Source organism: Benincasa hispida, chromosome 11 (genome assembly GCF_027475165.1).
Source record: "Benincasa hispida cultivar pf3 chromosome 11, pf3_genome.v1.1, whole genome shotgun sequence".
NCBI classification, from domain to species: Eukaryota; Viridiplantae; Streptophyta; class Magnoliopsida; order Cucurbitales; family Cucurbitaceae; genus Benincasa; species Benincasa hispida.
The window spans coordinates 45,615,341-45,687,429 of NC_143488.1; the positions used below are offsets into that span (position 1 = coordinate 45,615,341).

The window sequence follows — 72,089 nt, forward strand, 5'->3', positions numbered from 1 at the left end:
TTATGGCCTTCCCAGAAAAAATAATGTAAAATTCTCTCCAATTCAGAAATCATCAAGCAAGACATTAGAAATAAGGACATGTAATAAGTGGGAAGATTGGCCAAAACCGCATTACATAGAGTTAAACGAGATTGGCCAAAACTACATTACATAGAGTTAAACGACCTCCTCTGGACAAGTTATACATTTTCCATCTATCGAGTTTACGGTGGATCTTAATAATAATAGGCTACCAAAAAGAAATAGTTGATGAAAGAAATTTGCAGAGTGAATTAAGTCGAGGAAAGAGAGGACCCACCTGAGTCAACACAATCATTTAATAAAGGAAAAATATTTTGGAAAGTTCAACCCAACTGGATGAGGTAAGTGATATGCAAATTGAAGTGGCCCCAAAAAGATATCAGAAAATTTAAATTGGCTTGTAGGCGGGAAGAGGAGGATTTGGTGAGCAAACAAAATATGGGGACACAGACACAGAGAAGCAAAAAACGAAAGGCTGACGAAGGAGTAAATGCAGAGTGGGTCGTTAAGAAGCATCATTATGAAGAAGAGATGGAAATTGAAGTTTTATCGATGAAGGATACAGAGTAGCCTAGTCGACAGCAATTAAAATCTTCTATTGGAACGTCCGGGGTGCGAGGAGCCCGAGGACGTTCAGAGAAATAAAATATGTTATTTATCAACATCATCCCCAATTGGTTTTCTTTTTTGAAACTAGATGCGGATATAGGAGGATGCAGATTCAAATCATCTCTCGCAACATGGAAATATTTAGGGAAGTTATGGATGAGTTACAGCTTAGAGACTTGGGTTATTGTAATGGCAATATTTTTACTTGGAAGAACAGGTGGAAAGCTGGAAATGTATATTCAACAGGCTGGACCGGTTTTTAGGAAATGGGAAATTATGTGACCTTTTCCCAAATGCTAGGGTGTCCCATTTTGAGTGGTACAGATCGAATCATCGACCCATTTGTGTTGATTTGAGTACTAAACAGAGAGATGTTCTTCAATCTAATGTGCAACCATGTTTTCGGTTTGAAGAATTTTGGGTTAGGAGCAAGACCGTGTTGATATTGTTAATCAAAGTTGGAGCACTGCTGACCATGGGAATGCCTTAACTCTTTAAACTTGAAGTTTCAATGGTGTGTGCACAAAATTTAAAAGTGTGGGGAAGGGAAAAAAGGAGAGTTCGTGAAATTACAAAGCAAAAATCTCTACTCCAAGAGGCATACGGAAGAGATGGAGATCCAATTTCAATGAAATTCAGTTAATTGAAAACAACATCAACAAAGTACTAGAGGCTGAAGAAATGTGTTGGAAGTAAAGAGCAAGAGAAATTTGGCTAAAATGGGGAGATCGAAATTCAATGGTTCCACGAGAAGGCTCGTTCAGAGGAAGAAAACTTCATTGAACGAATCAAGAAAGAAGATGGGTAGTGGACAACTAATGATCTGAAGTTGGAACAAATGTTAATTTCCTATTCTGACTCTTTGTTTCAATCTTATAACCCGACGAAAGAGTAGTTAATTGTTGTTCTACAGTGTCTCTTGTAAGGTCTCGCCCAAAATGAATGAAACCTTGATGACTCCTTTCTTAGAGGAAGAGGTAAAAACAACTTTATTCCAGGTGTATCTAACCAAAGCTCCAGGTTTTGATGGGTTCCCAACGATATTTTACCAAAAATCTTGGGGAATCACAAAAGAAAAAACAGTTGCAGCACGCCTTAGAGTCCTTAATGGTGGAGCCTTTGTTCGGAACTTTAATCACACTCATATTATCCTCATCCTAAAAATTAAAAATCTAAAGGAGGTGACTGATTTTCACCCAAAAAGTTTTTGCAATGTGTCGTGCAAGATTATAACTAAGGCAATTGCAAACAAGCTTAAAAGGATATTACAAGCCTGTAATTCATAGAACTAGAGTGCTTTTGTTCAATTCAGACAAATAATAGATAATGTTCTAGTAAGTTATGAGTGCCTCAATTTTATACATGGATGTAGACAAGGAAAGAAAGGGATGACGACAATTAAGCTTGAGCAAAACGTATCATCGAGCCTTGGAGTTTTTTTGAAATGGATGATGATTTGTTTGGGTTTTGATGATCGTTGGGTCGATTTGGTGATGGATTGCGTTTCTTCGGTTTCCTCATCATTACTAATAAATGGTAAACCAAGAGGGCTAATTCAACATAAACGCAGGCTTAGACAAGGTGATCCGTGATAACTTGCAGAAATACAAGGAAAAAAAGCTCCGAAAATGCAACGAATTGCTAAGAAAATTCATAAAAATAATTGCAGCATACAATCGCACGCACACAATGCCGAATCTGTCTATTTTAAAGCTAAATCATTTTGTTTAAGTGTAGAATGACTAACGATGCGATTAAATGAGAAATCTCAATGCTTACACATGTCGCATAGCAAGGCGAGTCGGTGACTCCAGGCGATGAGACATGGTGCGACACCTGGGCGGTAGAGGTCAAATCAAAGATTGAGTTGGTGGCTGATAAGAAAGCTTCATTGCAAAGCCAATGAACTTCTAACGCGCATTAGGCGGCGCATCAGGGTATGGAATTTAATGCACCTTATCAACACAATCATAAGTAAGAGAAGAAAAGTTATCCTCGTCGCCTATAAATAGCCATGAAATCGCCATGCGAGAAAAGGAACGTGCGAAGAAAATAGTCAATATAAATTTTGTCAAATGAGCCCTTTCTCATACATTCATTCAACAACCTTATTAAGAGCTTTGGTTTCCTGAAGGAGTAGAAGACAAACTCCATCTTTCAGTATTTACAGTGAAGTAGTCGTTTAGGAAGATGAGGGAAACAAGAAATTGTGCACCACGACTTGACTCCCTTTCTCTATTTTCTATCTTAAAGCGTATTTGTATTGTTTAAGCACTGCAAAGATTCAATTCTTTAATATGAATACATATTCATTTCAACTTTCATCCATACTCTCTTTAGTCATTATGAGCAGCTAAATCTTTCATGGGTTGAGAAGCATCCAGCTAACATGAACCAAGTAATATCTAAATCATGTGTTTTACTTGTTTTATGTATGCCTATTGAAATGCTTGGATAACTCAAAAGATTACCTCAAGTAGCTTAAATCTCAGTTTGAGAAAATTAGAGATTTAGAACTCATAAAACAAGAGAGAGGTTCCTTAGAAATAAGTAGCATCTTTTGCATTACACATTCATCGCATGCATCCTAGAGATGGGATAATATGGCCATGTGCACTGAGAAGTGTAAGTGATAATATTATGTGCATCGTATGAACGCATAATTTATATATTCACTTAGGAATTATTAGCAAGCATTCTTCTCAAACCTGGCATCGCATATATAGTTTCACTCAAAGAAAGCTTCGCTGTAAAGCCAATGAACTTCTGACGCACAGTGTCACAATCGCTCTTTCGGAAGCTTCTCTTAGCGATTGTGCGGCACTTGTTCCCGCTCACGAACAAGCCAGCCAACTCGATTACGGACTTCCGATGGCACACCGAGTGCCTCTTGCAACCTCCACCCCCGTTTTAGGGAAAACGGTTTTAGAAAACGGGTTTGGAGAAAAGGTTTTCGTAAGAAGATTTGTGAGTGTGAATAAAGAAAGAAAGATTGTAGTAGACTAGAAAGCAATAAGCAACAACAACGGCTTTATAGAGTACTACTCCGGGTATGAGGAAATGATGGTTAGTCTTATCCCCATATAGTGCATTCTGAACAAAAAGCCAACTGGCGCCCTTGCATATGCAAAAGGGCGAGTGGTCACTTACAATGAAAATGTAAAGAAAGCAAGCTAACTAAACTAATACAATATAGGACATGAAAATATGCTAGAAGGGGGTTGGATTGGGCATGCGGCCATGGGCAACAGGCCCTGGACAAGCATGACCGTTACATTCTCCCCCACTTAATTGGTTAACGTCCCCGTCAACCGACCTTGTTCAAAACCTGCGATGGCCGGAGCTGCATTCTTCAAGTCTTCGGCCCACTCCCAACTGATCTCTTCATCGGGGAGATCCTTCCATTTCACCAAAAACTCTGTCAGTTCTCGTCTGGGTCTTCCACTACGGCGCGTACGTTTACCCAAGATTTGTGCAACTTCTTTCTCAGCAAAACTCTTCATCGTGACTGATGGGCGCCTTAGCAAGTTCCGCTGTCCATCCTCGGGTTCGGGATGATAGGGCTTCAGGAGGTTCACACCGATGACAGAATGAATCTTCATCCATGAGGGTAACTGAACCCTATATGAGGTTCTCCCGACCTTCTCAATTACCTCCACTGGACCTTCATATTTCCTTACTAGCCGTTGGTCTCTCTGGCCTCGGAACTGAAACTGTCCCGGTCGTAGCTTGATCAGGACCTTGTCTCCAGCTTGAAACTCAAGGGCCCTCTGCTTCTTACCAGCCCATTTCTTCACTCTCCTTGATGCTCTTTCCAGGTAGGCGCGAGCTATCTCAGGGGTTTTGCTCCACTCTTTAGTGAAGTTATGTGTCTGAAGACTTTTGCCTGCATAAGGGTGGTCCACCAAGTGTGGCCTGAGTGGCTGTCTGTCGCACACTTCGAGGGCCACCTTTCCGATCGCGGAACTCTGCTGGATATTGAAGCTAAGTTGAGACATACCTAACAACTCGTCTGACTGTTTTCGACGCCCAGCCAATTCGGGCGGGGCCATCTGATATGCCTTCCTGGCAGGCGGCTTTGCCCCTGGCAACAACTCGACCTCATGGTCAATCCCCCTTCGTGGGGGTAGGGACTTGGGCAAGCTTCTCGGCCTGACGTCCCGATACTCTTCCAAGACAAATAGATCGTCTTGGGGGATCTCCTCTTCAGTGGACTCAACCGATTCTACTGGGATGGTCATGAACGTGGGTTCGTCGTGGGCCGGGCCCCTCTTCAACTGGAGGGCTGAGATCATTCTCACTCCATTTGGCCGCTTGATACTGGCTTGGACTACGGTCGGTGTAGATCCGGTAATGACTAAGCATTTGGCGAGGGGCACTGGTATGACTTTATGTTCAAGTAGGAATTCCATCCCCAGTACCACATCAAAATCATCCATCTTGACAATCACGAAGTCGACGAGGCCCTTCCAGTCTCCTAACTTTACCGGAGTTCTCTTCGCTATCCCCGAAATCGGTAGGGCTGCGGAATTCACAGCTTTCATCTTTCCTGCATCTCTTTCCCAATTCAAGTTCAGGCGGCGAGCTTCCGTTTCCGCCATGAAGTTATGGGTAGCCCCAGAGTCAACCATAGTGGTTTTGGCCGATCTTTGGTTGACCCAAGCGTCCACATACATGAGACCTTTCTCTAGTGGCTCCGTCGCCTTTCCCATATTCTTCTGGAGTGCAGACAGAAATTTCAATGCCCCCATCCTGGGATTCTCAATGTCTGCCGCTGGCTCGGTTACCGTCTCCTCTAGTTCGGCCTCGTCTCCGGAGGTAGAGGCTAATGTGGCTTGAAAAGCATTGAACGCAGTTTGATTTGGACATTCACGCGCCCTGTGTGGCCCCCTACATATGAAACAAGACAGGGGGCGATTGTAATTGTTATGCTGTTGTGGCGGCCCCCGCCAGTTGCTTCCTGATCTCGGTTGGAATGATTTACGATCCCCCCCCCCCCCGTGTTCTTGTCTCCTCCCCCAGGCCTGGGAGGACTGGAACGACTGTTTCTGTTTTCCTCATTTGAGGTAGTTGATTGCTTCCTCACATCTTGTGAGTCAGTGCTAAGGTCGTATAGTCGTTCAGCTGCCGCATAGGCAGAGGGGAGATTCTGTACTCCTTGTTCATATAGTTTTGCTTTCGCCCACGGTTTCAGCCCCTCCACAAAGCAAAAGACTTTGTCTTTTTCAGACATATCTCGTATGTCCAACATGAGTCCTGCAAACTGTTTTACATAGTCCCTGATGTTACTTGTTTGCTTTAGCTCTCTGAGTTTTCGTCGAGCCAAGATCTCAACATTTTCAGGGAAGAACTGCGAGCGAAGTTCTTGTTTCAATCTATCCCAAGTATCAATAGTGCAACGTCCTTCCTGTATATCTGTAAATCGTGATCTCCACCACAGTTTTGCATCTTCAATTAGATGCATCGTTGCTATTGTGACTTTCGACTCTTCAGTCACTGTGTTCGTCGCCTTGAAGTACTGCTCAAGGTCGAAGATAAAATTTTCCAGGGCTTTCGCTTCTCGCACCCCACAGAAGGGTTTCGGTTCTGGGATTTTTATTCGGCTTACTGCCACTGCGCCCCCAGGTGGGGCTTGGTTCCCTACCGCTCGAATGGTGAGATTCACCCTCGCACTCACATCCGCTATCTCGGCTCTGACGACATCCAGGGCCGATCGAAAGTCTTCGGATAGGTCGGTTACCATCTGAAGTATTGCTTTTTGGGAGCTGTCCAACTCTTCGACACGCTCCTCTATGTGGGCAACAGAACCCGAGGAGCTATCGCCTCGTTCAAAGTTGCCGGACCGTACTGTTTTGGTCTCGAGGGTCTCTACCCTCATCATCAATTCTCTGACGGGTAATCCGTCTAGGCGGCCTACCACCGCATCAATTCCATCGGCTTTCTCGGCAACTTCTTGTAGCCGAGTCTCAAAGAAACGAACATTATCTGGGACCTCTCTTAGGTAGAGCATTTGTTCTTCCATCTCTACCAATCTGTCCACATGGGACTTGTTCAGGTTCTTCGTCGCCGACATGATCACTGATCTCTCTCTATAAGCCAATCTTGGCTCTGATACCAACTGTCACAATCGCTCTTTCGGAAGCTTCTCTTAGCGATTGTGCGGCACTTGTTCCCGCTCACGAACAAGCCAGCCAACTCGATTACGGACTGCCGATGGCACACCGAGTGCCTCTTGCAACCTCCACCCCCGTTTTAGGGAAAACGGTTTTAGAAAACGGGTTTGGAGAAAAGGTTTTCGTAAGAAGATTTGTGAGTGTGAATAAAGAAAGAAAGATTGTAGTAGACTAGAAAGCAATAAGCAACAACAACGGCTTTATAGAGTACTACTCCGGGTATGAGGAAATGATGGTTAGTCTTATCCCCATATAGTGCATTCTGAACAAAAAGCCAACTGGCGCCCTTGCATATGCAAAAGGGCGAGTGGTCACTTACAATGAAAATGTAAAGAAAGCAAGCTAACTAAACTAATACAATATAGGACATGAAAATATGCTAGAAGGGGGTTGGATTGGGCATGCGGCCATGGGCAACAGGCCCTGGACAAGCATGACCGTTACACACAGCAGGCGGTGCAGCAGGGTATGGAATTTAATGCACCTTATCAACATAATTATAAGTAAGAGAAGAAAAGCTATCCTCGTCGTCTATAAATAGCCATGAAATCGTCATGCGAGAAAAGGAACGTGCAAAGAAAAGAGTCAAAAGTACAAATTTTGTCAAAGGAGCCTTTTCTCATACATTCATTCAACAACCTTGGTGAGAGCTTCGGTTTTCTGAAGGAGTAGAAGACGAACTCCATCTTTCAATATTTACAGTGAAGCAGTCATTTAGGAAGCCGAGGGAAACAAGAAATTGTACACTACGACTTGACTCCCTTTCTCTATTTTCTATCTTAAAACGTATTTGTATTGTTTAAGTATTGCAAAAATTCATTTCTTTAATATGAATACATATTCATTTCAATTTCCATCCATATTCTCTTTAGTCATTATGAGCAGCTAAATCTTTCATGGGTTGAGAAGCATCCAGCTAACATGAACCAAGTAATATTTAAATCATGCATTTTACTTATTTTATGTATGCCTATTGAAATACTTGGATAACTCGAAAGATTACCCTAAGTAGCTTAAATCTCAGTTTGAGAAAATTAGAGATTTAGAACTCATAAAACAAGAGAGATGTTCCTTAGAAATAAATAGCATCTTTTGCATTACACATTCATCGCATGCATCCTAGAGATGGGATAATATGGCCATGTGCACTGAGAAGTGTAAGTGATAATATTATGTGCATCGTATGAACGCATAATTTATATATTCACTTAGGAATTATTAGCAAGCATTCTTCTCAAACCTGGCATCGCATATACTGTTTCACTCAAACACTAAGTTATAAGGATCGCATGAATGCATAATTTATATATTCACTTAGGAATTGTTAGCAAGCATTCTTTTCAACCCTATCATCGCATATATTGTTTCACTCAAACACAAAGTTATGAGGATCGCATGAATGCATAATTTATATATTCACTTAGGAATTGTTAGCAACCATTCTTCTCAATCCTATCATCGCATATACTGTTTCACTCAAGAGTTCTACCAAAAATCAATCTGAACTGTAATGAATTGCGTCCAGATCAAGGCATTAGATTTCATTGCATACTTGTAAAGCAATCCTGAGTTCGATCCTGGACTCACCAAACTCTAGTTGAGCTTGTACTTGGGTTCAATTAAATGAAACAGTGCGTTATAGCATCACAATCAATACTCATTTCATCGATATTATGATTGCATCAATCCGCTTTCTCCCTATCTGTTCCTTTTTTGTGCAGAGGGTCTTTCAAAGGAAATCTCAAGATGTTGTATTGGGTGATGGACAATCTCACATTTGTTCTTTGCTGATGATAGGCTATTATTTTGTCGTGCTTCGGAATCAGAGGGGATCACCATTAAAACTATTCGAAAAAAATATGAGGAAGCATCAAGTCAGTGTATAAATGCCTCTAAATCCTCAATATTATTTAGTCCTAATGTAGTGAAGTCAAATTTGAGCAATTCGTCGATACCTGTGGGAATCCCAGCTCATTTATCTAGAAATAAAAAAAGGAATTTGAATTATATTGTGGAGAGGGTGAACAAAGCAGTGGCGGGTTGGAAACGTAATTTGTTTTCAATTGGAGGAAGGGAGGTTCTCATTAAGACGGTGGCTCAAGCTATTCCGCTATATATCATGGCATGGCTTGTGTTAAGCTTCCCAGATCCATTTGTGAAGATATTGAAAGGGGTGTGGCCAAATTTTGGTGGGGATCTAATAATTCGCATTAAAAGTCCTATTGGCTTGCATGGAAAAACCTTTGTCGTCCTAAAGATAAGAGGAGGAATGGGTTTTCGATGCCTTAAAGGTTTCAACCAAGCATTATTGGCCAAGCAAATGTGGAAGCTTCAACAACCCATGTCTCTGGCTGGCCAAGTTTTTGAAGGAAAATATTTCCCAAACTGTGAGATTTTAGAAGCATCTTTGAGACAACACCCCTCGTATATCTAGAGAAGTCTGATTTGGGGAAGGAATTTGCTAATGAAGGGTCTAAGAAGACGAATTGGTTCGAGGACTAATACGAAGGTGTTTGAGACTCCATGGCTCCCGCGACCTTCACATCTTAGGTCAATTACTCCGCCGGTTGGGGATTCAAAATATATGGTTGTTGGGGCATTGATTGATGATGGGGGGAGTTGGAATTTGCCGCTTCTGCGGAGCATCTTTTGGGAGGAGGGCGTGGAGTGCATATGTTCTATCCCGATTTGTAGCTCTTCCAGGCCGAATTCATGGATTTGGCACTATAAAAAAGAATGGAACTTTTTCTATTAAACGTGCTTACAGAGTTTATGAATTGTAATACGGAGTCATCTTCGGCAAAATGGTGGAGAATGTTGTCGGGTTTGCACATTCCTCGGGAAAAAAAATTGTGGAAGATGTTCCTCAACATCCTTCCGTCAAATCATAATCTTAACAGAAGAAAGATTTCATCCAACCCCTAGTGTGTTTTGTGTGGAAAGGACAGAGAGACAAATGAACATACCTTCTTGTGGTGCCACGTTCACGATTGTTCTGGCGTTCTGTAGTGTCGAGGCTTGAGGAGATTTTGACTCCTCCAATTTCTTGTCAAGAGGTGTATTTGAAGCCGATGAAGAGCCCTTCCAACACAGGATATTGAGCTGTTTGTCGTTGGGTGTTGGATCCTCTGGTCCGATAGAAATAGAGCTGTGAAAAATGTCTCCTCCTCTGGTTGCGTTCCGCACTGAATGGGTCGGTTGGAGAATATGTGCGGGAAGCCCAGCGGTCATATAGGAGTGTTAGTTGGGGGGTCTGATTGACCCAGCCTGAAGATGGCGGGCCTGAGGGTGAAGGGAGAAAGGTGTTGATGTGGAGGCTGCCAGAACCTGCTGTTTTAAAAGTAAATGGGATGTGGAGACTGCCAGAGTGGATTTGGGAGGAATTTTGAGGGACTCCGAGAGGGAAGAATGGTGGTTGCTTTTTCAAAAGATCTATATGGTGATCTTGATGTGATGTCGGCTGAGGCTCTTGCTCTGCTCCATTGTGAGTCAGATTGCTGATTGATAGGTGTATTTCAAATTGTTGGGTGGAATCGGACTCTCAATCTTTTGTACGGGCTATTCAGTCAAATAACTTACTTGAGTCCATTAATGGAGTCATCTTGGAAGAAATTCAAGATTACCTCATCAGTTCTAGCCTCAACAGAGTTTGATTCGTTCCTCGCTCAACTAAGTGGAAAGAAGTGGTTTGTAGCCCATTGGGCTCTCTTTTTTTTTTCATGTTATTTTATTCTAAAAAAATCAATTCTCTATAGCACACAAACAGAATACAACAAAATTATTTAGAAGAAAAAAAAGTTTTAAATTGCCATTATGGCATTTAGTAATGAGTCTAATGACAATGCTTTACAACTTCTAGTACTTCAAATTGTAGTATGAATCATATCGATTCCTTTGGACATCCAACTAGTATTTGTGCGAGTAGAAGAGAAAAATAGAGGAAACAATCCCCACACCCCAGAAAAGAGATGAAAAAGAAACCTGTGATCATTGTGGAAGACAGCTTGTGCAAATATTTTGACAGTTAATTCTCAAACTTGAGATATGTGGTTTTCCATAAGGTTAGCCCAACTAATGACAGAACAGAATAGCAGAACTCCTCTGAATGAGACTTCATGAATCTAACTTTCATTGGTTCAATTTCAATGATGCAAAAGATGTAGCAAGATCCATTGCCTCCTTTATTTGAGATGCATCAATTCCCTGAAAGCAGAAAGCATTTCAGAAGATGAATATGTTACAAAAGTTCATAAGATTGAAATGAAGCATTAGTCTTCTTATTCCAAGACCATTGGAGTCTAAGTTCCACCAAAAAGAATCCCTGAACTAATCATACAACCACCAAAAAGTGTAAAGTGATAAAATCCCTGGCCGATCTCATTCATGATGCAAATTGTTCAGATATTATAAACTAGTCTTGAGCACAATAAATTAATCTCACCATCAGAATAGATTAACAAGTCACTACTGTCTCTTAGATACGGACGACTGAAAAAAAAATGGTAAAAGTCCCTACAAAGAGAAGCACGTAAATTAAAGTTACCTGGCCTGTAGCGAGACCACCTTTCCCCTTCCCGCATCTTCCTTTTAAAGGCTGCAAGGCTGTTGTCAACCATTCTGATACCTCTAATTGCTTCCCTTGGTTCCCTTTCGTGGGAACCCCGGCACAAACCACAACCTTCTTTGTGGTTTCATCGGTGCTGAAAACCATTGCGGATATGCCCTGTTGATCACAAATATAAAATGAAATCCTCACATTCTAAGGAGAAGATGTTTTACTATTGATGCATCCTCTAATGTGTTTCTCCAATTGACTATTTTTCTTCGAGGACCGATGGTAAGAGTGGATGAAAAACCATCACCCCAAGGGAAAGTATATCTATTATTATTGAAACACGGTGGGGATACACATTTTTTTGGACATTCTTACTCAATACATCCCCCCCCCCCCCCAATAATAATAGATTAAATAGGTATTTTCATGCGTGGAAGTAATATATAAGGGTTTTTGAAAATAAGTCAAACAGAGGTCTTCTGTGAGGAAGTCCTCCGAAGTATTATGGCTCAAATACCAGATAAAGCACTTCAAAACAACTTCTAAAATGTAGGTCCAATCATCAAAATGGTTTTTACTAGCTCTAAGCATAAGAAATTACCTTTTGCTCCATAACTTTAACAACTGCTTCACGAACAGCGGCTGCATCCAAACCAACATCGACATGGGATATACAGAAGGCCCTACCATTTGAAGAAGCCATTTCAGCTGTTTCAACGGCAATTTTGACGGCCTTCTGCATATTTTCTTCAGCCAGCTTCTTTTGAGCCTTCCTCACTTCGTTCTGTATGAAACAGCAATTTTCAGGTAATAAATACACCAGTTAAGTGGGTAATCAAAGCACAGTGGTCTGCAAGTAGTACCTGGAGCAAGACAATCTTTGCCCTAATTTGTGCTTTTCTGGCAGCAGGAATTGGTGCTGAATCGACACGGTTTTTGAATGAAGCAACCACCTGCATGATAGAACATAAAAGTAAGCAAGAATTAACTTAATTGAGCTGTTGAAACGTGGCATAAATCAGCAAGATAATTTTTATTCTATTACACCAATTGATATTTAAACTGGATCAGACTTAATACTTCCAATTCAGTGATGCACCCCCCAGAGAGAGACAGAGAGAACAATAAACCATCTGAAATCCAGTGATTTCAACTATTTTTATTCTTTTAAACAGTCGCATTATTTAGACTAACTTAGTGAAAAAATTACTACTACTTTTTTGGCCGTTCTTCCTTTCTACGGCTCATTCTAGACAAGGTTCTCTTTTTCATTATTGAGTAGATTCTCTCTTCTTTTGAGGATAATTCAGTATTCTTCCAACTTTAGTCTAATACATCTTTTTGTTATTTGTTAAGAGTTGCGGATAAGTGGAATGGAATGCAACGGTGAAACAGTACCAACATAACAGCAAAGGCAAAACTGTTAACAATCAGCTTATCAGAGAAAGAGAGAAACCTATCAGCTACTGTCAGTATCTATATGTGTGTGTGCGTGTGAGAGAGAGAGAGAGAGACCTTTTCCAGCAAGCTACCATCTATATTAAAAGCAGCGTCAACTTCCTGCTCAAGTGATTGAGCCTGCTCGATTGCCTTAAAGGCAGAATCGGTAGTAACAGCAGTAATTCTTCGAATCCCCTTAGCAATTCCTTCTTCAGATAGAAGGGCAAATGCCTTTGCTTCCCGTGTATTTGATATATGGGTCCCTGCAATAATCCATTGGCTTTATTTAAGGCCAGCTTGGTGCAGGCTGCAAAAAGTGAAGGCCATGACAAGAACACACTAACCTCCACATAGCTCTGAAGAAATGGATAACCAGTTCTCATTATCTGGATCAGCCAGGAGTTCCTCGACATTTTTCCCAATGGCAACAACTCTAACTGGATCAGGATAGACCTGCATCATAAACAGGGAAGATATTGGAGATCGTGCTTCTCATAAATAACATAAAAGTTTTCAGACATAAAGAAAGACAGCACATCTTACTTCTCCAAATACAGCCCTTAACCCATTAATACGCTTTGCTTCAGCAAGGGTTACCTCCTTAGCATTTACGTCCAATTCATCTTCTATTTGTTTGTTCACAATTGATTCTATTTTTCTCAAATCATCAGGATCTACTGGCTTGCCTATAATTCAGGAGCAGTTAAGCAATCAAAATTTCAAATACACAATTGAAAGTGACCAAAACATCCTCCCATAAGAAAAACAAAACTTAACTAATACGAAAAATAATGAAGCAGCTTTTGATTTAGTGACAATAATCTCTGGACGTGGTTTTGGAGGATAAGGGTTATAGTCCAAGGTGGAGGAAATGGACAAGAAATTGTATTAACCCTACCATTTTTCCTTTCTTTCTCCTAAATGGGCAATGACAAACTACAAGAGGACTATGGATAGATGTCTACTAGCACGGCCACAATTGGAAATTGGATTCAATACACAATTACGGAGGCAACAAATCATTCGTCTCTTGATTGTCTACACTTTCTAAGAAAATTTATGGTCTTGGAAAATTCCCTGGCAGGGTAAGAGGTTTCCTGGAAACCTCTTTGGGTGGAGGTTGCCTCTCCCTCCCTCTCTCCCTCTCTATGATTCATGTTCATTAACATGTTCATTAATATGTTTCCTGGAAACCTCTTTGGGTGGGGGTTGCCTCTCCCTCCCCTCTCTCCCTCTCTATGATTCATGTTCATTAATATGTTGTTCTTTTATAAAAGAAACTGAATAATAAATAAAATAATTCACTCTGTAATGGCAGACAGAGTAAACAACAACTGAAAATAAATCGAACCATGAGAAAAATCAAATCGCAGTTTTTCAGGAAGAACGATAGACCCCTTCTGGTCAACATGGTTTCCAAGAATTTCCTGTACAATTATTATTCAAATAAGCTTTTTAAAACAAAAGAAATATCAGTTCTAGTAATAATTAGTTACATTTAGGTCAAAATTCAAACATACCCTAAGAGCAAAATTCAACATATGTGTACAAGTATGGTTAGGAGCAATGAGCTTACGCCGCTCATAGTCAACCTGCATGCATCAATAGACTCGTGAAGAATGGCAAAAGAAATTTAGATAAGTAATTATTTCATTAACCAAACAAAGAATGGATCCCAAAACCACTGAATGCCAAAAGGATTTTCAATTAAACATACATGACAGCATATTTTCAGTTTACCTTACAAACAACTTTGTCACCCAGAGAAATTCTGCCGCTCCCACCATTAAATGAACCAATATGAACAATGAAACCTCCAAATATTTGAACATTACATACTTCAAATGAGCCAAAGGAACCTTCAATTATTCCAGTATCAAAAATCTAATGCCAAAAACAACATCATAAATGAGATAAACATTAATGATAGGAGATAACAAAGGAAAAGATGTAGCAAGCACATTATAGAATAATTTTCAAATCCTAATTCAATTAAATCCTCTCATTGCATTGTTTCTTCCAAATAAACTTCATAAGATCACCCAAACTAGGAAGAATGTGATTTCTAACCAATGGGAAAATCCCTGAGCTGGAAGTTCAAATAAAAATGTAAAATAATTAAAGTACTAGACAAAAGGCAAAACAGACCAGTAAATTAAAAACAGTATGTTGCTCAAACAATTTAAAGTTACTCTTCAGTAGTAAATTCAAAGGCTACTATCCTCAACACGTACAACAAAATATCTGCCAAAAGGTCAATAGAGCCTTTCTTATCAAGCAATCATATAATAGGGTGTCCGAGATCTCAAAATACCTGACCACCTTGCTCAGCATAAAAGCTTGTAGATTCCAGAACTAAACCAACTTCATTACCAGCGTCTACACTTTCAAGAAATTCATAACCAGTGTAGATAGCTTTCACCACACTTTCATGGTCCTGGAATAAAAAGATAGGCGGGTTGAACAATACACAGAGCAGTTAACAACCAAAATTGTGCATATTTCTGGAATCTATATGCCTGTGTTACGCGTAGGTGTACTACATGTCAGTAGGAAACTAAACTTTCATTAACAAAAGGTAGAATAAAAACATCTGTGAGAAGCACACTAAAACGATCCCGAAGTACCCAAAAAGGCAACAAGGTAGCAGAAAACACGAGAAAAAGAAATGGCCCAGTTCCCAAAGTCACAAGTAAGTGATCTAATTGTAAGTAATCAAAACTAATAGGATATCCTGGCACAACGTAGACAAAAATGTCTGTACGGAAGGCATTAAATTGTATCCACATTCCAAATCCACCTCTGAGCACATCTTTTTTTTTTTTTTTGGATAGGAAACAGATGTACACCTCTGAGCACATCTATCAGAAAAAATTCTTGATTTGGTTGAGCTAAATGTTCCACAAAATAGACCAAAAACTACTCTATCTAAGAAATTACCTCTATCAGAGAATCAGAGTTCAAATCATCTCTTCAACCAAACCTATACAATCAAAATTAGGTGCAAGACTAATCCAAAAGTCCAGGGAAAAAAAGCATCAAATAATGGCAAAGAACAATGCTACCAAGCATAATGCTGGTCCTCAACCTCAGACAAAGACACACAATTACTGAGGGTGAACTCTACGAGAAAGAGGCATCTGCATTCCAGATACTGGTAATGGTTTTGTTCCTCCCTTAGGCAACCGGGAAAGCAAAAATTATTACTAAAGGATGAGATGCGGACAGAAAATAAAAGAGAAGAAAGATCATGCAGTTTAGGTTCATTCTAGAATTAGAACTAAAAGTGGGAGACCTCGAACAAAAAAATTGAAGGCCACCAAAGGACTTTTTATGAAATTGCAAGGACTCCATTGAGTGCCATTAACCACCGAATTGAACTAGATGGAACATAGGCATGCTTGCTGACAAAAATAGATTCACAAACCTTAAACCAAATAAATTTGAATTTGTCATCAGTTGAAGCAACTGCCTTCTTGTGCAATGCTGCTGTAGCATCAGCATCCATGGCAATTGTACCACCTGCTTGCTGGAAGAGGAATAAAACAAAATATAAAACTATCGAAATGTTTTCTCCAGTCAATTAAATTATCCATTGTTATTCATAGACTTTTGCATTGTTTTATATATGAAAGCATCCACAATTTTTCCACGTGTAGGTTCAGGTTCACATAAGGTAGAACAACAGACTGTAAAACACAACAATAGGATGTTAATGTACTCTAGCAAAAAGAACTCACCTTATTTTGAGCACTTCTTGATCTTTCCCTCGCCTCATCCATAGCATTGTTGAAACCCTGAGTATCAACTAGCAGACCCCTCTCTTCCGCCATCAACTATCCCATGAAAATGTTATTAGTAACATCATATGCATGCAAGCAGTAGGGGGGGGGGGGGGGGGGGGGGGGGAAGAGAGAGAGAGAAGATACCTGAGTCAAATCTAATGGAAATCCATACGTATCCCACAAGATAAAAGCATCCTACATGGTAAAGAACAAATAAGATAAAAATAACCACATATTGACATTTCTTGAACACATAGTTTCTTTATCTACCAATTGTAAGAATCTCAAACTTTAATCAAGTATTAAGGTCTCTCCAGCATAACAGAAATAAACACCCCTCAAGCAGACCGCTATTTTTCCTTTTCCATTTTTTTTCATAGCAAGGAAGAGGCAGGGTGATGCATTTTCAGAAAACCTCATGCATTACTTTTGTGGAAAGAAAACATATCCAAATACAAGTGGAGAAATGAATGTGAACCTAGAGATGAAAGAAACCATGCTGAAAATAGATGTCAGTGCTACGACTCCAATTTCATTCTAGCTTTAAAACACATCTCATAATAGTGTCCCCTCCACACCCCCACCACTTCAACACCAACATAAAGTTATTATTATTTAACCAAAAAAAGAAACCTCCCTTTCAACAGTTTATGCAAAATTTGTTTCAAACTTTTCAAACGAGTATGTTAGAGCTATAAAATTGTGATCCCAAATTGTAATGCTTGAGCCTTAACAAAGACACTTCAAGACAATGATCATACACCTTTTGATATAAAAATCTTAAGTAGATTCTTTACTAATTGAAAAACTCCTACACATAAATTATAAAACAGAAAACGGCCAAAGAGACAATTTACATAAAGACCAATAATAAAAATACTGACCTGCCCACTCAATATCTTCCCTTGTACATCCTGAGCGGCCTTCTTAAACTTCTCAATTCCCTGACATAAAATAAGTGATCTAATTATGTTTTGCTAACAAGACATGTAATATTTAATAAGCCTTCACAAAGAAATAACAAATCAAAATAGTAAGATGCACCCAAGTCAGTATCCCTATGGCATACAACTTTATCAAAGCCAGAAGAGTTTTTGTAATTTTTGTCCAACCATTTGCTGAAGAAAATTTCAAGTTCATTCTCCATGAAGAGATTTGACCCACTCCCCATGCCAAGTCTTAAGAGAGATACCAAGAGATTTTATTTTTTAGCTTTTTAGCTTGCCAAAAAGATCAAACCTATGACCTTAACCCCTCAGGAAAGAAGTACCTTTAGTAAAGTTTTCCCAAAACTTGCTTCCTCCTCTGCAATTATCTCCCTAATTCTCACTTCATGTTGTTTTAGCTCTGGGAAGACATCACCCATCACTTTCACCACAGTACTCACAAGTCTGATAACCATAGTCATCGACAGAAAACAACCATATTAGCAAATATTAAAACATACAATTTATAGTTATGATGATACTGAAAAGAAGTAACAAGGGAAGAGTAGTGTGAAAATCAGTCAAACTTTTCATGTTAAAATTTAGAAGTGGCAAACAAGTAAATAGAGAAGTCCTCCTACCCGTTAAAAAATCCTTCTTGAGCTTTTAAAACTTCGCTTCCATATCGAACTGCACGACGAAGAATACGTCTCAAAACATACTCGCGCCCCTCGTTACCTATCAAGGATTTTTTGAAGAGCATGAAAAACTAACTTTTGAAGCTTCGAATATGCAAAGAGTAAAGGTGGATGGCAAATCCAAACACAATAATATATGGACATAAAAAGTCCAAAGATCGATGGTTAACAATGATAAGAGAATCCACATAATGTTAACAATTAATTGTCAACCAATAAGCATAATTTACTTGCTATTGCTAAGAAACTATCCCCATCCTTTCCATGATATTGAAGATAAAATATCGAAATCCACTCTCATTAAACGGATTGCAGATATAAATTCTTGTGGAAGTTCCGAGAGAGAGAGAGAGAGACAGGGGACAGGACATAACCGTTAACTATAAGTGCCAGGACTCAAAATGCTTTTGAATCAGTCATCTCATGTTTTCAATGGTACTCACCTGGACAAGACCCATCAGCAATAGCAAATGAAAGAGTTCTTATATGATCAGCAACAACCCTGTAAGCCATGTCCATGTTGTCCACATCATCTGGCCCAACTTTTCCACTATACGGCCGAGCTCCAGTTGCCTGCACTACAAATAGATATCTTATTAAAAAACTGAAAACACTGTAAGAAAATTTTATTTTTTGACTGAATATAGTGATGAAGATGGTTACTTTGATGTGGCATCTGGGACACATCTTTTGTGGCTAAATGCTACTATAGTGTTTGAGAAGTTGGAAAGGAATTGGAAATTTTTCATAGAAAACAAAAGATAAGGTAATTGTGATTTGGGATTCAACTATTCTTTTAAGTTCAACAATATGGGAGTAAGAACTTGAATTTCTGGCCTCTTGATCAAGGATGCATGTTTATGTTAGTTGAGTTATGCTTATGTGGGCATGAGATTTAACTATTCTTGTGGTCTCCCTTTGAAGTGCAATATCAAACCACTCTTGTAAGTATTTCTTTTATTCCGTAGTTCCCAATAGGATAATCTTATAACTTTGCTAGCTTAAGATTTTTCCCTTTGCTCGTTTTCATTTGTTCAGTGAATTGGTTCATAAAGAGAGTATGAAAATGTTTCCTGTTTTATCAATGCAATCTAGAGATATCCCCTCCAGGGGTGAAGGCTAGGGAAGCTGTTGGACCACAGTAGAACAGCTTGCTTTCTACTCTCACAGAAGATCATCCTTTCAAAATAGAAGAGATAACCTTAAGACTTGAATTCATCAGGGCTTCTTTTTTGGTATATGTGGTCAGAAAGGAACAACTGAATCTTCAACAGTGGGGACAAGTCATTTTCTTTTTCATTTTTGGGAAGTACTTTTATGTTTGTAGCTCTCCATTGCCGTAATTGTAAATTGCACATACCCTTCGGGTTGTATAGTCTTCTCTTATTTCTACTTGGAAGACCCTTTAGTAATACCCTTGGCTTGGGACTTACCTTTTCTCTCCCTCCTTCACAATTCTACATGAGGGCAGAAACCCTATACTAAATTATATCCTATGCAAAGTACAAAATAAGAAGTATATTTGATGAGAAAAATCCTGATCTTGCCTTTTGGATTGCATCAAAGATGGGCATGAACACATCGGTATCATAATTACTCAGCTTGTTCTGAAGCACCGAAGTCAGTCTTTCAAATCCCATACCAGTATCAACATGCTTGGCAGGGAGAGATTTCAGGGAGCCATCATTTTCCCTGTTGAACTGTAGCAATGACAAATTGAATCATTAATAACCAACGAAGTTGTTCTTATAACCAAATAATAATAGTGATAACTAAGGTGAACAACCTAAACCCATCAAAAGAGACAAAAGAACCATCTACTGCGTTGATATTCATACATTAGTTACTTGACAAGAATGAGGGGCCAAAAAATTTAAGTCAAAGCAAACTTTATCCTGTTATCCACACTTGTTACTTTGAAAAATGTGGGTTATATTCAAGAAGATGAAGGATGTAATGTAACTGGAATACTAGTAGTTGCATCTTTAATTCTTAGAACTCAAGGACACTGTAGTACAACCTATAGAACAGATCTAGTTCAACTTCTTTAGGAGTAACACTACCATGCTTACCTTTCCATTGAGTTTTCTCCCCTTTCTATTCATGAAAACCTAACTAATACTGCAATATCAACCAAGAACCTCTTGGGCCTTCAGGCTTTCACCTCAGACGGACCAAATGCCAAAAGTCAGATATGTTACAATACAGGTAGAGCTACTTAAATGCCTGTTATAAACATTTTACAGTTCAACCACAATAGAACCTACATCTGGGAAGCTACAAGAAAAATAGTAAAGATACTCTCTCATTGTTGCAAAATATATATATAAGATATTAGTTGACGAGTGAAACAGAGAAGAGGAGGGGGGTGGGGGAACAAGATGGCTACCTGAATAAAAACAAGGTTCCATATCTCAATGCATGTAGGGTCATCATTATTAACCAATCGTGCAGCATCACGACCACCAAGCCTGTCGTAATGTATTTCAGTGCATGGTCCACAAGGACCAGTATCACCCATCTCCCAGAAGTTGTCCTACTCAAAATTCAAAGAATAAAATTAGACAAAATTTCCACAAGCTAACATGAACTGAAAACACACAAAAAAGATAAACACAATTGTTCACAATTTTTTGTTTTCTTCGATAATTGAAGCTTCTGCAGCATAAAGAAATGAGAGGTTTAACATATTTTTTATCCTAGCATGAAATTTCAAATAGATAACAAGACATTTGTAGTTGTAGCTTGCAAGAGCAAAAAGCAGAGAGAAGTTGTTACGTAATCTTACTTTGCAGCCAAAAGGTAAGACACGTTCTGCAGGTAAAAACTTCAGCCATATGTCTCTAGCCTCAGTATCAGGTGCAAGACCAGCTTTCTCATCACCACCGAAGTAGGTGGCATAAATTCGATCTGTGGGAAGCTTATAAACCTGTAGGTACACAATACGCGACTATTGTGAGAAAAAACAATCAACTGATATAAACTCCGTCATACCATAATCAAATAGTAATGCAATTTCATCAATCCTTGTTTTGGCGATGATCTGGGAGCTCTTTATAATTTCACAGTACATAAGATTTAATTGAAAACCTGATGTTTCTTATCTATATTCTTAAGTTTTATTACAAGCATCCCCTATCCCAAAAACATTTGTTACAAATGAAAAGACTAATGGACTGCATTATACGATATAGATAAAATGATTTTCACATTGCAGTAGCGCGTGGATAAGTAGAAGAGTTGTTCGCAAGCTCAAAAGTAGCAAAACAGGAAGACTGATGTACTGCATCAAACTATATCCTGTTTGTAAGAAGGCGATACAACATTACACTTGCACAGTTTGAGACACAAATTCATTTCTGGGGGTAAAAGTCAACTAACCTGTGTAAGAAGTTCCCAGGCCCATGTGATGGCTTCCTTCTTAAAGTAATCCCCGAATGACCAATTGCCAAGCATCTCAAAGAAAGTATGGTGATAAGTGTCTTTTCCAACATCATCAAGATCATTGTGTTTCCCACCAGCACGAATACATTTCTGAGTATTACAAGCTCGGGTAAGTTTACTCAAAGACGTGTTAGGATCAGCAGTGCCCAAGAAAATGGGCTTGTACTGATTCATACCTGCAACAGAAACCCATCGTCTCAAGCACAACAATCAAGTTCATGTATACATTCAATTACAAATCTTCGTAAAATCCATCAAAACCCACTAAATTGCACAACCGCATAAACTATTCTTCCACTCTCTCAATCCAGAACCACGCAATACGCAAGTAAGATAAAGAAAACAAGGAAGAAAGACAAACCCGCGTTAGCAAAGAGAAGGGTCGGGTCGTTTACGGGCACAACGGGGCTAGACTTCCAGTAAACATGATTCTTCTCCTCAAAGAATCGAAAAAAGGTGTCCCTTACGCGGTCGGCCGGCCATTCCACTCCTTGAGAACCGGCCCCTGGCATTGGTGACAGAGATGACGGCGGAAATGGAGGAATCGATGGCTCGGATGATGCAGATGATAAAGAACAGCAACCCGACAGTGGGAAATTGAAGAAGAGTTGAACCCCAATTGAACGATGAGCGGTGAGAGAGCGAATGGATAGCGGCGGCGGGGAAAGGAGAGAAGGGGAAGTAACAGTAGAGCTAAGAACTGTAGCGATCAATTGTTCCCCCTTGACCCTGGAAAATCCTCTCATTCAATTGGGTTTTAAACGTCATAGCTTTGATTCCCGTTATATATGCCCCTTGCCCTACACGACATTTTGATTTTATCTCTCCCCAATTCTTGATTCGGTTTGCTTCCCAAGCTTTTTTTGAAAAAAAAAATCGATTGTGTTCTGACTTGAACGTTTTGGATAGAAATAACAAAATTTAGTCCTCTTAGTCATCATATTTCAAATGTGTAATAATTTATGACTATTAAGCAAAAAATCTATATTATTCTATTTTATGTATTTAAATTAGTACTTCTACACAAAAAGTCTTCAAATGAGGTTCATATTACGTTAATGTCTCAAACATTCTATTTTTTACACACACAAAAAAAAAAAAAAAAACTATTTACCTTGGATTTTACACAAATGTAATAGGTTATTTACAAATAAACTCTTCCACTGTCACACATATTTATATACTTTAACATTGGCTATTGAATCCCAACGAAGGTTTATTTTGAATTGATACCACATACGAGGGTTTTTCTTCTCTTATTCGGAGATCATTCTTCTTCGTTCTTCTTCATTCGACTGTCAATGTTCAACCAGTAGGCCAACGAAGAATTGACGACCAACGTTTTCATCTTTTACTGAGACTATCGACAAACCAACGGAGCTTTATTTTGAACCTCCACTATCGACAAACGCAAAAGCGGCGACCTACTACAATCAACGGCCAAATCAGGGAGACAAAGCAATCGGCTTCAATATATAGCATATTTCCCATCAAAAGAGGTATATTCCATATCAAAAAATATATCTTTATTGTACATAAATCTTACTTTCGATGAAAAAACTGAAAAAGGTATATCCTTCTATGATATTACTATATACTGTGGAACATAACTACTTCTCTATGATATTAGAATAATGGAATTTTGCACTGATTTATATTTGCCATATATGGAGGAATAGACGACTAGTAGACTATCGTAGGATTGTTCTGTTGTCTATTTGTTATGTACTATACAAATATTTATTAGGATATATAAACGAAATGAAATGTACCAATGTTTATTGATAATAAATTGCACAAACAAAAACTTTTCTTGAGTTAGATATAGACAATGTGAAATATTTGTTGTTTGTCAACTCATGTTTATTAATACATTACCTCAGTATTTTTGTCGTAGACTGATATTTGACAAAATATATACATAAGTTAATTCAGGGGATATATCGACTGATGTTTATTAATTATATATAGACATTTGAATAGTAAACATGTTGTTTTATACATCTTCGTCAAATAAATTCACAAATGAATATATATATATATATATATATATATATAAAGACTTTCTAATATCATAGGGTTGTTCTTAAGTTTATTTGTTATATACTATCTTATATAAGTGTTAGTAGAACTGTTCTAGTGCTTATTTACTATATACTATATAGATGTTTATTTACCATATATAGAGGAATAGATGAATATGTATTGATGTTTAATTCCATAACATGTTATGATATATAAATGAAATAATATGTACAGGTGTTTATCATTAATAAATTGCACAAACAATAAATTATCCCCGAGTTGAAATAGACAATATGGAATGTTTGTCGTTGGCCAACTCAAGATTATTAATACATTACCTTGGTATATTTGTTACATGCCGATATGTGATGAAATATACATATGATAACTTTGATACACAGTGTGTACATGACTTAATTCCAATAACTACAAGAAAATGGTACGTGCAAAATTACCGTGTCAAACTTCAAACAGAATGAGAAGTGATAGATTTTTTATATCTACTAGTAGAATGGGATCCAATGTCAAAACTTTAGAAAAATGTTGTACTCAACATTTCGTTAGATGATGTGAGTATGTTACCAATATATATTGGTTTATCTACCATTTCCTATAAGAATTTATTTTTCATTATTTATTATATAGGATGAAAAACAAATACCTCAATACAATGAATGCAAAAAGCAAACATGTTTAAACTTTTCGACCAACTATTAGGAGACATGGCAGATGACTCCATACCATTGAGAGTCGTACTATTCGAAGAATAAATTGAAGAAGAATATGATATGGAAATGATAGGGACACAAATAGTTCCATATGGATACTCTTTTGAGGTATGTGTCATTAACTAAATTATAAGATTATAACACAATATGTTTCGTTGAAATTAATGCAGTATTAAGATGGAATATAATGAAGGAACTATAAATTTATGAAATTTGTTTCAGGAAATTGTATGTGAATGCCCTGGGATCGATGAGGTAACATAAAATATAATTATATATACTACAATATATAAACAACAGTATCATTTACTGCGGCCTTGAATAATAGATAAATGGTCATTTATATTCCATGTACTATCATACAAACAGGAGGACAATGTGCCCCTTGAAGTTAGAAAGGAAAATTGATAATGGAGGCAAGGAAAAGAAGACCAATTGTTCAAACAAAAAAGATATTAATATTGATATGTATGACATATATCTAAAATTAATGTATGTTCTATAAACTTATAAAACTGTACAAATAATTCTTTTAGGCTTTTGTACAAGTTGAAAAAAGACAAACAAAGGTTAAGAATGCGAAGGTATAATATGACTTTATATTGAATATAAATATGCATATTATGTTATACTATATTATTGAATTTAATTTAAATATGCAGATGTATGGTTTATTGAATTTAAATCTCAACAAGAAACAAGGAAGACAAAACGTACGAGGAAAGTTGAGAAAACTAGTCGTGGGAAAAAAATCAAGGGTTAGTAAGATTGAAGACAAAAAGAAAAAAATACATGTATTTAATATACTACTGAGTACATAGATTATAAAAGGCTATCATATTTATGATTTGTGATAACAAGTTCTCACTATGCATATTTAGGAAATAAAAAAGACAGAACGATTCAGAGAGGTTGCGGAAATCAATCGTCGGAACAAAAAATCAATAGCTAATTCACCTAAGGAGAAAATGCAAGGTATGTATCTAATTTACTACTCTATAAACTAAGGTTGACCTGAAATATACTTTCGTATAAACTAAAGTATACATAAAATATAACAAACCAATTGGGGAAATGCTAAGTTGAATATATAAACTATGGAAGAGGAAATATAAGGCAGGCTGACATGAACACACTATATGAGATATGTATTAAATATTCATATTCAGTATATTAAAAAATATTTTGTGGTCTATATCTACTTAAAGGTGAATGACTGTTTCATGCCTCAAGATGCACCATTGTTATTACCTAGAAGTAGGTGGTCTAGTGTACAAAAGTTAAATATATATGCAAAATTTGAAAATATCATAAACATAAAGGATAACCTTAAGAAGAAACATCTCGAAAGGTTTTGATCTAGTCCTTTATCCCATTTCCTAGACTTCCAAGTTACCGAATTCCCTACCCACTTGTTACACTCTTCTTAAACTCCATCCGAGAATGGATTCTAAACTTATTTGGTCTACCAACTGGAGGATGCTTGACATTAGAAGGTAGAATGTTTATCGATCTTACTTCTTCAGGTATGTTCCAACCATGTGGATCACCTAACGGATGGATAAAGTCTTTGTATACTGAAGAAAGATTATTGTTAAGATAATACAGTGAAACATAATCCTTTTGATAAGTGCTTCTTACTCAACAGAGCACATGCATAAGGGAACAAAATTTGCAAAATATTCCACATCTTGTAACTACAACTTCGAGAAGGCGGGTGCACATCATGTTGAATGGCTCCATTTATCACTTGATATTAAATGTGTTAGGGTTGATGCCCTAAATCTCGTGGGTCTTGTAGTTTGTAAATACCTGTATGAACAAACTATTTGTGATGTAATAATATGAGATATATTATTTACTTCAATCTTTGAAATATGAGATATTTTAGTTGCATAAACCACAAACCAATAAACTAAGATCCTTGGTTTTCGTTGTAACTTCAGCATGTATGTGATGACCTACAAGTGGATCGTGCTTTAAGTGATAACTTAAATGGTCTGTAGTATATGAATAAATGAGGGAAACCTTATTTTGATGACGCTACGAGCCTGCTTTGTAGATGTTACAAGTGTTGTAAAGTGCTACAAATGGTCTGATTCTGACCATTCATGTATTAGACATGTGAGTGGGGATGCTCTATACAAAAGAGTTTGTATAAGACCAGACCATGAAATGTTTAGTCTCGTTATATAACGCCGTTCATAATAGAGACTTTCGTTTCACTAGGATGACCATAGGTAACATGACCTTATTCTTAAGTGAGTTGAGAACTCTTGCCTATGAGGGCGGTTCTTTGATTTGCATGGGTGCAAGTGGTCAGATCGCTGACTCAAATCTACCATTTTAAGAATTCGTCTGATTGGGGAGCTGAGAACTTAGTTACATAAGATGAAATTCGCTCATTCCCCAATTCAGGGGTAAGTAAATAAATTGCTCCCTTAAGGGCTGATTTTGGAGCTTGAACAATGTGGTGCCACATCTTCTCTTGGCCTGAGAAGGGTTTACTCATTGTAGGACTATAAAGTATTGTTCATTAGAGGAATTAGTGGTACTTAAGGAGTTAAATGTAATTTCAGGGGCAAAACGGTAAATTGGCCTGGATGTACTTACGAGTGATTTGTGAAGGGTCATCGTACTGTTGATTGGTTATATCCAATGGAAACAGAAATATATCTGTAGCGCGAAGAGTGCAGCTGCTGGTCTTTAGTGGAGTGTCTGACAGTTAACAGATGGTGAATATCGTGATTAAATAATTTAGTCAATTATTCAAGTACCGTTGAAGCTTCAAGCTACAGATCCATAAGGTCCCTTTGGTAGCTCAATGGATTCATGTTGATAATCAGTTTTTGGGTTAGTTTGAAGAGTTCAAATTAACAAGAGGAAATTTTATTATATATTATATAGTTAAATTACTTCAACTATATGTGGTATAATTGACTTGATGTATTAGATACATTAAATGGAGGAATTATTATTAAATGCCATAAAGGAGAAAAATAACTACGTTTTATATATTGCATGAGATGTGATATTAAAATTATAGGTTATGAATATATTATTTATTTGTAATTAAATCAATTATGGGATAATTAGTTTCGATTTTTTCTCATAATGACCAACTTAGTGGGATGATCAGTTAAGGTAACTGATGGATAAAATGAAAATCATTTTCATTTTTCATTATGCAATTGATAATTGAACGCACAAAAGAATATAGCTATACATAGCTTGAGAGCATAAACGATCGTGCATCGAGTTTGCTATACGATAGACACTCGTTTTCTAAACGATCGAGTACACAGTTTATACGATAGACTCCAATTTTTCTCCCACTTAATCGATCATCTATACGATCTGTCAATTCCTCATTCCCTCTACCAAATCTATAAAGAGCCCACAACTCCTGGATTCTCACACCGAGAATATCAAGGTAGCCTCGTGGTGGTGTCTACTTGTTGTTCGAAGGTCGAGTGCTATTTGCTCCTATCCGAGGAGATTGTTGAGGCATGATTTTCGTGCTGTTGAACGTTTGTACTGTTAGATCGAGGAAAACAAGAAGAAAGGTTCTTCAAGGATAAGTTCGCTTGATCTTTAGTATTTTTCTTTGAAAGCATGCTATAATTTCAAGTTTATGCATAACTATTGTTGTTTGATTGTAAATGTGTATGTTCTGTCACCATGAAGTTTGGAACAATCTTGCTTCCGCTCATTAGTTCTCTTTGTATAGAGTTCCTTCGTAATGTTGTTCACTAGATAAAACCTGCAAATTAATGACAAATATTACTATATATGTCGGACATATACCGGAGTATATACAAAAAATACTTACCTGCATCGATCTGCCTTGACCAATTTATTATCTTAAATGGTTCTCTGCAGCTTTGGTAAACTCAGTCACTTGGTATTCTACTTCATTTCTCCTATAATATAACCATCATTAAATAATCATCCTCAAAACGTGAAGCATTAAAGAAATCGATAAGTCCCTAGCATTCAAAATGGCAGAATTTAGGCTTTAAGACACGTTCGTCGTCATTATTTTATACCTCCTACGAGGGCAGAAGGCACAAGACTATTTTTCAAAACCAATGCTTTGTAACTCATCTCGTATGCCTCGTGCACTAGACTCCAACAGTCACATTTGAACTTCAAAATCCACAATATTAAAAGCTTTTGACATGAAATAAATATGGAATCTATGAGCTTCTTCTTATATCGAGGTTTTATATTCCGCAATAAATGCACAATACTCATACAATGGAACACGTTAGGCAATATCAACTCAACTGCTTTTACTATACTATTGTGCCCATCAGAGACGATCACAACATCGTTCTGATCCCCAATAATATATGTTTTTTAAAATAGATCATAAACCACTGCTAGTCATCTCAAAATCGGCAACATAAAATGCTAAGGGAAATATCTTATCATTAGCTTATGGGGCGCAAGCTGTTAAAAGGGTCCCACCATACTTGTTATTCAAATAAGTACCATCAACTGATATAATAGGACGACAATGTTTCCAACTTGAAACACAAGCAAATAATGCCATGAAGAAAAATAAAAATCATCCATGATCATCAAGTTTGTAGTCAATAATAGAACCTGAAAATATATCATGTACACTATAGTATATTAAAAGTATACGACACAAACAATGGAACATATAAAAACAACTACGATATATTAAGAATATACCAGAGTTTCTCACAACTAATTGAAAAGCAAATGTTGGAATCTTCTTGAAAGATTTTTCAAGTGATTCTCAAATTTCATTCACAACATCTTCTCGAGCACGCCAAGCCTTTTGGTAAGTTATGTCCAATTCATGCTCAATTCGAATATAATTCACTATAGCCTTAAGCATGATCGCATGACTACCATCAATGCTAATCTTCTTCTTGATGCACTCCTTAATAATAGAAAATGATGTTTGTTTTATGGCCAGTCAACACAACATCCAAAGAGCATGAATGCTCATGATCAAAACTTATAATTATCCACGTATAATTCCCATCATATCTAATTGAATGAGCACGAAGCGACCATTTACATTTATCAATAAGACAACTTAGTACCAAAACTTGCTTATTTGATTTAATAGTTTGATATTGAAAATTACCTTTCATTGCAATAACTCGCATAACATTCAACAACACATCTTTGGAAGGAAACATATCATAAATCTTAACTTGAAAGTTAGGAGAAATCTTCGAAAATCAATTATTTTGTAATAACGACCCTCATCATCATTAATATTACTCATAGCTTCATCGGGAAATTTACATCCAAGACTATTGATATGTTATTTGAAAAAAAATAATAAGAATCGATGAGCAAAATTTTTCAACACCGTTGGAAATCAGGCAGAACAACCGTTTAAAGTCATTATCTTCTCTAAGTTTCAAATCATTCTTCATAGAATCCTTTGATCCAACGTACAAAAAAAATATCAACGTTAACACAATTTCCTACACTACTTATCTTATCGACTACTAATTGTTGAAACTCAACAAACGACATTTGATGATGAAAATCTATTTCAGCTACTTTGTAATTAATGTAATTATCTCTCTCATTGAAACGACCGCCATATAAAATTGGGACAATAAGAGTACCTATAAAATGCAGTACATAATAAATGATAAATGCAGAATGATTATTTAAAAAACTTCTATATCATATATATCTCAGTATACAAACAGTTATAACAATAAATTCAATATATACCTCAGTATGTAAAATTTGAACCGTAAGATTTTCTATAAATGGCAGAACATAAAATATCATATTTGAAAATTGATCTTTAAAATAACTCATCAATCATATATATATTATATATATATATATATATATATATATATATAATATATATAAATAAATATATACAAACAAAAATAACAACAAAATCAATATATACCTTAGTATATAAAATTTGAACAGTAAGGTTTCCTATAAAAGGTAGTACATAAAAAATCGTATATACAAACAAATTTTTAAAATAGCTTTTCATATATATATATATATATATATATATATAACTATAGAACCAAATATAATAACAAATTCAATATATACCTCAATATGTAAAATTTGAACAGAAAAAGTTCCCATAAAAGGAAGTACATAAAAACCATATATACAAATAGATGTTTAAAATAACACATTTATCATATATACATATCAATATACAAACAAATATAACAACAAAATCAATATATATCTCAGTATACAGAAAAAAAATAATAAAATACACAAACTGAACAGTATACAAAATATATACCTTAGTATACAGACAAACATAACAAAAATCACATAAAAAGAAACGAAATAACAGTAAAATGTATACACAATATTTGAACATTTCAAAGTAACTCATTTCAATACTGAGGAAGAACGTGCAAATAACCTATTAAGTTTACAGAAAAAATGAAAAAAAAAATCAATAAAAACCAAAAAACGAAATGCATAAAAAATACATAGAGTTTAAGGAAGGAAAAAAATGAAGGAAAAACAAACTGAAAAAAGAAGAAAAATTGCATGAACAATGATAAGGGAAAGAAAAAGCGTATGCATGAAGAAAACATAATTGAAAGCACTAAAAAAATGAAAAAAAAAAAGAAATAAAAAACGTGAAAAAACAAAGATGAAGACGAAGGGAGTGGGGGAACTAATGCATGGAGATGACAAAAAAAGAAACTGCATGAAAAAAATCGAGTAATGGAGAAAAAGACACACACCTTTCTATTGTTAAACGAGAGAGAGATGAAGAATAGCAAAAACAAGAATAATTAAAAATAGTTTTCTACACAAAAAATAATTAAAAATGAATTAGAATATGAAAACATCATTTTTGGGCACATTAAGCAGTATACAAAGTACAATAAAATGTGGCTCAAATAATGATTACGCACAAACCAATGATAAAAAACGAAAAAAAAATGAAATATTTATACACAAAACAATTAGGAATGAAAATTTTTAAAAATGGCAAATTTGTCCCCAAAAAAAAGCCTTTATTAGAAAAATACAAAAGAAAATATATTTTTGAAAAATATGACAAAAGATGATTATTTATATAAAAATTTCTTTCAAATTTATAATCATGTGTATTTGGCAACAACACAAATTCTTTTTGGATTAGGGGTCCAAACACTACAAATTCTAAAAAAAACATTTTTTTAATGTTTTTATTGCATCCATATTTTAAATTTTCAAATTTAAAATATAAAATTGTATTAAATAAAGGTAAAAATATTTAGAAATACCGTATATCATGTTATAAACTCAGTTCATTTTCTAAAAAATGCATTATGTAATGTATTATAATTTATATAATATTACATATATATTTTAATATAAATCACATTTATAAATAAATTGATAATAGCGTTTTATCAATGAAATATTAGTGGGTAACTATAATCACTTTTATGATTTATAAATATATGGTATCAAACACATTTTAAACAATTGTTTATATTATAATCCAATTTATGAATCTATTACCAAACACATATCTAAAAATTTGAAATACAACTACGTTTTCATCGAATCTCTTGTTTTCAAATTCTCTACCAAATAGACCATTAATCTCTAAACTTTTATAAGTAATAATTTAGTCTATGCATTTTATAATTTGCAACAATTTAATCATGACAAATTTTGTAGAATTTAATAAAAAGAATATACAAGTAGATCGATAAGCTAATTGAAGATCAAGTTTTTTATATACTATAAATAATAAGTTATTAGGCAATCAAAATTTATACTTAATTTTGATGAGATTTTTCATAACAGAAACTAAATTATTACAAATTTTAAAATATAGGGACAATGTTACTCATTGAAATTCATGGACTAAATTGTTGCAAATTTAAAAATAAGGACTCAGTTCTTGTCAAATATAATCTAAGGACTAAATTATTATTCACATGATCAAAGTTTATAAAGAAAATGTTATATGAAACAATATAAAAAAATGTCCTAACAAATAAATGAGTTTCATGGCAACTACAACATGAAGCTCAATTCAAGAAACAAGACCAATCTCATTATCGCTTGATTTTTTTTTAAAGCAGACTTTTAGTATTAATTTCTTACCCTTTTTCTATTTATTTATATTAGTTAATATATATATATATATATATATATATATATCCTATTTACGAAGCTCCTTGATAAAGAAAATGTCTTTATCTAAAAGAAGAAATGCGTTTAATATGATTTTTCTCATTCCCAATTAGAGAGAGAAAATGTGTTTAATATGTATTTTTTTCATTTTTAATTGGAAAGAGAAAATATATTTAATATGATTTCATTTCACGTATCAAGCATTTCATGGCAACTTGTTGGTTTATGATATTATGTGATATATTTCATCATCTATTTTGAGTATCAATTGTTTTCATGTACTATATTTCACTGTTTATTTGGTATATATATCCCATGTATTATGATATATATGCACTTCTAATTAGGTATCATTTGTGTGATTGTAATATCCTGATGTTTGATATGTATGTCATTCCAATGCAATTTTTATATGGTGATTTGACTTATTTGAGTTTATATATTGTAGTCCATTGTTTATTTTGATTTTGTGTATATTTTGCGGTATTATCTCATATATACTATAGTTTAGATTCATAGTTATTTTTATGTATATGTTAGTACATTGTGTTAGATGTTTGCAAATATTCTAACCAATATATGAAATATACTGGTAAAATTGATTAAATTCCATTTAAGAAGCCAGAAATCCCAATAAATCAAAATTTAACAGAAGGACTATAACAGAAATTGCTAATTCTCAATTAACGTGACCGATTCAAATTTATTTTAAAATCTCATGATTTTCAAATAAACTAAGCTATATAAGTGTATATATTAAAATAGGAAGTCTAAATAAAAAATTGAAGATATATCACCGTGTAGTATATGTCAAAAACATATATATATATATATATAGTCAGGACAAAAAATTGGTTAATTGTTTAATAGCGAACAAAAATCACCCACATCATGCAAGTGAACTTGATTTATTCACTAAAAGCCACATAGGAAATTTAATTCCAAGCTTCGCACCACCTAGCACCAAGCAAGAGCATACTTTGTTTTTCCAACAAATTTTATACCTACAAATTCAATCAGTCACCTATGTTTCAACATTGATTAAAAAAGTGCTAAATAAAAAATGTAAGGATTTATAAAGTGCTAAATACCAAGTAAGGATTTATACTATGCTCTCAATAGCTACAAAACTTTCCAAATGTTTGTCCTCGTATGCAATGCAAATTCATGAATGCTACAATTGAGGGATGTTTCTTCATAAGCCACATATACAAAAGTAGTGTGGGAATAAATGCCCAAAAATGCCTCCATACTCTTCAATCTCATATTTTTAAAATGTTAAATTGAATATGTACGCGAGTGATAGGAGATTAATCGAGATTGTTATTGGAGGAACTTAATGCTGTAGCTAATCAAGTGATAGAAGAGATTCAGGTCGATGGTTAGTCATTAGAAAGGGTTGGGCTCGAGAGAAGATACATGGATAAAAGACTTCTAGATCTATAATTTGCATGAATCAATCTAAGGTCAAAATAATTATTTGTTTAATCCGTTTAATAAAATCATACCCTAGGACGTGTCTTTGTCTAGTTTCACCTTAGTTTTATCTTTTCTTGCTTTTTAGGATTAGATTAGATTAATTTTCATCACAGTCTATTCCCCTAAATAAAATTAGAAGAATCTCTGAATAACTAAAAGAGTCAAACCAATTCTTCAGAGGACGATACTCGGTCTCTTGACCGTTTTACTATATTATAATTTGACGCGTGCGCTTGCGTCCACATCAAGTTTTTGGCGCCTCTGCCGGGGAATTTTGTTTTGATTTCTTTTAATGTTTAAGAGATTTGACTGATATTGCTTTAGGGTGTATATGATTTTATTTTGTTTTTTTTCCATTTATTTTGAGTATTCTCTTGTGTGATTGCTTGTGGTGTTTGGTTTATCATGTCTTATCATAATTTTGGGTGGCCTTATGGGTTTTACTAACCTAATCTAGGTCCAACACCACCACCACCACCAATGTTTTTTAACCCATACCCATATCCCATCAGTTTTCCATCCCATGACCATAGGAATTTTTATGTTTATCCACCCCCAATAGAGGAAAAACCTTCTTTAGAGGACATGTTAAAAGAGTTTATCTTAGTGTCCAAATTTAGGAGATTTTGTATGGAAGAGAGAAGGAGGATGGATAGGATAGAAACACAATTGGTGGAGAATGAGGCAGCCCTGAAACGTTTAAGAAATCAACTTAGTCTGATGGTTGATGCATTTAGAGCCTTGTATGAGAAGCATATTTCCAATGCCACTAAGGTAGGGAGGTCAATTATTGTAGATTCTAATAATGAGGATGAGTTGGAAACATTAGAGTCATACAAAGAGTCGGTTTGTGAGATTGAGAGAGAAGAAGTGCCTAATTTAGATAAGGAAGTTCAAGTGATTAAGGTTGAGGTTGAGAAGCCTTATGTTCCATCACTCGAGAGTCCTTTTGCTATCGATCTTTCTCTCCCATATTCTTATGAACCTCGTCAGTTTGAGTCTGCTTTTAATTTTGAGTCTTTTTATTTTTCAAAAATTAAAAGTACTGAAAATAATTTTCTTCTTTCATGTACCCGGGAGAAGATGGACATCCTACAAGACTTTGTAGGTTATATTTATTCAAGCAAGAAGGGGCCTAAAAAATGAGAGAATTTTTATGTACCTTGACGGACAATCTCCCATGTCGTATGGCTTGGACGTTAAACTCAGCGCTTCTTGGAAGGTAACCCAAACTTTTATTTTCTTTTTTCCGTTCTAGTTTATTTTATTATTTTTATTTTTAGTTCAACATTCATTGTTGGACTCTTACCCTTTTCTGGTCTAGGTTTTACAGAAGCCCTCAAATTAAAGCATGGTTTGCAAGCCTGATACATGTGGATTACTTCATTAATTAGGCCAGTTTCGCTCACTCCCTGTGTTTATTTTATTGCATTGAGGACAATGCATGTTTCTAAGTTTGTGGTGGGGGATGTACTGCATACTTTTGCTTGTCTTGTGTTTTTATCCTGCTATACATGTTATTTAGAAAAATTGTCTTATACAAGATTATTGATTAATTGTTTTGAGTGGCTGATTTTTTAGGAAAATTTATTATTTTTTTTTTAAAAAAAAGGATCTTGTGCTTAAATTGTGAAATTTGCCAAGGATGTACTGATTATGATTGCCTATGAGTTATTCTATATTTGCATGTTAGATGATCTACTGTGGAAATAGGATGTCATACTCCTAAATTAAATTATGTTTAAGTCTCTCTTTGAGTCTCCCATAGCATGAGCATATAGTCACTTTAATTTAGAAGCTTTAACTAAAAGGAGGATTAAGTGTAGTGTATTTGGTTGTCACCTCGAAAGGTTCCACTGGTTAGAGAGTTGATGTGCATGATAGTTTGTAATGTTAGACTAAGAGGAAAACAAAAGAATATTATTGTTGCCATTGATAAAGAAAATAGAGTATATACTCATATGCTTAAAAGAAATATCTTTTTATTATTTTAAACTTGTAATGTGTATGCATAGATGGGGGTAAAAAGAGTTCACTTTGTTGTGATCAGTTAGGACACCTGGGAATTGACTAGTATGGTTCCTTGCAGTGGATGTGTGAAAGCTAGTGCCCTTAGGTAAAATGATGCAAATTTAGGGCCCTTTTTGTTGTTAAAAAAATATAAAAACAAGGCACCTTAGTGGACATATTACTTTCTTGAGTGTATGGATGCTTGATGATTGGTGCATGAGCTAGAGTAGGGAAAAAACTGGAGAAGCTCTCTTGAACCTAATTTTAACTCTTGTGTTTTGAATTAAATGCGACTTGCACACACATACGTGGCAGATGATGAGATTTGGCCTTGAAATCTTTTAATGTTGGGATGTGCTTGAAAGTTTTTACTAATGGATCTAATCTGCTTATTCTGAATGATGAGGTTTTGAGTAATTTTCATGCTTGTCTAAAGTTGATTATAGTCTTGTTATTTCTTTACTGGGGACTAGCAAAGTTCTAAGTTTGAGGTGGTGAAACACATCCAAAAAGTACGTTTTCTAGGTTTAGAATTTAGTTAGTTTTATGCTTAATTTGAGATCTTTGATGCTTTTATTGTTTGATTGTAGGAAATCGAGTAATTGGATGAGAACAAGCAATTTTGGAAGATTAATGACCAAAAATACCCCCAATAAGGTCAAAGTTTTGACCTAGAGCATTGATCAATGGAGAAAAAGGAAAGAAAATTCGAAAATCGGAGGCAAGGTAGCGTTGAACGAGCATTGCAATGCTGCAAGGCAGAGAACTCATGAAAACAGGGTAGTGTCGCAACGCTGCAAGCAGCGTTGCGATGCTACGACTATAAAAGGCGTGGATTCACCGTCAGTGTTGCAACATTATATTGGAGCATTGCAACGTTGCGGCTGCTGGCTATATAAGCAATTTATGGTCGAATTGATTGGATGAGGCACTTTTAGGGCTATTTTAAGAGCGTAAAGCAATATTTCGATGAGGCCTCACTGAGGAGTGTAATTTTGGACAGAGGCGGCATCTAGAAGCTTCAAAAGATCAAAGATTTGAAGAGTTCATTGGGTTGTGATTCCGGATTTGAGGACGAGAGTCAAGAACATGACTTGAAATTTCTTCCCTATTTTATTTTCTGTCTTTTGTGTTTGGAAACCTCATGAATGGTCTATGTTTATGTTGTAACCATGAGTGACCGATTTGTGTTTCTAGGGTGTTGATTTAGTTTTAAGGATTGCAAAAACTGAATTGGTTATTTCTTAGATTGAATTTATGCATAATTATTTTAGCATGTTTATTCTTAATGCTTTTGATTAATTGATCACTAATTGAATGTTCTTTACTTAACGTCTGTCTCTAGAGAGAAGGCGTTAGGTTGGATCAAGCATGTTAAACTGTTAATTGAGTATGCACGAGAGTGATAGAAGATTAATAGAAATTGTTATTAGATGAACTTAATGCTGTGGCTAATCAAGCGATAGAAGAGATTCGGGTCGATGGTTAGTCATTAGATAGGGTTGAGCTTGAGAAAAGATACTTGGATAAAAGACTCCTAGATCTATAATTTGTACGAATCAATCTAAGGTCAAAACAATTAATTTGGTAAATCCGTTTAACGAAATCATACCCTAGGACGTGTCTTTGTCTAGTTTCACCTCAATTTTATATTTTTTTTTTGTTTTCTAGGATTATATTAGATTAATTCTCATCATAGTCTGTTCCCCTAAATAAAATTAGAAGAATCTCTGAATAGCTAAAAGAATCAAATCAATTGTAACGACCCGACCCCCTATGACTTAAGTTAGGCTGTTACTAAATACATGCATGCATGGAACTTAAAACGACACTCTTTTATGGTGAAATAAATGCTAAATAAATAAGGTAAGTTCAAAAGTCCTTTATTAAATGCAAATATTAAAAACAACAATAGGGTACCCATAAATCATAAATGTTAATAAATAAGTCTGAAAACAATTCTTAATAGTAGGTTTCAAATATCAAAACTGAAAAATAAGCAAAACATGAAAGGAAATCTAAGTCTCATGAGCGGGAAGCATAAAACTGGTACCAGTGGCTCGATCACGAATTCCGCTTGTCCATCATCGATACATCTCTACTTTTACCTGAAACAACAACATGAGAAAGAATGAGCATAAAATGCTCAGTAAATAACCCCACTACTGGGGTCAGGTTATGCATCTATGTCCTCTAGATGCCTACCTCTGGTGGAACATATAAACTGCCCTAGTCCTCATGGGATACATACATACATGAAAAACTGATTTCTATCCTACTGTAGCTAAATATGCCCATTATCTCTGGTGAATCCCGAAGGAAACACAATCTGGTGAATCCCCAAGGTAACACAATATCTGGTGAATCTCGAAGGAAACACAATCTGATGAATCCCGAAGGAAACAAAATCTCTAGTGGGCATCTAACTAATCAGTAAAATCACTATCATATTCTCAACATCATAATTATCACAATATGGTCCTATGACATGTATATACGCCTCAACATCATGGCCTTACAACATACATATATGCCTCAATATTCACAGATCAAATACAATCTCATGAAATCAAATATCATCTCATGCTAGCATTCAAGTATCTACGTGCACAAATAAATCTTTCAGTTCCTCATACAAGAACATGCATCAGTTATACTATACTATCAGTCTATCATGCCATCGTTTTGTCATAATATTCATCTATCATACTAGCATACACCTCGGGAGACCCGGCCCATTCAAATCAAAATCGAATGAGCACCTACGACTAAGGAGAATGGAATGTCGGAGGCTCGTGGGATTGACGTGAGGGGGTGGGCCCGTGGGCAGTTCCAATAGTAAGATTACTTACCTCGAAGTCAAATTCAGATACTAATCCAAGCTAATGAACTTCAACAAAATAATTCTTGAATTAAGTCCCCTAATACAGAACATAACACTAATTTTCAATCCTTGGAACCAAGATCCATATATAAAAATTTAAATTCAACGATCTCCAATGAACTTACCCAACGAAACTTGGTTAATAAACACTCGCGAGATTTCGACTCCAAACATCCCCTTAGCAGATTTTAGAACCCAAAGGACGACAACTTGGAACCTTCAAAGTACTAAAACCTAACTCTCATTTAGTCCAACAACTAATAGGTGGCCAACAACTAACAACAAGGATCACAACGCTTATCCAAAATACTTGCCGAATGAACTCAAATCCGTTAAACAGCACGCTGCGTGTCACAATCGCTCTTTTGGAAGCTTCTCTTAGCGATTGTGCGGCACTTGTTCCCGCTCACGAACAAGTCAGCCAACTCGAATACGGACTGTCGATGGCACACCGAGTGCCTCTCGCAACCTCCACCCTCGTTTTAGGGAAAACGGGTTTGGAGAAAAGGTTTTCGTAAGAAGTTTTTGTGAGTGTGAATAAAGAAAGAAAGATTGTAGTAGACTAGAAAGCAATAAGCAACAATAACAGCTTTATAGAGTACTAATCCGGGTATGAGGAAGTGATGGTTAGTCTTATCCCCATATAGTGCATTCTGAACAAAAAGCCAACTGGCGCCCTTGCATATGCAAAAGGGCGAGTGGTCACTTACAATGAAAATGTAAAGAAAGCAAGCTAACTAAGCTAATACAATACAAGATATGAAAGTATGTTAGAAGGGGGTTGGATCGGCATGCGGCCATGGGCAACAGGCCCTGGACAAGCATGACCGTGACATTCTCTCCCACTTAATTGGTTGACGTCTCCGTCAACTGACCTTGTTTAAAATCTGCGATGGCTAGAGCTGCATTCTTCAAATCTTCGGCCCGCTCCCAACTGATCTCTTCGTCTGGGAGATCCTTCCATTTCACTAAGAACTCTGTCAGTTCTCATCTGGATCTTCCAATACGGCGCGTACGTTTATCCAGGATTTGTGCAACTTCTTTCTCAGCAGAACTTTTCATCGTGACCGGTGGGCGCCTTAGCATGTTTCGTTGTTCATCCTCGGGATCGGGATGATAGGGCTTCAGGATACTCACATGAATGACAGAGTGAATCTTCATCCATGAGGGTAACTGAACCTTATATGAGGTTCTCCCGACCTTCTCAATTATCTCCACTGGACCTTCATATTTCCTTACTAGTCGTTGGTCTCTCTGGCCTCGGAAACGAAATTGTTCTGGTCGTAGCTTGATCAGGACCTTGTCCCTAGCTTGAAACTCGAGGGCCCTCCGCTTCTTATCAACCCACTTCTTCATCCTTCTTGATGCTCTTTCTAGGTAGGCGCGAGCTATCTCAGAGGTTTTGCTCCACTCTTTAGTGAAGTTATGTGCCTGAGGACTTTTGCCTGCATAATGGTGGTCCACCAAGTGTGGCATGAGTGGCTGTCTGCCGCACACCACTTCGAAGGGTGTTTTTCCGGTCGTGGAACTCTGCTGGCTATTGAAGCTGAACTGAGCCACATCTAACAATTGGACCCAGTTCTTCTGCCTTGCGTCGATAAAGTGACGCAGATATTCCTCGAGCATCCTGTTGAAGCATTCCGTCTGGCCGTCAGTTTGGGGATGATAGCTAGAGGAGATATTCAGTGTTGACCCCAATATTTTGAACAATTCTGTCCAGAATGTCCCAGTGAATCTTCCGTCCCGATCGCTAACAATGCTCGCGGGGACACCCCATAATTTCACGATGTGTTTGAAGAACAGCTGGGCAGTCATCACGGCTGTGCACATTTTTGGCGTTGGGACGAAAGTGGCATATTTTGAGAACCGGTCGATGATAACAAGGATCGATTCGAACTCTCCCACCTTGGGCAAATGGGTGATGAAGTCGAGAGACACGCTCTCCCATGGTCTAGAGGGCACAGGTAGGGGTTCCAACAGACCCGCTAATTTTGCCCTTTCGACCTTATCTTGTTGGCAGACAAGGCAAGTCTTGGTAAATTGCATGACATCGTCCCGAAGGCTTGGCCACTAGTAGCCTTGTTTCAGAAGGGCATAAGTCCTCTGCCAACCATTATGTCCTGCCCACGGTGTGTTGTGGCACTCCTTCATCAGCGACCTTCGTAACTCCCCGGATCTGGGGATGTAGAGGCGATTGCCTTTGGTGTATAGTAGATCATCTTCCACCCAGAACTGACGTGTCTTCCTCTCTTTGGCCAACTGTAGGATGGCCTGTGCCGCTATGTCGTTTGTCAAGTGAGTTTTGACAGTTTCTCGTACTGTTGCACTCAACGTACTTGCTTGTAGGCGGGCGAACATGCACAGGGCCGCATGTTCGCTCTTCCGGCTAAGAGCATCGGCCGCTTGGTTACTTTTCCCCGGTCTATGTTTGAATTGGAAGTCGAACTCCGCTAGACACTCCTGCCACCGTGCCTGTTTCGACGACAACTTCGGTTGGTTGAAGAAGTGACAAATGGAGTTGTTGTCGGTCTTGACCACGAACTTGGCCCCCAAGAGATACTATCTCCAGGCCCTCAAGCAGTGAACTACTGCTAACATCTCTTTCTCGGAGGCGGCATACTTCCGTTCGGCATTATTTAGTTTCCTACTCTCATATGCGATGGGGTGTTCGTCTTGGAGGAGAACACCGCCCAACGCAAAGTCAGAAGCATCAGTCTCTACTTCAAATGGCTTGGTCACGTCGGCAATTCCGAGGACCGGCCCCTCAATCATCACTTTCTTCAAGCCCTCAAAGGCGGCTTGACATTCAGGAGTCCAGCTCCATTGGCTATCCTTCTTCAACAGTTCGGTTAATGGCCCTGTTCTTCTCGAGAATCCTTCTACGAACCGCCTATAGTAGTTGGCTAGTCCGAGGAAGGATCGTAGTTCGGTCACGGATGATGGTACCCTCCAGTCTCTAATCGCGGCCACCTTGCCCTCTTCCATACCAATCCGACCACACTCAATCACGTGGCCGAGGAAATTTATGCGCTCTTGGGTAAAGGAGCACTTCTCTCTCTTTACATACAACTGATTTCTCCTCAGCTTTTCGAAGACTAGTTGGAGGTGATGTCGATGGTCCTCCAGCGAGGCACTATAGACCACAATGTCATCAAGATACACTACGACGAATTTGTCGAGGTATTCGTGAGACACTTGGTTCATTAAGGTACAGAAAGTTGCTGGAGCATTGGTGAGGCCAAAGGGCATCACGAGGAATTCGAAGGCTCCATATCTCGTGACACAGGTCGTCTTAGGTTCGTCTCCTTCAGCAATTCGGACATGATAATATCCAGACCGTAGGTTCAGCTTCGAGAAATACTTAACACTGTGAAGCTGATCAAATAAGTCAGTAATGATAGGAAGGGGATATTTGTTGCGGACTGTGAGCTTATTCAAGGCCCGATAGTCGATGCACAACCGGAGGCTCCTATCCTTCTTCTTCTGGAACAATACTGGGGCTCCGTAAGGGGCCTTCGCCGGTCTGATAAATCCTGCATCTAACAACTCGTCTAACTGTTTCCGGAGCTCGGCCAATTCTGGCAGGGCCATCCGATATGCATTCTTGGCAGGCGGCTTTGCCCCTGGTAACAACTCAATCTCATGGTCAATCCCCCTTCGTGGGGGTAAGAACTTGGGCAAGCTTTTCGGCATGACATCCCGATACTTTCCAAGACAAATAGAACGTCTTGAGGGATCTCCTCTTCAGTGGACTCAACTGATTCTATCGGGATGGCTATGAACGTGGGTTCGTCGTGGGCCAGGCCTCTCTTCAATTGGAGGGCTGAGATCATTCTCACCCCATTTGGCTGCTTGATACTGGCTTGAACTACGGTGGGTGTAGATCCGATAATGACTAAGCATTTGGCGAGGGGCATTGGTATGACTTTATGTTCAAGTAGGAATTCCATCCCAGTACAACGTCGAAATCATCCATCTTGACAATCACGAAGTCAACGAAGCCCTTCCAGTCTCCTAACTTCACTGGAGTTCTCTTCGCTATCCCCGTAATCGGTAGGGCTGCGGAATTCACAGCTTTCATCTTCCCTGCATCTCTTTCCCAAGTCAAGTTCAGGCGGCGAGCTTCCGTTTTAGCCATGAATTTATGGGTAGCCCTAGAGTCAACCATAGTATTTTTGGCCGATCTTTGGTTGACCCAAGCATCCACATACATGAGTCCTTTCTCTATTGGCTCCGTCGCCTTTCCCATCTTCTTCTAGAGCGCAGATAAGAATTTCAATGCCCCAATCCTGGGATTCTCAATTTCTGCAGCTGGCTCGGTTACCGTCTCCTCCAGTTCAGCCTTGTCTTCGGAGGTAGAGGCTAACGTGGCTTGAAAAGCATTGAACGCGGTTCGATTTGGACATTCACCCGCCCTGTGTGGCCCTCTACATATGAAACAAGACAGGGGTCGATTGTAATTGTTATGCTATTGTGGTGGCCCCCGCCAGTTGTTTCCTGATCTCGGTTGGGATGATTTACGGTCCCCCCCTGTGTCCTTGTCTCCTCCCCTAGGTCTGGGAGGACTAGAACGGCTGTTTCTGTTTCCCCCATTTGATTAAGTTGACTGCTTCCTCACATCTTGTGAGTCAATGCTAAGGTCGTATAGCCGTTCAGCTGCCGCATAGGCAGAGGAGAGATCCTGTACTCTCTGTTCATATAGTTTTGATTTCGCCCACGGTTTCAGCCCTTCAACAAAGCAAAAGACCTTGTCTTTTTCAGACATATCTCGTATGTCCAACATGAGTCCTACAAACTGTTTTACGTAGTCTCTGATGTTACCTGTTTTCTTTAGCTCTCGGAGTTTTCGTCGAGCCAAAATCTCGACATTTTCAGGGAAGAACTGCGAGCGAAGTTCTTGTTTCAATCTATCCCAAGTATCAATAGTGCAGCGTCCTTCCTGTATGTCTGTAAATCGTGATCTCCACCACAGTTTCGCATCTTCAACTAGATGCATCGTTGCTAGTGTGACTTTCGACTCTTCAGTCACTGTATTAGTCGCCTTGAAGTATTGCTTAAGGTCGAAGATAAAATTTTCCAGGGCTTTCGCTTTTCGCACCCCACAGAAGGGTTTCGGTTCTGGGATTTTTATTCTGCTTACTGCCATTGCTCCCCCAGATGGGGCTTGGTTCCCTATCGCTCGGATGGTGAGATTCACCCTAGTATTCACATCTGCTATCTCGGCTCTGACGACGTCAAGGGCCGACCAGAAGTCTTCAGACAAATCGGTTACCATCTGAAGTATTGCTTTTTGGGAGCTGTCCAACTCTTCGACATGCTCCTCTATGTGGGCAACAGAGCCCGAGGACCTATTGCCTCGTTCAAAGCTGCCGGACCGTACTATTTTGGTCTCGAGGGTCTCTACCTTCATCATCAATTCTCTAACGGGTAATCCGTCTAGGCGGCCTACTACCGCATCAATTCCATCGGCTTTCTCAGCAACTTCTTGTAGCCAAGTCTCTAGGAAACGGACATTATCTGGGACCTCTCTCAGGTAGAGTATTTGCTCTTCCATCTCTACCAATCTGTCCACATGGGACTTGTTCAGGTTCTTCGTCGCCGATATGATCACTGATCTTCCCTCTATAAGCCGACTAGGCTCTGATACCAACTGTCACAATCGCTCTTTCGAAAGCTTCTCTTAGCGATTGTGCGACACTTGTTCCCGCTCATGAACAAGTCAGCCAACTCGAATACGGACTGCCGATGGTACACAGAGTGCCTCTCGCAACCTCCACCCCCGTTTTAGGGAAAACGGTTTTAGAAAACGGGTTTGGAGAAAAGGTTTTCGTAAGAAGTTTTTGTGAGTTTGAATAAAGAAAAAAAGATTGTAGTAGACTAGAAAGCAATAAGCAACAACAACAGCTTTATAGAGTACTACTCCGGGTATGAGGAAGTGATGGTTAGTCTTATCCCCATATAGTGCATTCTGAACAAAAAGCCAACTGGCGCCCTTGCATATGCAAAAGGGCGAGTGGTCACTTACAATGAAAATGTAAAGAAAGCAAGCTAACTAAGCTAATACAATACAAGATATGAAAGTATGCTAGAAGGGGTTGGATCGGGCATGCGGCCATGGGCAACAGGCCCTGGACAAGCATGACCGTGACACTGCGCACTCCGAAGTACTCCAATCTTGGATCTAAATTCCAAATATAAAGAGATAAAAAATTTTAACCCAAAACCAAATGGGTAATCAAACCCTCAAAGACAAACCAAAATCTTGCCCAAAATTAATCAATCCCTTACTCAAAACAAGAGTCCAGTGATGCAGGCAGATTTCGGCGACGAACAGGGTTGACGGCGCTGGATCGACGTGACTGGAGGCAGCCAGCGAGCGGTAGCAGAAGGACTCGCGACGACGGACGCAGGCGACTTCGACGTGGGAGGTCGAGATCGGATTTGAGCGGCGCCGGAGTGCTGAGAGGCGAACGGTTTTGACGGAAAACAGTCGCGGCTCGGATCTGGGCGGTCGAGGTTGGTGGTTCGGATCAAATAAAAAATTCGGAGGGGGGTTTCGGTCGCGCGTGAGGGAGAAGGGGATTTTGGGGAATAATAATAATAATAATAATAATAATAATAAACAACTAAAAAGGAAATAAAAATAAACCATATTTTATTCTTTTCCTTATTCCACTTTATACTATTAAATTCCTTTCCTTCCTAAAATGAAATTAATTCCTGCCATTAATTTCTAAATTGAAAAATTTAACGCCAATAAATAAATTCCCACAATTACACTTGAAGTCCAAAATTTCAAAAATGCCCTTCAATAATAAAAAATTACTGAAATTATATTATTACTAAAAAAAAAATGCAGGGTGTTACACCAATTCCTCAGAGGACGATACTCGGTCTCTTGACTGTTTTACTATATTATAATTTGACGTGTGTGCTTGCATCTAGATCACTCTCTAATCAAACGAATCCCCAAAAATGGTAGGCTTGTTGAGTCGACGATTTGACCACTCTCATCCATACAAATCAAAGGAATGCCTTCAGAGGCAGAAGTTCACAACTCACTCAGGATTCAGGTCATATCACCTACCATTATATAATGAGATTAGTCATTTCATAGTCCGATCTTATACAAACTCCTTTGTTTGTATAAAATATTCCCGCTCACATGTTTCCACAAGAATGATCAAGATCAGATCATTTGTAGTACTTTACAACATTTGTAACATTTACAAAGCGAGTCATACTCGTAGTGTCACCAGGATAACGTATCTAGCCTTATCTATTTACTACAGACCATTTAGGTTATCACTTAACACATGATCCACCCATATGTCTTTACATATATTTTTAAGCTACAAGATAACCTTGGACATCAGTTAATTGGTTTGCGGATTTAATGCAACTAAATGTCAAATAAAACATCACATATTTTATTAGATAAATAAGATGTTTGTACAATACAATTACAAACTACAGGATCCTATGAGATTTAGGCATCAACCTCGACACTTCACACTCTCAAATTGGAATAAAAATAAGTTACATTTGTTGTAAAGAAGTTGAAGAAAATATCTACTCTAGCTGTCATTAAACTAACTAAAAATAGAACTATAAAGATGAGAGTAAAAGTGAGGAAACTTATCCTGTAATCACTTTGTTTTCCTTGAGAGATTTGAAATGAATTGCTCCTATGCACAGTGGATATAGGTTTTTATGGCCGAACCACTTTAAAAAGTCTTGGTGCTCATCTTCTTCACGTACTTCTTCTTCTTTTTCATTTTCGTCTGCAATTTTCTCTCCATAGATTCAAGCCTCAGAATGTACCTTCCCTTTCTTTGAATGATCAAGTTTGGTCATTTTGTATGTATTCCAAGTGTGAATAAGTAAAGGAAGCACGTGGAAAACTCAACAATTGATATGGTTCACTTCATAAATGAAAGATTTCCATCACAACCACCAAATGCTTTATCATTTTCTAGTCTTTCAACTTATAATTTACAAGTAAACAACTATTTGAAGACCAATAATTACCTAAATAAACATTTTAACTACAAGAAATAAAAATTAATTTTAGTTGTACACAATATAAAGAGACAAAAAAGGATGGGACCCCTGATTTTTATCGAGTAAAAAAAAAAAGAAGAAGAAGAAAAATTTTCAGAAACCTTCAAGATTAAGAAACACACACCTTTTCTTCAAGAAAAATAAGAAAACAAATAATACCATGATCTTTTCTCTGATTGTAGTGACCTAGAAATGTTTTGAATAGTTGTAACTCAAATAAACAACTTAACCTTGAAGACCCATTACTCGAAAATCAAAGAGAACAAGTACGAGAAAAATAAGAATGAACAAGAAATTTTACTGAGTAATGAACAACAACAATAAAGAAGAGATGTCCAACTGTAGATCATCATCGAGGAGTTCCTCTAATCAAATGAATGAGAATAAAAGAGATAACATCAGAGAAGATAGAGGAAGAAGCTCGAATGACATATGATCTTCAAAATTACTCGAACTGAGGAGATCGATGGTTGAACGAATGAATAGAACAAAGGTTTGAAAATGAACGACAAAGAATTATCAAGAAATGAAAAGGCTTGAGAAACGAGAAAATGGAGAAAGAAGTACTTTAGCCTGAAGGAACGAAAATCTTAACGCTTTTAGTTTTCTTACATTCGTGATTTGATCGGGCAACCCCACCCCACAATAGCTTTTTGTATGATAAGCTATAATGCAAAGCTATTAAAGGTTTTATTTGTTGTAATGGTACCCCAACTTCAAGTGGGTAGGAAATATTATACACTGAGACATCCTTAAAGTTTGTTCAAAGTGATGATATATTAAAGAACATCAAAATAAACGTGGAGAGATGTAGTTGAATTTGTTCAATTAGAAATAAACAACCACTGCAATTTATTTTTCAACCACTATAGTTTTATAAAATGGTTTATAATATTACGAGGGGTATTTGAAAACGTTTCAATTTCATGTTTCTTATTTGTTGTTTCTTGTTTTCTTAGAACCAGAAACATAAAATAACTAGAAACATGAATATGTTTGGCAACTAATTTTGTTTGTCGTTTCATTAAAAAAAAAAAGAACATTAACTTGTTTGATAACTATTTATTGTTTCTCGTTTCTTATAAAAATTTCCTTTACCATTTTAATTTTCACCTTATTTCATAATTTAAACATAATTTAGTTATACAATATAAATTAATATAACATGCACTAAAATTTGTAAATGACAATGACCAAATATTGATATTATCTAGTAGAAATAATTTACGATGTAATATTAATAACATTAATACAATTGTTTGTATCCGATGCGGATGACAACTATTTCTATTTATTATAGGAGTTTTTTCTTTTTGCACGGAATGTGCTTTAAGATATGTAACGCGGAATACATTTCATAACTCTTTTAATATAATCATCGCAATTTTACTTTAAAATCGGGTTAGGATTTTGGAAAAGTTGTCAAGTTGGGTTTGATTTTCCTACTGCAATCCGATCTTGGACGAAAAAAAGCGTGAACAATATTCATCGAGTTTTTATTCAAAAATCAAGCTAGGGCTTTGGTAAAGTTTTCGGGCTTGACAGTTCATCCCTAATCAAATATGAATGTGAACACAGTAAGTGCCCTCTAATATAAGCATAAAGTTTATATTACATAGGTTTGTGGGGGGCGGGTCAAAAATCATAAATGTGCCTGAGAAGAGGTCATCCATATAAAATACTCTGATTATAGCTCATTTTATGTAAGCCCTGAAACTCTTCCCTTAAAATTGTTTCTAAGATAAGTTTAACTATGAGTGTTGCTTTATGCATGGATGGATTAAGAAGGGTAAGGTGTTATGCATTTGGGGGAAAATGCACCAAAGATATTGTGTAGGCAAAGCTTTTAAGTGTTGAAGGAAGTATGATCTATGTTGGACTTGGGTGGTGTGATGAAGAAAGGAATTACCTAAAAGGGTGAGCTATGCGCTCAAGGTGGGAATTGATTATGCCTAAAAAAAAGTTATAGGTGAGCCTTGTTAGGAGGCCCACACGTTGGTGAGAGATGAGTAAGTGTGCATTGGGAAGGAGTATGAAGTACGTTGGGAAGCCTTATTTGGTGAGTCGTGCATAGGAAGGCATGAGGCAAGGGCTTGGTGTGAAGGTGTTGGACAAGTTAAGCTTTGGCAAACGCATGTGTGAAGGACCATGCGTTGGAGGAGCATGCATGGCGGGTCAAGGAAATGGAGGTTTTGTCTATGCATTGGGAAGCTTGAGTTGATCTATGCATTGAAGGTAAGGAGAGGATGACCTTGTCCATGCGATTATGAAGGTTGTGACCGAAAGGAGGAAGTTCTTTTTTACATGTAGGATGAGGTGGTAAGTGGATAAGTGAACCAAGTGTTAAAAGGGTGCCAAGTGGGGGAAAAGTTGTCCAACTTTTAGGCAACGAAGCTATGCAGACGAGTGTATAAATAGGGGCAGAAAGATGAAATCGGTTTGCACATTTGACTTGAGAAAAAAGAGGAATTTTTCAATCAAGTTTCAGGGAATTCGGTGAGAAGGATGACCGGAGGCTGCCATGGAGGAACTTAACTAGAAAAGATGATCAAAACTAAATAAGAGTCAAGTTTGGTATGAGTATGGAGCAATCGAAGCAAGCTGAGGATTTTTGGAGATTTTGAACATTTGGATAGAATTAGAAGCCCAAATAAAGATAAGCTTGTTCAAATATTGTTTAAGAGGTATGTGGAATAAATTTGGTTTAATTTGGGTTGGAATTTATGCTTTAAGTATTGAAAAGGTGATGGAAGAAAGGAAGGCTTGAAGGAAGGTTGTCAGCTGAAGGTTGAAAAAGGTAAGCGAGAAGTCTGGCCTGTCGGTGGGTATCGACGCTACACACATCAGACATTTTGTGCGCGTTAGCCTCGCAATCATCGAGCGTCCTATGTGCCCAACGCTAGTCTGCCATGCGGTCAGTGGCATGCTCAACACATCCCTGACGCCCAATCTTGTGCTCGCTCAGCGCATACTCTGTGCTGGACTGCCACACATCTACAAGCCTTGTGCACGCGTCCCAGTACCCATGCCCCGACGTCTGCACCTAGTTTTGTAGCACATCTACCACTAAGCCTCCACCAGGTTGGCATTGTGTGTGTGCCAACACCTAGGTTGCCATACGCTTAGCCGTGTCATGTAGCCTTACCTTGTGTTGGGTCGATGTTGTCTTTGCTTAAGTGAAAGTCGGCGGGCTCAAGTTAGCTTTGAAGACGAAGTTGGTAAAACTTAAGGATCGAAGGGAGTTGAACTTACTGTGAGTGATTTTATTTTCAAATGTTTTGATTATGAATATATGCTTATGGTATTATATGCTATAATAAGTAGGTTTTATGAATAAACACAAGCATGATCTATTCTTATTAATCTTGAAAGTATAATTCAGATAAACATGTTTGATCTCATGTTTACCAAAAGAGTTTGATGTATGATGTTTTACAATTTCATTGTGGATTTGAGGAAGGTAAATTTCAAACCACTGGATTAGGCATTTGGGAATGTTAGTATACTTTGTGGACGTCTAGCAAGAATTGTCAGTATACTCAAGTTTGTTTGGCGAAAATTGTCGACATGTGTACATGGGGTGGAATAAATTAGGTACAGGGTCTAGTTTGATTTTCTTGGATTTACTGGAATTTTATATGAGTTTATTCTTTGGTTTAATTGAGAAAATTTATGATCATGCTAATTACTAATTTGCATATGTTTCCAAGATTTCTCAACATGACTTGATTTTTTATATTTGAGGGTTTATTTGATAAGAAAATTTGAAAGATTTATTTAACTACTCTAAGATCTGGTTACTTAATTTATCTTACTTTATTAAAGTATTTTCAATAAAACCTATGTTCGTATAAAAGTACCACTCACTAGGGTTCCTAGCTCATGTTTTCCTTGTTTTTCCCCCCTCCCCGGTAGTAAGAGAGTTATAGGATTCCAGAGTGCCTTGCCTACAAGAGTCCAATCTGCCACTGCGTTAGAGTATTTTATAGGCCAAATACTTCGAGTCATGTTGTTTCAAGTTTGACATGTAGTCATTAACATTAGTAGATGTAGCATTAGGATCCAAGTTGTAATCTAAACTTGCACTTGGGAGTAGGTTATGAGTTGTCTCATATGTAATCAAAGTTTATGGTTTTATATTATAAGTTGAATGCATAATTCTTGTTATAAGTTAAAGTAGAGCACGTCTGGTTGGACAGTAGATGTCATACGAGGGTTGGCATTTACTATCCTCACATCTTCTCTTAGGTTTAGAGAGTAATGCGAGAGGTGTGTGACATTTTATGTTGGGGATTCTGTCGGTGTTTTCAACTATTATAATCTATAATCAACTATAATATTACTATTTCAAATCTCTTTTTTGTTACAACGATTACTATTTCTTACTCAAACTAAAACTATATGCACCCTATACATAGACTATTATAACTGCCAACTATAATAACTAACTCTACGCCTCAAACAACTCCTCAATAGCTATTAACTACCGCAAATAAAATATATTGCTATGTATTTGAATTTTTTTATCACTTAGTTTTATTTGTTAAAATTTGTAATACAAACTTATATGTATATTCGTAATTTTGAGAAATTGTCAGGAAAAACCCTTTTTAAGTTTCATCCTTTCACAAATAGTACTCTTTTTGAAAACTCGTTAAAGTAGTTAATCTAGGCCGAGATCGACATCAAGATTTGAATAAAAATATATATATTTTTCATATAATACCAACTATTGATGCTTTTGGGCTTTCTTGATAAAATTTTGCTGAGGATGAACATTGAGACCAGGCTTTCTCGAAGAAATTTTGTCGGGATGAACACCGAGATCCACATATTTTTTCTAAAAATTATGCAATATTTCCAAATCTTATACCCAACTCTTACCTCTTTTCAAATTTTATTCTGAAATCTTTCTGAAATCTTATCTCAAATGTTATGTAATCTTGCAATTTTGACACCCAATTTATGTTTCTACAACTTTCCAATTTGATTTACCGATTATCTAAATGAACTTACCAATTATATTTTCAAATTTCTTCAAATTTATACTCACTAGCGGTGTGATTTTTAAATTTTAGAAAAATTGAGATTAAGAAAACTATGTGGATCTCAGTCCTCATCCTAGTCAAGATTCCACCAAGAAAGTCCAAAAGAATCGATAGTTTGGATATAGGATGAAAAAGTTAACTTTTTATACAAATCTTGGTGGTTGATCTCAGTCGAGAAGAACCGGAAAAAATTATTTTAACGAGTTTTTTAAAAAAGTGTTAGTTGTGAAAAGTGAAATTTAGATATATGTTTACCGTTTATCTGTAATTTTATGCATACTTGAAATTAATAAATACATTTTTCTAAAGAAAGGTATTTTTACCATTCGATTAATCTCAAATATATTGGGAAGAATAAGTAAGAATCCCGCAAAAAAGCTACCTCCTTTTGTAAAGGAAATATTGAGAGGCATTAATTCCCTTGTCATTCCATGAAAAAAGATGAGGACTAATAAACATTTTGGTATCTTTCAAAGGGATTTAAACAAGCACATTTAAAAGTTGATATCTATCCAACAAGCTTCTAATGCAAGGGAGAATCGAGAGAGGTGGAAAAAAAACCACAAAAAGGATTGATATGATATATGGTCTAACATACATGTGTCAACATAGTACTTTTAGAACACTAAACTAAGCTTAGATTGATTGAGCACCAACTAAAAGTTTAAACAATTGAATCTTTCACCCCCACATTTTATAGTTCTAATACATCATATGAGGTAGAAGAATTCGAGCCTTGAAGAGTATTACAGATCAATTACCAATTAATTATGCTCATTTTGGCTCTCAACCTCAAATATCATTGAACTTTCTTTAAAAAAAAAAAAAAATTTTTATCTAGTTTCTAGTTGATCCTTAGATTTCAAAATATTACACATTGACTTAGTGATTCTTTATCTCTAAAAACAGAGTGTCCTAACCACCCAACAACTATTCCATCCCGGTTGTCCAGGGGCTTTTTAAGACGCTGACAGTTGTAAGATCAGACAAGTCCACCTAACTTTCCTCATAGGGGTAGATAAGCATATTTTTTGCGAGGTAAACGACTCTCATTCTCGTGTACAGATAGAACCAACCCTAAGATCGAAAAGAGCCCGAGAATTGTGTATGTACCCCATTGAGTAGAACAAAGAGTGTTACCTCTTCCCTACAACCCATGACATACCCTGCTTTCTGTTAGTTTTCGGATACGAGATATCCATCCTAGTTATTATGGGTATGCCTTATATACTGCTTTTGGGCAACCCTCTCAACAACTAAGAGATCTATTCAAGGAACACAGGGACTAGTTGAAGTAATGAGCCTCACAAGATGGCTTCACGTAGAGTCCCAGAGAGGCACACCCCCTTAAGTTATCGATATTTTGTATTTTTAATATAAATTCCAGGTAAGTTATATATATAATCAAAATGTACCCTTGGATCAATGGTAAGAGGGCTCTCATTGCTTGGGTCTGACTCATGTATATGATGACACGTCGAGGATAAAAGTGTAAATATTGAAATTTAGAGATCAAATCAAAACTAAATTTAATCAAAATTAAAAAACTGTATATTTTGAAATCTAGAGATCAAATAGAAATTAGATTAAAAAAATAATCTAAATACCAAAAAGATATTTTTCATATAAAATATCATTCAACAATCAATACTACGAAAAAGCAGTTTAAAAGTGAAAAGGAAGTGTAATGAAAGACAATTTAAAAAAAATGGTAAGGGCGTCTCTTACTTGATAAAAGATAAAAAGTAACATGATTTCTTTAATTTTTTTTACCACGTTAGTCCCTAGGTTAAAAAAAAAAGTAACCTGATTTCCTTATTATTATTATTTTTTTTCAAATTAGACAAAAGAAAAGTAACATAAAAGATTGAGGTTAAATTTATAAATCCTAGAATTTATGAAACAAGTTAAAATAAAACTCAAATTTAAGTATAATTGTTAGGCTTTCCAACTTTCAACTAAGACCCAAGTGAAAGAAAGATTGATTCAAAATAGGGGAACACTCAGACTTCAGGTTCAATGAGGGATCAAGGAGGCTCTATGTGGTAGGGATGTTTGTGGGTTAGGTTGGGTTGAGTTTAGAGATATTTTAGGGTCAACCCTATGATTCGGTTTGTGTATTTTTCTAACCCAAACTAACCCTTGTTAAATTATGAACCCAACCATGAAATATTTGAGTTGGGTTGGTTCAGGTTAATCGAGACATTTATTTAAAATTTTATTCTAAAAATAAATAAAACGTAAATATGTAAAAGTTTAATTTAATTATTTTCATATATTGAATTAAGATTAACAACTCAATTTCAGTTTATATAGTGAAAATTTTCTTTATTGTGTAAAGAAACTACTTCTAAGAGTTGTTGAAGAATAAATTATTCAAAAAATATTAGAATTAAATAAAATTAAAATCAATATATGTGTAAGTAATTGTGTTATAAGTAAGAAGAAAATATATTTTAAAGTTAATAATAAATTCGGGTTGGTTTGAGTTATATTAGGTGAACCCATGAACCAGCCCAACCCATAAAATTTTCATTTATTTGAACCCAACCCAACCTAAATGAGTTGATAACCCAACCCAAACCACACGAGTTAGGTTGGGTTGATCGATTTTTTCGAGTCAACGGGTTTTTTGAACACCCCTACTATGTGGTAGAACAGATGCAACATGTAGGTAAGCTCTTTCAACTTGATCCTATCCCTTTTAGTTGATCAACTCTCATAAGAACAAAATACTGACCTTTCTCTCTAACAGGTTTGAGAGAAAACGATCAAGAATTAAGCATTCATATGAGAAATGGAGAAGATGGACACTGAAAACAAATTAATCATTTGTTTGAATGCCGAAAACAAATTTAATGGAATGAAGCAAAAGATGAGGAAAAACAAATATGCATGCCCTTTTTTAATCTAAAAAACAGTTTCAAATCATCATTGACCTTCAGGAGAAAAAAAATAGAAATTAGACTTGTTCTTGGGTGGATTGACCCCCACCAAACTCCAATAACACAGTTTGCATCCCATACCAGGAATTAATTTGTCTCCAATTTATATGGAGAAACATAAGAAAAAAATCAAGAGAATGACATATGATTTAATATTGAAGCGGTAAGAGAAAATGTGGATAAAAAGTATGGAAAACAGTCAGGAAGCAGAACAGATATGAGCAAGGAAATGAAGAACAGAGACAAATTTAATACAATATAAATTGATAAAAAAATATAATTCATTCGAGCCAGTGGAAAGAACATAGTAATAGTGAGAGGAAGAAAAAAAATTATAAAGATTATAAAGATTTGCAAGGAAGAAAATCAAACATGGAAGGAAGAACATCAAACATGCAAGGAAGAATATCAAACATGCACGAAGAAGAATAAAGACAAATTTAATAACATATAAATGGATAAAAAAAAAAACTCATTTGAGCAAGTGGAACAGTAGACAGTAGGAAGAAAAAAATCATCAAGGTTTGCTTTGGACAGTCTAAAATCGGAATTGGAAAATAGAACATTCAACAGTCCCGAATCAGAAAATCAAACATGGAAGGAAGAACATCAAACATGCTAGGAAGAACATCAAACATACAAGGAAGAATATCAAACATGCATGAGGAAGAACAAAGACAGATTTAATAACATATAAATAGAAAAAAAAAACTCATTCAAGCAAGTGGAACAGTAGAAATTAGGAAGAAAAAAATTATCAAGGTTTGCTTTGGACAGTCCGGAATTGGAATCGGAATCACAAAATAGAACCTTCAATAATCCCGAATAAGAAAATCAAACAAAGAATGTAGAACATCAAACCTGCAAGGAAGAATATCAAACATGCACGAGGAAGAACAGAGACGGATTTAATAATAATAATATATATATATATATAACCCATTCGAGCAAGTGGAACAGTAGACAGTAGGAAAAAAAAAATAATCAAGGTTTTGCTTTGGATAGCCGAAATCGGAATAAAAAAAAATATCAACTATGCATGAGAAAATTAAGACGGATTTAATACAAATCTTCAGCGGAGAACAAAGTAATCGCAAAAAAAAAAAAAATATAAACAAAAAAAACTAGATCTACTATAAAAAAAAAAACAAAATATCGTTAGATCTACAACAAAATCGTTTGTATCTACCAGACCTAACAAGAAACGAAAGAAGAAAATCGGGAATAGACCTACAGAGAAGCCAAAAAACCCATTCGAAATTAGAGAAACGAAGAGATGTATAGAGAAAAAAAAACATACAGAGGAACCAAAGCAGAAAACGAAGAGATAAAGAGAAATACAACCCATTCCAACCGGAGAGAACGAAGAGACCAGACGAAGAAGAGAAAGGGAGCAGAAACCAAACGATGGAAGAAAGGAAAGATGAGAAGAGAGAGAGTGGTGATTAATTACGCTTGACAAAAGAGAGAGAAAGGGAGCAGAATAATGAACTTGCAAATGGGGTGTGAAACGAGGGAAGTAAACATGGAGTAAAATGATGGGTTTAAAACCCACCAACTTTAAGTTAAATGTCCATCAAACATCGGGTGGGTTTTTTAAGCCCACCAACCTAACTCAAGATCCCATCAAGAGGTGCCTACGTCTACAAGAGGAGCTGGAATTATCAATCTAAGTAAAAATACAGGGTAAAAGATAGATAAGTTCTCTATACTTTTGTTTTTCTCATCAACTACTTAACTATTTGTTTTGGTCTTTTATATATAAGATAGTATTTACACAGTAGTTGTAATAGAAAGTTTAAAATAAAGGTTGATTCATTAATATAGTTACTGTTTTACAATAATGAATGAATGAGAGTCAACAAGAAAAATGATATCACTATTAGATCTCAAGTCATTGAAAGTTTTATTAATGGGTAGACTTCAGTCATTAATAGGTATATGAACGATATAGTCCAATTATAAAACCAAAGAAAATAATACTACAAAACATAAAAGAGACGACAACGAGAAACTAAGGTTCGTAACACTTTGAAATCTAAGATTAAATTGAAATCAACCTCAATCCTATTAAACTGGTTAATACTTTAGAGATGAAAATGAAAAATAACTTAAAATGTAGAGAGAAAAATCATCATTATCCGTTCATCAATGAGATGGGGATGCCTTCTAATTTTGTATGGTTTTTACATCTATTTTTAGATGAAGAAAACCCATCATTTAGGGTTTTTACCCATTTTCAAAAGATTAGATTTGACAAAAACGGTTTATTATCTCTTTGGGTTTGCCGGCGATTAAGAATTGTTTCTAAAGATGAGAAGACGAATGGAAAGTACTGTTCAAACGTATTGTCAAATTTTCATTTCCATACGTACGAAATTTACAATGCTTTTTCAATACAGAGCTTCCAATTCGGCGTCCATTCAATTCGATTGAGCTCAAAAGCAAGGACCAAGCCGTTGAGCAGGTCAACCGCCGCTGACAATCAAGTTCTTGGTGGGTCTGCTTTAGATTTTGGTTGTTCGATTGCCCGCAGTTGAGGAACATGATACTATGCGACAAAGGTTGGTTCTAAAATCGACCGCTCCTCTGTTTAGGATTATTCGGTATGATTACGGCAGCTCCAACAATAAAGCACGAGGAGATGATTGAGGTCGACCTTCCCAAGGTCAATTCTATTTCATTAGTTGATTTCATTAATAGACTTTTTCTAGCTTGCTTTTTTGTGGGTTTATTTGGGTTTTGATTTTGATGTTTTTTCTTTTTTCTTTTACCTATCTGGATTTCATTTGATCGTTACCCAGTTGGCTTTAATTGCATTTGGGATAACCTTGCTTCGTAATCTTTGCTGATAAACTGTTATTCGATAATTTGGAATTAGTGTTCAAATTTGGAGTCGGGTTCCTTGTAAACATTACTGGGAGAATGGAAAAATCGGTTCTAACGAGTCATGACCGGTCGATTCCTGTTATGTAGTTCGAAGAGTCGACGGAAATGAAAAGAAATAAATTATGTTCAAATTATGTACAGTATGATCAACTAACCCAGCAGGGAAAAACTACACAAATATTATCACCGATTGTTGTGATAAGTAGATAAATGGAAACCTTAAACAAGATTTCGGTTTATGTGATAATTGCAGCGATTAAACAAGTATGGTTATTTATGTAAATATTATGAGTAAATAAACTTATGGCAGCCTAGCAATTTCCACAGAACGATGATAGATTATTGCTATCCCAGAATGATGTGATAGTCGTTGTATGGTGTTTGATAATGCCATAGTAATCCTTTTTCCGGATGGATTCTTATTTCCTTTACATAGAATTTTGATGGTAATGATTATCTATGTTTCTTACCAAATTTACAAATAAACATGTCAAAATGATGGAAGATAAAAACCGAAGCAGTAAGGAGAATTTCTATCTACAACGATATCCTTTATGGCGGTCTTGCCAGTTTGATGCTCATACACGGTCTTGTTATTTTCATCTCATTTTCCTTTTAGTGTTCTCACATTAATATCAAGTTTCTGTTTCAGTTAAAGAAGTGGTACCTTGCTAGTGGTATGACGAGCTCATATTTTTTTTTCTGGATGACCAGCAATTAATTTTTTTGAAATTCTTGACTGTTTTGCTTGTTGGCAACATTTAAAAGCTCCCCATCCTTTTTCTCATAATATTGGCATATACAGGAGCATGTCATAGCATCAGTGGCAGAGGATCGAGAAGCAACTTGTTGGGGTTGTGGGCTGCGCCTCTTGCTTCCATCAGGTGGGCCCATTTTCAAGTGTGGTTGGTGTGGAGCCATAACAAATCAAAGTGCACGGAAGCAGGAAGACAGGGCCTTAAAGTGGAGGTGGTTACAAGACCGGGGGTTTGTTTGTGTCCTACTCGTATTCATACTTTTTGTGATATGTAAGAGGCTTCTGTTCCTTTTGTTATATATACCAATTAATGTTTGTCAAAATAGATTCCATTCCCTGGTTGCTAACATTTTGGAACAATTTTTTTTTTTAGTTATACTCCGTGGGATCCAATTTTTATATTTCCTTGTATCACTACTTTATAATCCATTTACTTGCAGTTGATATAATAAACAATAGATGTCATGTCATCTAATCTTCCATGCATTTTCTTTGAACTACAGGTGGTGGCGTATGGGCCGTATATCCTGTTATTTTCTCAATCAGCCAATTTTGTGGAATTTTCCATTCCACTATAACCATGGTTTTGGCTGTAGCCACCATCTCTTCATTCAGTCTCGCTGCATTTAGATCTCCTGGAACACCTCCAAATGTTCTATGGGGCAGCTATCCCGTTGTAGAGAAGGGTGACCTCGAAAACTATACCTTTTGTCACTACTGCTCGAAGCCAAAGTCACCAAGAACTCATCATTGCCGTTCCTGTGGTATGTGTGTCCTGGACATGGACCACCATTGCCCATTTGTAAGTTCTTCTTTCAGAGATTTTCTCAAACAAGGAACAATTTCGTTTACTCTTATTCTGTAATGCGCAAGATAGATCACTGCTTAAAATTTGTCGATAAACTTCTTATGCAATAGTCTACATTGTAACATTGGTGTAAAGAAATAAGCATTTTTCTTAACTTGGGATTTAGAAAGAAATAACTGGAAGAAGCTTACAGTTACAGGGACTAGGCAGCAACTCTGGGAGACTACAAGGGGAATAAAAAAGAAAAGAAAAAGAAAAAAAAAAAAAAAGAACTACCTACTTGCCCAGAGAGATAAACAACAAAGAAGAAAAAAGCAATACTATTTTGAATTGGAAGACGAAAGAGAGGCATTTAACAGAAGTAATACTAACTGTGGACTTCTTCAGCACAAAAGTTGCAAACCAAGTACGATAGAAAGGATTCCGTGTCTCCTGTGATGCTAAAATGAAAATTTGAAGATATCTCCTCTTCTGAAGGAGACAACTAAATAAGAGAACTACCTGAAGTAGCAGAGTGGTTAATTCCAAGCAACAGTTTATGGATGCCTTGGACGATTTTATATGCCTTCATTAGTAGGATAGACTAGAGGGTGGTTGATGTGTCAGGTGATCTTTCAATGACTACCGTGATCACTGCAGCTAGGAGCTTTGTTATTCTATTTGCTGTTTGGTCTTTACATTTGCATTCTTATAGTCGGCATTTGATTTAGCGTAAAAGCTTGTCCTTGAGTGAACCTTAATCGATCGGTCCAGAGGTCGGCAAGGACTGTAATCAATAAAAGGGAGGGAGTGAATTCAAGTCAGGGTGGCAGAATTTAATCTCTTATAAGTTATAATTACAAACCAAATCTAGTAAATTCAAACAATTATCCCATGGGAATAATCAAGAAGTCCACAAGTAGCGACCTAAACACTCACAGAGTCACAGATATCAAAAAAGAAAAGAAAAATTGTCATTGAGGTAGAAACTAGATGTTAACTATAGACATAAGGACTCTCCCTAACTCTCTATGCCTTCTGTCTTTTAATGATGCCTACCAACAAATTCAATCCTTTTAGTAGAATGTCTGTCACCCTTTGGACCATTAACGATGGATCATGATTGACATCTACCTTGTTCTTTCTTTATTTTATTGTTATGTTGGTAATTTGAACTTTGGAGAAGTCCCTGTCAATAATGGGATGGGTCTTTCTTCATAATGAAGTTTTTCCTGGCATTCTGACCATAATTCTTTTGGGGGTGCAGATTGGGAACTGTGTTGGTGCAGGAAATCACAAACACTTCATTCTATTCCTCATTTCAGCTATTGCGAGTACAATTTATGTTTCAATCATGGCTGTATACTCAGTTCTGCATATGTGGCCGCCGTTATCGTTCCACGATTTGGGTCGCCTAAATGGTTCTGGAAGCAGGTTCGGTTGGAATCTTTCAAAGGAAATCTTTCATGCTGTTCTGAGCTCCACAACGCTACTGTCTATCAGAGGGTTCATACTCATTTATCTCTTTATCTCAAGTTTCTCCGTTCAAATTGGATTGATCGTACTTCTATGCCAACAGCTATGGTATATCTACGAGGGAAAAACTTATTTGAGTCACTTGAGTTCACAGGGTGATGATGGAGAAAAGGATTGCCAAAATCTTCTCCGCTTCTTTGGCTGCCCATCGGTTGCTTTCTCTCGACATTTTCCGATTTTTCGAACCTCAAGAAAAAGACACGAGAAGTGAACAAAATTCGTGTAATGGTAATCACTGCATCCATTGATCAATATAATGATTATATGATGTATTTTTTGGGTATATATCTTTCTGGTTTTTTGCCCTTTTGGAATCCTTATCGTAAACTCGGAGTAGAAACAGGCATTTGACTCAAGTACATCCAGTACATAGGTGAATGATTGTGGAAGGAAATTATGGAAAATATTAGAGAAGTGAGAATTCCTCAGTGTAGTGATACAAGATGTGAAGTTATAAGCTATAAATTATAGCAATGGTAGGGTCCTAATGTTATGTTTAAATGTCAAAATGAAAGATGATAACCATTCAAAGTTAAGCAACATTTGCACCGGTTGAGAAGTAATTTATAATGGTAATGCAAAAAGTGGGTCCCAGTTAATTACTTTTGTTATTATTTACTTGTCTTCCATAATCATAATGAGATGTGGAATCCGTATTGAAATTTGTAATCAAATTGTTTAATCTGATTGAGGAATAAAATATGTTTAATTTGATTGTGGTTGAAAATTATATGGGATTCACTACCTTAATAAATAATAATCCAATTATGTTTGCGATTCAGACCTATTACGATTCTTCAACCTTAGTTCTTAGGTTAGTTCTTAGGTTGTAACTCATGAAAAGTATTGTCCAAAATTTGATATTTTTCCTACCAGCATTGCAATTCAGCATTCTGGGAAAGAGGATTATTGAGTTAGAAAAATCTTGAAGCTTAATGAAAACATGAATGGTAACTTCTTAACCCTCTTTTTCCAAGTAAAAGAGAAAAATATAAAATACAGGGAATATGAATCATGTATTCGGTAAAGGAATGTACTTATGGTCTACAAAGTTCATAGGCCATATAATTTTATTCAATTTTATTTGTTACCATTTAGTAGAATTGTGGTTATTAATTTCAGTATAGTATATTTGTCTCCTTGAATAAAGTATTTTTTATACCAAATTCGTTCATGGTTAAGAATCGTGGGACAACAAGCTCTTTGAATGTATATATTTTCTATTTACACAATCTATCATTAATTTTTCAGTGCCAAAATGAGTATTGCTCAACTAGTAAACATGTATGATGACCTTAAGGATAGAAGTTCAATTCCAATACCTCACAAAAAAGTCATTTAGTTAATGTTGACTATCTACGTGAATCTTGAAAATATGTTCTTTAGATTCAACGTAGGTAGAAATAGTAAATCGAATTTTAAAATAATAGTAGGTGTCAAATCTAATTAAGATATGAAGTTCGTTCGATAACTATTCTATATTTTTTCTCTAAATTTCTCATTTTTATTTATTTGGATAAACCCTCAAATTCCTAATCATATTTTAAAGACAAGAAAAAAAGTCTTTTAAAACTACATTTTAGTTTTACAAACTTGACAGTCTTTTGAAACATGAGTAGCTCAAGGAAGAGAGGATCTCATACTTTTAAATCCTTCAAGGAAAAATGGTTTGAAATAACCCTTTCTAAGTTTTACCTTTTAAAACTAGCAATCTTTTTTTAAAATTCGTTAAATTAATTTTTTTCTTCTATTCACGACCACCAAAGTTTGTATAAAAAATTAATATTTTCAATTTATATCCAAATCATCAATTCGTTTGGACTTTCTCGATGAATCTCAACTACAACTACAATGAGGATCGAGATTCACATAATTTTAACAAATCTTAATCTTTTCAAATATTTCCAAAATTTAAAAATCACACTGCCAAATATTATGAAAAATTTGAAAAGATAATCAATAAATTCAATTAGATAGTTTAAATAAATTTTAAAATTCGTGTAAACATAAATTGGACATAAGATTTGCAAAAGATTTTATACAAGACTTGGGGAAGATCTTATCTATTCTTTTGGCTCTTTCGGTTAAATTTTTCCCATATGAACACCAAGATCAGACTTTTTTGATTTCGCCCATGATGAATTGAGATCCATATATTTTTTCAAATAGTTTCGCAAAATTCGATCTTTCCCAAAATTTAAAAATGACACCACAAGATCCATTTGGAAAATCCACTTAGATAATTGGTAAATCCATCTGTAAATTTGGAATTTTAGATATTTGAAACAAAATTGGGCGAAAAAATTGAAATTTTTATATAAGATTTAGTAAAGATAACAAAATTTGGAGAAAAATTTAAGATGTAAGATTTAGTAAAATTGGGAAAGATTACATAATATTTGGAAAAATTAGGAGAATCTTCATGTTCATTCCGTGCGAGATTTCACCAAGAAAGCTCAAAACAATTGATAAAATGAAAAAATTAATTTTTTATTCAAATTTCCATCTCGACCAAGATGCATCTAGAAAAATTATTTCAACAATTTTTTTTTCTTTTTTAAAAAAAGGTACTAGTTTGGAAGGATGGAATCTCGTAGATGCTAATTCTAACAATTTATCTGCTTTAAGCTTCCACTTAGTACATGTTTCTTATGATTTCGATTGGATTTACCTACATGCCTTTTCTTGACGTCCTCTCCCCAAATATTGAAAATCATACTTCGTGAATATTGTATATTTAGTCCATACTTACCAAACTCTAATGAAATGTGGTTAATCTTAATAAAATTCCATTGATATCTAAATCGTAAAGATAATTTAATTATTTTGAATCTCCTTTACTTAAAATTAAAAGTATCACATTTATTATTAGCATTGTTGTTATCTTAAGGTAAAGATATAAATTGATATAATTATTAGTTTAGAGTATAAATTGATAAAATCTTCAAAATTCAAGGTTTAAATTGATACAATCCCAAAAATTTAAGGAATTATTATAATTCTTATTTTAGGGTATAAATTGATGTAATCCCTAAAGTTTAGAGATATAAATTGATATTCACCCTAAAAAACAATCAAAATTAGATATCAATTTTTTTATTATTTTATGATATAGACTTTTTATTTTATGAAAATATTAATCTCTAATTAGTTTATCAATTTATTTATACAAGAAATCTCATGATCTCTTAACAGTAATTTCTACTATAAGGACTAAACCATTACAAATTTTAAAATTAAAGACCAAATTGTTATACAGTAAAATTCAAGGACTAAATTGTTACAAAATTGAAAGTACAAAGATTAAATCATTACAAACCAAAGTTCATAGATCAAATCGTTACTTTCACGAAAATTTGGAGACTACATGTGATTTTTAACAGAAGAATTGTTATCAAGTAAGAAAAATAAAATCAACTAGATCTCTATAATATATAATTAAAATGCAAAATTAGAAGAGTCGGCACAGAGATTATTGGCAATAAAATTCATAGCAGCCAAAAAGAGGTGGAGAGAAAAATAGCAAAACTTAAATCAAAGTGAAGACATTTCCAAAAATAAATTGGGGCCTTATATTTTGTGTAGATAAGGTTCCAATTCCAACTACCTGTTTTTTTCTGCACGTATTATCATCTCTCACAAAGAGTGTAGAGACAGAGAAATGGCAGAAACTGGGCACCTTGTAACAGCTAGAAATATCAACTCCATTTCAAGTTCATTCAACAAAGCTGCTGCACCTAAATATGCAACTCAAACATTCAAAATCACAGCTTCTTCAAAGAGAAATGACATCTCCTTGGTAAACACATTCTTCTCCTCTTCATCTTTCAGATTTCTGCAGATTTCCATTTTCAAAAACTCTTCCTCTTCTATCTAATCAGTTCATCTTTTAACAATTGCCTATTAATTGATGGAATGAAAAACTTGGATTGTTCAATCTAGTTTCTGGCTTCTACTTGTTTGCTCTATTGTTGAGAGTCTCTAGAATGTATAGTTCTTCATACAATTCCCTTCCAACTCAAGCAAGACTTTTTGTTTTAATGAAGAGAAGAAGCAACAAAACGTCAAGGCGTCTAATCACAATATCAACATCAGGAAGCAGATGGCAGGGGAAATGGACCAGTGATTACCTGCTTTCCCTGCGAGATCTCAACTTAGAAGACTTGGTAGAAGATGAACACAAAAATGCACGCGTCTTCATCAACCTATGTATTGAGAAGGTAATTTCAATACTTTTTTCCTCCAAAAATCTATTTTATGTATAATGATATTTAATGAACACAACTTGAATCTAACTCCAACAACATCTAACAATGGATCCATATCCAATAACATCTCAGAATGAATCATTATTGGAGAGGCCGAGACGGGTAGAGACTTTTTTAAAGAATGAGACTTGTTTAGAGAGATGAGTGTGTTGGGGGGAGAAAAAAGGACTTTTCTTTAAAAGGGAGTAGTAAAGAAAATCATTTTTCTTCTTCTTTTTCTTTCCTTGTGAAGGAGCATGCTGAAGAATCCATTTCTCAACTCAACGAGAATAGATATTAAACAGGCATTTTTGAAGCAATTTAAAGAAGCCAAACAGCCCCAAATCAGACCAATTCTACACAAAATGCTCTGTCAGATTACTAGAATACTGATTTTCCCTTTGTTTACCAGCATGCAAGTTTCGGGTTCACCGTGGATGGGAAGATCAACACATCATTCACTCGAAAGTGCTGTACCTGTTCTTCACCATACTGCAGAGAGGTAGCACTGTTTAAATAACCAAACAAACTTTATTAGATTTACTTGCGCAATTGCAGAATTTCAGGGCAATTACTAGAAACTTCCACAATTTTCTGTTATCTTTATCTCATCTATCCACGAGGTTTCAATTCAGAAACATTCCAACCGAAGTTCTAACACATACAATTATCTTAATCAAACAGATCAATGCAAACTTTAATGTATTGGTTCTGTCATCAAACAGAACCAACAGGGAGATTCATCTTCCAGATATTGGAGGTGACGATCCATCAGTAAGTTTCTCAAGTTTTTGCATTTCTTCACTTCAATCACTAAGAACTATGACACCTTCTTAAACTTAACAGGTGATCTACGTTAAACCTGGACTTGAAGCTGATCTAGATTCATTCGTACGTGACACAATTAGGCTTACAACCTCAACCAAGGTGAGAAGTTGAATGCAAATAGAATTGGCCTACTTAACAATAACCATGATATCTAAATACTACCAAGTTTCAATTGGAAGAAGTTAACCAAACAGCATACTCTTCCAGGACACTTGCTCAGAGTTGTGTGAGAAATCTCAACCCACAGTACAATGTAAGTGGTCAAGTGTCACTCAAGCTTCCCTTGCAATCAACGTTGGAACTAATTGAGCAATGTTCATTGCAGATATTGGGGCACAGAATGGTGCATCTATAGACAAGAGATGGTCCAGGCTTTTGGAGCTTAGAAAATCAAATGCATAGATAACAAGCAATATATACATATATATATGTATATATATTAATGATTGTTCAGGTTTCAAAAAAACTATAATATTGATGATTGTTCAAACTAGGCCTTAAAAACATGTCTGCCCATTGGTAAAACTCAATTGTTTATCATGTTTTTAAGTATATATCATGATGGAAAAGTGGTTGGCATCTTACGCAGTGGAACTAAAACTAGTTTTGCCTCCTCAATTATATTTCTCCTTCAAGTAGTAGAAGACCAATGAGTTAGTACGGATTGTAGGTATACAATTGTCCATTTGACCAGACCATTCATCAGATGGTCAAAATACACAGTATAGCTAAATCGACCAGGGAAATTCCCAATATAGGTCAAAAGTAATGAAAGAACATCATATATCAGCAGCAAGGAAATTCCCAGGTAGTGACACCTGCATGCAAAAAAAAAAAAAAAAAAAAAAAGGGAAACTTAGTAGTCAAGCAACTGTCAAGGCATTTCTGCTCCTCCAAAGGCTAGAAGTTCAAATCGTCCCGCCCCGTGATGTAATATTCTCAAAACTACATCAAAAAGTAAAGAGAGTTATAAAGATTTTGCCTACCTTCTCCCCAAGTTTAAATGCTGGTAGACCCTTGTATGGGCACGTACTGCACCGAAAAGCATCTCCCAGTCCACACTGTAAGTCGTATTAACGTTAACATGCAGAACAGATGAATAATAAGGTAGATGAATTGCAAGTGAAAGCAAAGAGACTGAACAGAGGTAAAACATTCGAGGAACAAATGAATAATCTTGCTTTCCATAAAAACATAAGGATAATCAACAATTGATGCCATTTCAAAAATCATAAAGTAAATAGATTCTATCCATAAACGAAAAATGTCCTCGATCATTACGATAACTATGTATTCTTTACTCACATTGCCACATGCAGATTGAGGATTTTCCAACAGATCTGAAGTCAATCCCAGTTTTTCTACTTTCTCCTCTGCTTCGGCCCTACCACAAGTGCAGTTCTTGCAAGCTTTCCTTGTGCTGCCAACTTCACAATCACCAACTGTAGAACAAATTAAATGAGAAATGGTAACCAATACTGCCTCCACTAAATAAAATTAAGGTAGAATTTCAAGTTCAGTTTTAAACTTTCAAGTTTGTGTCTATTTGAAATTTGAACTTTCAATTTTGTGTCTCATAAGTCTCTAACCTTTCAATTTTGTACCTAATAAGCCTCTAAACTTTCAATTTTGAGTTTAATCCATCCTAAACCTTCAAATTTGTATCTAATTGATCCCTAAAATATGTTCAATTTTTTGTCAAAATTAATTGATTATTGATATTTTAAATATAAAAATGAATTTCACGTCTAGTAAATCTCTAAAAGTTAAAATTATATGTTTGAAAGAGACGGGGATTTTTCTTCCTTAAATAAATAAAAAAAAAAAAAGATCTAACACTTCAAGAACTATTAGATACAAAATTGGAAAATTTAGGGATCTATTGGACACAAAGTTAAGGTTTAAGATCTATTAGATACTTCTAAAATCTTAGGAGCTTAATGAACATAAAATTGAAAGTTTAAAAATCTATTAGGTACTTTGAGCATAGAGACCTACTAGACATTTTTCAAAGCTTGGTGATCAAATAGACACAAGCTTGATAGTTTAGGGATTGAACTTGTAATTTACCCTAAATTTAATATATAATGTGTCAAGCCTTTCATCATTTACCTGATGGTAGCTGGGGTTTCTTCAAATCCTCCTCAGTTAATAAACTATCTTCATCGATCAAATCAGAATCATCATCAAGCTGAATCTTTGGTAAACTTTTTGCAGGCTTCTTAATAGCAAAAGAGGAGCCAATCTTCCAAGAAGGCTTTTTGGCTCTTATCTATGTTCAAAAAAGGAACACAGCAAATATAAAAATGTTGCAAGAAATCGAAACAGAAATAAACAATGAAGTTGGTAGAACCAAATGGTTAAAGTTAAAAGAGATCATGGAGTTAAGATGCCTTTCAATCATCTTTACATAAAGAAGTTGACGGAAGCAACATGAAACATTGTATTAATAAAAAATTACCAGTCATTTTCAACATTACTAAAATGTAGGGTGGTGGTTTCTTCAGTTGGTGGGATGGAAGGGGGGGTGCTGTCTAAAGAGTCTAAACTAGATGATATCTGAATCTTACCACGACATTCTCTACATCAGATGGAGAAACTGATTTCTTTTCTGTTACTTGAGCTTCAAGAAAGCCGGCCAAAAGTAATCTACTCACCATGGCAGGGGACTGCAAAAAATAAAATAATATAAAAAACTAAAAATGTATCCATCTCTGTATCAATATTTTAAATATAAAAACCTACTAGCTATTCAGTAATTACCTCATCTTTCTCAACTGCAACGGACTGTGAAGTCTTGTGAATAAGGATTATCCCATCAGACTTCAAAACTCTTGAGATCTCCTCACACAACTGATCACTTGGAAAATCAGATCTACAAATAGAAACGACAGCATCCATGGATGATGCTCCAAGTGGCAACTTATCTATCATAAAACAATAACTATCAGTAACACAATTTACATCATATGAATCAAGAACCTGTCAACTCCTCATGTGCATGAGACCAAGAAAAAACATAAGAATAAGGAGGAGACTTGGAGGAGGAAAATTAAGATAAACCATCACTTTATGTTTGCATTTAACTAACAAAATGAAATGAAAAAAAAAAAGGGATTAACAGGGACTAGAAGCTGCAAATAACATTGAAAAGCCACTGGTCTGCATGCTAGCTCTCTCACACAGGAGCCAAGAAATCTCGACTCTGAGGACACTGACCATTGGCATTTATATTTGGCTACTCCGAAAGCTACAGCTTTCAGGCTAACTGTATGGTAAGAGTTTGACATACATGCAGAGTGTGTGTGTGTGAGAGAGAGAGAGAGAGAGATTTAATTTTGAAAGAAAATATTGAAAAAAAGATGACAACATTCTTTTTTATCCCTCCAAATATCGCTTATCAGATATCCGTAATGCTGTTTATTTTGATATAACATAATATTTCATTAAATAAGGGAATAAATCAGAGTCGGTAAGTTTATGTCACCATTATCACATCAATTTAGTCCTTCAACTTTCAAGATGAAATGCATAATGCACAAGTCCATTAAACCAAATATCAAATTGATTGAACTATTGGATAGAACAGGCTATGAGAAGGCATAAAAACTTACTTAGAGAAAAGGCTTGAGTGATTATTTGTGAATCACAGTTCCCAACATATTCATTCCCAAGCTCTTGTAAAACATTAATAACAATGCTTGTAGCCAGAATGGCGTCATCCGTAATTGCCAGTATACTCTTCATGGTGGTGTCCTACAATAACAAAGTTATGTACTTAAATTCACATAAAGGAAGAGGAGGAACAAATAAAGAAGTAAATGAATCCCATCACTTCACAGCAGAAACAAGAGAAACAGAAAACAATTAGCAAACAAGCTCCATTTCAACAAATTATACAGACAAAAATAACAACAGAAATAGAAAATAAATTCGGTGAATGTATTAAATTTGAAAAACTCTTAAGAAATTGTAATTTATCAATGGAAAAAGACCTATTTGTGCTCTCTCTACATTGCAAGGCCAAGAAAATTCTCAATCATTCTCTAATGTAATTTTGCTCTATATTTTACAGAATCCCTTAGTGGTTTAATGTTTGCTTGTCTTTCCAATTGATCCTTAATCCTCTTCACTTTCTAGAAACGAGGAGCTTCAATCGAAGTATGAAGGATTTTTAGAAAGGGATAGTCTCAGTCCCACCTTGAGAAATTTGCAAAAGAAAAACAGAAGAAGAAAATTGGAAAGTGGATTATGACAATTTCTTTTGTTGAAAAAAAAGTAAAGTCGTAGATACAGGTATTCTTTTAGCCTTCTCCTTGTATTTGAGATGGTCAAAATTTTTACAGTTCTATTGCTCAGCCTCCATTCATCGATAGGATTTTCTGGCTTTTCAGATTTCCATTGGAGGAGAAGACTCTTTGGCATAAATCAAAATCAATCTGACGTAGTACGGGTACTTGCAATTGGGTTAATTTGTTGATCTTCATCTGTGTTGGAAAAACCCTGGAAAGTGATAATAGTTCCTAGCAATAAGTGAGAGTACTTCTGTTTTGATGGATCGTTAAACTTACTTTCCAAATATCACCCATCCCAAACTTACCTTAGAACTATGGTTGTTTTTAAGAGTAGGCTTAGTTGACTGGGATGAGAAGGCAGATAGCTCATCATATGCAACAAAACCGTATCATAAAATATTCTGTGTGTGTTGGACAGGCCTCTTTTCCTTCTCACCTACTTTTCCTAAATTCTACAACATTGCTTTTGTTGGAACCTCACCTATAACCTAATTCAAAGAAAGAATTCAAATGATGATGAGTCCAAAGGTCGTCTATTCCTTGATTGCTCTTTCAACTCTCGCTTCCTGAGTATAGGCTACTTCCTTCAGAGGCTTTTTGCCCCGTATGCAGGAAAATACTCCTTTCAAGAGAGAAATTCATGTGGCTCAAAATCCCAAGGGAATAACTTGAGAGAAGAATTTGCAGTCCTCTTATCATGAGTGTATGGTCCCTCATCTGGTTACAAAAATGAAATTCTTGACCAAAATTTCACTTCTGACTACCCATCGGAGAAAAACAGCAGAGGAAAAAAAAACAAACATACAAACAAAAAACCCATACCGTAAACAAATCATCTACCTAACTCAAACTAAAACAATTTCCCAATAATCGCATGTTAAAAAATCTATACATTAATATTGAAGACGGAAGAATTCAATAAAGTAACACAAAATAACACCATCGATTATCTCCAATCAGGCGAATTGAAACAAACTATCATCCTTCAGGTATTATCCAACTAATTAATCATAAGATGAAGAAGCTGAAACTAAAAGAAAGAGAAATAATGAGATACTACCGAAGAGGAATAGCCGGCTGGCGGTGGGCGAGAGATGAAAAGGCAGGACTTCGCGAGAGAAAATCGCAAGAGAGACGATTACAAATACGGTAGAGGAAAAGGCTTCTTTTTCCTTTTGGGTATAAATTGTGGGCCGAAGTAGAACGGGGGAAAATTTGGGTATAAATGGTGGGCCGAAGTAGAACTGGGGAAAATCGACAAAAATGACTCTGGGGAGTTTTATTATGTATTTTTGACATATTTTTGAAAAATATTTTTTTTTTATCCCTCGATGATAAAAATGATGTAAGCATGAAAAATTTTGGTTATATAATTACTCATATGTCTCTTATTAAATTCACACTTTTAATTTCAACAATCAACCTACCAAATTAATTCACAAAAAAGTATCCACCACAAACATTTATTCACAAAAAAAATAATTCATAAAAAATTAATTGACAAAAAATTCTTCACATTCCAATGCAAAAAACTATCCAACAAAATCGATTTTCCATGTTAGAATTCATTTGCTTGTATTTATGCTTGTTTGGTTGATTGTTTCTTTATATATATATATATATATTAAGATACTCGGTCGGGCTTCATCGGGTATTCACCAGGTACAAAAGGAAATAAGTTAAAATTATCCGATCGAACTTCACCGGGTACAAAATAGTTTAAGATACCTGATCGGACTTCAACGAGGATGAAGGAAGTTGATTGAAATCACCCGAC

General features: G+C 36.0%; 4 protein-coding genes and 1 long non-coding RNA gene across 6 annotated transcripts; 2 read left to right on the forward strand and 3 right to left on the reverse strand.

Moving 5' to 3' along the window:
* Positions 1 to 8,140: 8,140 nt before the first annotated feature.
* On the reverse strand, positions 8,141 to 10,200 carry LOC150032676 (uncharacterized). The gene is made up of 2 exons (XR_016524274.1): positions 9,770 to 10,200; positions 8,141 to 8,647 (listed from the first exon to the last, which is right to left on the reverse strand). It is a non-coding gene; the product is annotated as an uncharacterized LOC150032676 (long non-coding RNA).
* A 384-nt stretch (positions 10,201 to 10,584) lies between these two features.
* On the reverse strand, positions 10,585 to 22,588 carry ALATS (Alanyl-tRNA synthetase). Its single transcript, XM_039047894.2, has 23 exons — positions 22,013 to 22,588; positions 21,589 to 21,827; positions 20,996 to 21,136; positions 20,597 to 20,743; positions 19,755 to 19,907; positions 18,651 to 18,780; positions 18,151 to 18,247; positions 17,854 to 17,974; positions 17,468 to 17,527; positions 16,728 to 16,778; positions 16,539 to 16,634; positions 16,226 to 16,327; positions 15,113 to 15,235; positions 14,539 to 14,682; positions 14,319 to 14,390; positions 14,150 to 14,225; positions 13,342 to 13,484; positions 13,143 to 13,251; positions 12,874 to 13,061; positions 12,222 to 12,311; positions 11,960 to 12,142; positions 11,347 to 11,526; positions 10,585 to 11,006 (listed from the first exon to the last, which is right to left on the reverse strand). Exons 1-23 carry the CDS (start codon positions 22,395 to 22,397, stop codon positions 10,932 to 10,934), a joined length of 3,105 nt encoding a protein of 1,034 aa, XP_038903822.2. The 5' UTR covers positions 22,398 to 22,588; the 3' UTR covers positions 10,585 to 10,931.
* Positions 22,589 to 57,550: 34,962 nt separating this feature from the next.
* Positions 57,551 to 61,478, forward strand: LOC120092120 (DHHC-type zinc finger family protein). The gene is made up of 4 exons (XM_039050332.2): positions 57,551 to 57,641; positions 58,668 to 58,890; positions 59,123 to 59,421; positions 60,674 to 61,478. Exons 1-4 carry the CDS (start codon positions 57,582 to 57,584, stop codon positions 61,151 to 61,153), a joined length of 1,062 nt encoding a protein of 353 aa, XP_038906260.2. The 5' UTR covers positions 57,551 to 57,581; the 3' UTR covers positions 61,154 to 61,478.
* A 2,921-nt stretch (positions 61,479 to 64,399) lies between these two features.
* LOC120091991 (E3 ubiquitin-protein ligase, putative (DUF177)) lies at positions 64,400 to 66,601 on the forward strand. The gene is made up of 7 exons (XM_039050176.2): positions 64,400 to 64,741; positions 64,989 to 65,162; positions 65,602 to 65,691; positions 65,874 to 65,963; positions 66,036 to 66,116; positions 66,225 to 66,270; positions 66,343 to 66,601. The coding sequence occupies exons 1-7, from the start codon at positions 64,604 to 64,606 to the stop codon at positions 66,417 to 66,419; spliced, it is 696 nt and encodes a 231-aa protein (XP_038906104.1). The 5' UTR covers positions 64,400 to 64,603; the 3' UTR covers positions 66,420 to 66,601.
* A 5-nt stretch (positions 66,602 to 66,606) lies between these two features.
* LOC120091989 (Cytokine-induced anti-apoptosis inhibitor 1, Fe-S biogenesi) lies at positions 66,607 to 71,547 on the reverse strand. 2 transcript variants are annotated; one of them, XM_039050174.2, is made up of 8 exons: positions 71,373 to 71,547; positions 69,632 to 69,773; positions 68,781 to 68,944; positions 68,588 to 68,686; positions 68,130 to 68,289; positions 67,323 to 67,459; positions 67,004 to 67,078; positions 66,607 to 66,835 (listed from the first exon to the last, which is right to left on the reverse strand). In XM_039050174.2, exons 2-8 carry the CDS (start codon positions 69,762 to 69,764, stop codon positions 66,797 to 66,799), a joined length of 807 nt encoding a protein of 268 aa, XP_038906102.1. In that variant the 5' UTR covers positions 69,765 to 69,773; positions 71,373 to 71,547; the 3' UTR covers positions 66,607 to 66,796. The 2 variants fall into 2 exon arrangements, with proteins under 2 accessions (XP_038906102.1, XP_038906101.1); XM_039050173.2 differs by having other exon boundaries at positions 71,253 to 71,383.
* Between the last annotated feature and the right edge of the window lie 542 nt (positions 71,548 to 72,089).

Bases quoted from the DNA above. Each gene is read 5' to 3' on its own strand.
- ALATS (XM_039047894.2), bottom strand. From the start codon at position 22,397: ATGAGAGGATTTTCCAGGGTCAAGGGGGAACAATTGATCGCTACAGTT. The intron at 16,779-17,467 runs GTCAGTATTTTT...TTTACCATGTAG, and splicing joins GGAAGATATTGAGTGGGCAG to GATGCTTTTATCTTGTGGGA. The intron at 16,635-16,727 runs GTATCTTCTCTC...TTCATGGGATAG, and splicing joins TTCCATTAGATTTGACTCAG to TTGATGGCGGAAGAGAGGGG.
- LOC120092120 (XM_039050332.2), top strand. From the start codon at position 57,582: ATGATTACGGCAGCTCCAACAATAAAGCACGAGGAGATGATTGAGGTC. The intron at 57,642-58,667 runs GTCAATTCTATT...TGGCATATACAG, and splicing joins TTGAGGTCGACCTTCCCAAG to GAGCATGTCATAGCATCAGT. The intron at 59,422-60,673 runs GTAAGTTCTTCT...TTGGGGGTGCAG, and splicing joins TGGACCACCATTGCCCATTT to ATTGGGAACTGTGTTGGTGC.
- LOC120091991 (XM_039050176.2), top strand. From the start codon at position 64,604: ATGGCAGAAACTGGGCACCTTGTAACAGCTAGAAATATCAACTCCATT. The intron at 66,117-66,224 runs GTGAGAAGTTGA...ATACTCTTCCAG, and splicing joins GGCTTACAACCTCAACCAAG to GACACTTGCTCAGAGTTGTG. The intron at 66,271-66,342 runs GTAAGTGGTCAA...TGTTCATTGCAG, and splicing joins ATCTCAACCCACAGTACAAT to ATATTGGGGCACAGAATGGT.
- LOC120091989 (XM_039050173.2), bottom strand. The intron at 68,687-68,780 runs GTAATTACTGAA...TATTTTTTGCAG, and splicing joins TTGCAGTTGAGAAAGATGAG to TCCCCTGCCATGGTGAGTAG. The intron at 66,836-67,003 runs GTAGGCAAAATC...TTTTGCATGCAG, and splicing joins CATTTAAACTTGGGGAGAAG to GTGTCACTACCTGGGAATTT.